The following is a 70924-nucleotide window of genomic DNA, read 5'->3' as shown; positions in this document are numbered from 1 at the left end:
TTCATCACTACAATATACATTAGTAAAAGACGAAGCATATGAAACATAAAAGATAGCGTGACTAATCACATAACATTATTCATTTAACTTTATTAATTCATCATAAAGAAATAGAAACAATATTGAATTATAAATGTACCTTTGGCTTGGAAGGAGATGAAAATACAAGTGTGACGCAAAAGCAAATGCCAAGTCAGCGTGAACAGTACGGGGGTACTGTTCACCTATTTATAGGCACGGGGTACAACCCATACAAAATTACATACATGCCCTTTACATTTGGTGATAATTCTATAGCATTCTATCGAGGTCTAAATGGCCTTTTCATCTTTAAGTCGGTTCCCCTTTCTGCGAACATGCCGAAGCTTTCCTGCTTCACAGCTTCGGCACTGTGTCAACCTTCGTATCTTTTGAGCTTCTCCCTTTCTGATTCAAGTCCGAAGATACCTGTTCACACATTATACTCCAGAAACATTGTTAAATCATGTTTTTGAGGACCTTCGGAAGCCGAAGGCCCCCAACAGTAGCCCCTCGCAATATTAATTTGTTTGAAATAATAAATTCAGATTGCGATATGAACGAAGGCTTTATGCCGAAGGTCCGAAAAAACACCTTCCCTTTGCTAGAATAGCAACATTCAATGACAAGTGGGGTCTTTCAACTTTCAACGCATCAAGCGTATAAATACGGCCATACCGCAAACTTATTTTGCACGCTTTCTGGCCAACCACTCCTGCTCACTCATTTTTTAGCTCTTGTGCACTGTGATCTGCTAAGTTTTTAGCTTTGAAGCTTCGGCTTTTAAAAACAGTTTTTTAGCGCTTCCGAAGATGTCTGAAGCTGCTAAGAAGGCTGCTGCTGAGATGAAGCTGAGTCTTGATGAAGAGAAGAACCTAGGGTTTCTTATAGCGATGTCGAAGTCCAACACAGAAAAGATTACCAAGGAAATTCTGGAGGGGCTGTCTGAAGATACTGGTGACAGTAAAAGTTATGATATGGACAGCGGTGGCGAAGACTCCGAAGATCGCCCCTGGCGACCAAGCCATTCAGTTTATGGTAAATCAACTATCAAAGAGAATCATCTTGTTAATATGAGAGGAAGGTATTTCCGGGATCTGTCCATTGTGAGGGCGGACGAAGGGGAAAAAACTTGTCCACACCCTGAAGAAAATGAAGTTGTGGTGTACCGAAGCTTTTTGAAAGCTGGATTGCGATTCCCCTTGAGCAGCTTCGTCGTGGAGGTGTTGAAAATCTTCGAAGTCTATCTTCATCAACTTACTCCCGAGGCAATTATAAGGCTAAACATCTTCGTGTGGGCCGCGAGGAGTCAAGGTCTGAAGCCTGACGCAAGAAGCTTTTGTAATGTTCATGAATTATTATATGAAACAAAGCCTTGGGGCAAAGAACAGTACCATAACAACTTTGGCTGCTACAGCTTCGTTTCTCGGTCCGGGGCAAGCTGTCCCGTACCAACCTTTCGGAAGAGATGGCCCGGGGATTGGATGACAGAATGGTTTTATGTGAAGAATGACTTATCAGCACGAGAAGACATCAAAGGTATAATTATGCGTCCTATTTGGCAAAGCTTCGGCCTTCGGAGGCCGAAGGTTGAAATGAACGAAGCCGCCGAAGAGTGCCAAAGAGCTTTCGGCGTTGTCTGCTCTTTTATAGGAACAAGGGACTTAGTACAAGAACATATCGCCTTCAGGGTGTGGCCGCTTGCTGAGAAATGGGAAATGCCACAAGAAACCATAAAAGAGGCCGACGAAGGTGAGCTTGTGAGACTGAAGTACACCTTCAAATTTGGAGATAAATTTATTGAGCCAGATGATGAGTGGTTGAAAAGCATTGACAATTTAAGTGATGAGCTACTCGGGACCTACTCGAAGGCTGAAGATAATGCAATGTCAGCAGCCTTCGGAGGCCGAAAAAAGAAGAGACTGAATCGGGTATTTGATGCCATTGGGTTTGTCTACCCTGATTACTGCTATCCCATTCGAAGGCAGAAGAGAAAAAACACAATCTCTGCAAAAGAAGAAGCTGCAGCTGCTCCTAGCGAGCCAGAACCGAAAAGGAAAAAGATAAAGGTTCTTACGCAACGGCCGCGTTATATTGAACCAGCTTCGGTGTCGGAGTTTACCGGGAAAACTTCTTCAGCCACCGAAGCTGAAAAATTAATCGAGCCAGCCTTGTTGCCAGAGATCGCAGAAACGGCCGAAGTACCACCAAAGATAGAATCAGAACAATCAAACATTTTGTTGTCAGAAACAAAAGAGAAAACCGAAGCGCCGCTCACAGAAAAAATTGAGGAGGTAAGAGAAGCAACTGAGGGCTCCAAAACATCAGAAGTTTTGAGTCCTACAGCAATCATTGGGACAGCAAAAAACCAAAAGGGGCCATCAGTGACCCCAAAAAGGAAAAGAATGGTAAATGTACTAGACGTCTTGGAGACAATTAAGTCTTCAAGCACAATTCCAAAAAAGAGTGTTGAAGTTGCTGAAGCTTCTACTGAAGCTTCGGCTCAACAAGCTGAAGCTGAAGCTGGGCCTTCAGAGCCCTACAAGGAGCAACCTTTTGAAGCCGAAGCAATAAAAATTCCAGAACCAGTATTAGTTGAAGAAACTGACACCGCCATCCCCGAAGCACCTGCCAGCACGCGTGATTACATGATACGACATGCTTCGGGGAAGAAGCTATCTGAAGAAGAAACTCATGAAGCCATCCATTATGCAAAGGAACTAAAATATCCGAAGGGGGCAATAATATTCAATGGAACGAATGAAGATGACTTCTTATACTGCCTGCCTGACAACAAAGAGCTATCTGTCTGCCGAGAAATGGCCAGAAGTATTGGTTTCCCGAAGCTTGAATCTGGATTGAGCGCCATGACGAAAGAAGATCTCGCAGACAGTCTTGCGTACAACAGCCTGAAGGTACAGGAATTAAACACTTGAAAAAACCCCCTTATTTTTACGCAACTCATTCCTTTTTTCTTATATGAATTCTCTTTCGTATAGGGCCTGATCCTAAGCAACGCACTAAGAGCCCAAAAGAGTGCCGAAGATGAAAGCTATGACATTGCGTTTAATAATTTACGCTCCGAAGTTATCAGACTGAGAAACGAAGCTTTGGAAAAAGATAAAATTCTGCTTACACTGGTAGATAAAGTGAAAAAAGACGAAGCTGCTTCAAAGGCCCAGGCCGAAGCTCAAAAACGCGAGATTAAAGATCTTCAGAAACAGCTGGCTAGAGCTAAAGAGGAGCGCGCGCTTGAGGAAACGAAACGAGAACTTAGTGATTTTATGGTCAACAAATTGGAATCAAAAGTTAAGGAACTTCGCACATCTCAGGGGAAATGCTATGTCAAATCTGTAGAATGTGTGAATAAAATTAAATCCAGCTTTGCCAGCGTAGGCGCCTTTTCCAGCGAAGAGAATTTCTCTCGAGGCAATCCCGAAGGTCCGCTGGAATGGATTAGCCACGAAGCAGAGGCCTTCGAAGAGATTCTGAACACCCGTGGCGACATATGCGCTTTTTCGGGCGCCAGAGGAATTGCTTCTGTCTTAGAGAAGAAAGGTTGCGGGCATGTAAAATTTTTAGCTCAATCCGAAGCTACCTTATCTTCCGAAGACGTCAAGGACCCCTCGGCCGAAGCAAGCGTGGTTGGTGGCAAATTTTTTACTGATATCTGGAACGACGGCGGCCGAGGAATGGCGCGAGAGATCATTGAAAGAAGCGAAAAAGGCATTCACGATGCTAGAAGAGTAGCAGACGCTGCCGAAAGGAGTAGGGAGCCCGAAAGACAGTTAGGTACCAACTAGTTGTTCTTGTTGCGTTGTAATTTTCATTTTAAACTTTGCTCGCGATTTGTAAAAGTACTGAAGAAGTGTTCTCTTCGCTCAGAAACTGTTGGACGATCTGCCGACCCCCACACAAAAGGGGATGAAGAAATTAATCAAATGGCCGAAACTATCATGGACAAGGTTGTTGACCAACTTCTGAATGAAGCCGCCGAAGCAGTATTGAGGGAAGATTAGGTGCTATTTGGAAAAAACATTTAAAGTGTAATCTATGCAACACTTTGTACATTTAAATGTAATATACAAGTCTCTTTTCATTATTGAATTCTTTACGATACATGAAACTTTAAATACATACCACTTTTGAGCCTTCGGCGAAAAAACACCTTCCCTTCTTTTCATGCGTCGTGAAGAAGATAGCCTTCGTCAAAATTATTCTGATGAATGACATCGATGCCTCGTGAAAACATTTTCCGAAGCTATTTTCCGAAGCTATGCAACTTTGATATTGATCTGATAAAGTTCGCCCATGTTTCGTGAAAATATTCCCCGAAACTGTATTCCGAAGCTATACAATTTCAATGTCACTTTTTCAAAGCATCCCTTCGAAGGTTGAGAGTGTCCCCTTCTCTTGCCAAATGCGATATGATGTATGATGCTTATGCTATGCAAAATGATGTGATGATGTTATGTTATGCATGTGACATTTGTTCCGAAGATACACATAAAATATATTCGTAAGCTCTGCATTCCCTTAGGAACGTCTTTGGAGCTTCTTCGTCTTTTACTTAGACGGCATCAGCGTTGACTTTTCGCTGTAAGCCTCCCTTAGGAGCTTCTTCGTCTTTTACTTAGACGGCATCAGCGTTGACTTTTCGCTGTAAGCCTCCCTTAGGAGCTTCTTCGTCTTTTACTTAGACGGTATCAGCGTTGACTTTTCGCTGTAGGCTCTACATTCCTTTAGGAACGACTTCTGAGCAGAAAACTTACGCTGCGCTCCCTTTGGAACGACTTTTTGTGACTTTATAAACTTACTCTGCGTTCCTTAGAACGACTTTTTGTTACTCCGAAGGATTTTTAGTCCGAAGGTCCTTCTTGGTAACGGAAGAAATTTTAGGCTTCGGCAACTTAGGCCTGTGAATCAAATAAATTTTTCTCGTGGAAACAACGAAATTATTACATGGAAACTATCAATGTTTTTTGCTTCACAGAAAATAAAACTGAATAGAAAAGACTGCTATCAAAGGTAGGATATGTCAATAAATGTGCTTCGACTCTGGCACAGTGCTGTTGACTGTGCGAGCTTTGGACTGTTCTCTGAAGTCCCTCTGCTGTGGAGCGTATTGACTCCCTTCTGGCTGTTGACCTTGCTGCAATGGGGGTGGAGGCGGAAGCTGCTGCCAGGAAGCTTGAGGTTGACTTGCCGAAGCTACAGAAGCCGCAGGGTGGTTGTCTATGTATTGTGGGACATAAGGCGGATGAAACGAAGCAGTATGCATAACCTGCTTCGACTGAGCTTGTTGAGATGCAGCTTCGGCTAGTTCCTTTTGCTTCTGGATTGTAACATGGCACGACCTAGTGGTGTGGCCCTTGCCCTCTCCACAGAATAGGCAAAACAGTCTCCTTGGCTGATCTCCGAATCTTCCGCCGAAGCCCCTGGCGCCTCTGCCTCTTGGAGCTGGTGGCCGAAAGGAAGTTTGTTGTTGCCCCGAAGCCTGTGAGGAGCACTGCGGCCTGTTTTGCTGACTCCCCTTATCATCATTCTGAGCGCTGTGAATGGAACGGACATGCCTCGGGTAGTATCTTCCTCCGAAGCCCCTGGTCATCTCAGAAAATCTGAAGGCCTCCTCCCTTCTTTGGCGAAAGTCATTGTCAGCACGAATGTACTCATCCATCTTTTGGAGCAATTTCTCCAAGGTCTGAGGAGGCTTCCGAGCAAAGTATTGAGCTGCAGGTCCAGGACGAAGCCCCTTGATCATGGCTTCGATAACGATTTCATTGGGCACCGTTGGTGCCTGCGCCCTCAATCGTAAGAACCTTCGGACATACGCCTGAAGGTATTCTTCGTGATCCTGAATACACTGGAAGAGGGCTTGAGCTGTAACCGGCTTCGTTTGAAATCCTTGAAAGCTGGTCAGTAACATATCCTTCAGCTTCTGCCATGAAGTGATTGTTCCTGGCCGAAGGGAGGAATACCAGGTCTGAGCAACATTCCTGACGGCCATGACGAAAGACTTCGCCATGATTGCAGCGTTGCCCCCGTACGAAGACACTGTTGCTTCGTAGCTCATCAAGAATTGCTTCGGGTCGGAGTGGCCGTCAAACATGGGGAGCTGGGGTGGCTTATAGGATGGAGGCCAAGGAGTAGCCTGCAGCTCAGCAGACAGAGGAGAAGCATCATCAAAAACAAAATTTCCCTGATGGAAATTATCATACCAGTCGTCTTCGTTGACGAAGCCCTCCTGATGAAGGTCTTTCTGATGAGGCCTTCTGTTCTGCTCATCGTGAGTGAGATGGCGAACTTCCTCAGAAGCTTCGTCAATTTGCCTTTGCAACTCAGCTAGGCGGGCCATCTTCTCCTTCTTCCTCTGCACTTGTTGATGTAGCATCTCCATCTCTCTGATTTCTTGGTCTAGCTCTTCTTCCTCAAGCGTCGGGCTAACAGCTTTTCTCTTCTGGCTTCTGGCCTCCCGAAGAGAGACGGTCTCCTGGTTGTGGTCCAGCGGTTGTAGTGCTGCAGCCCCAGCCGCTGAAGCTTTCTTCGGCGCCATGGCGAAGGTCTGTAGCTTCCGAAGGTGTTCACGAAGACTCGAAGTGGAAGTGAGTTCACCGGAGGTGGGCGCCAATGTTGGGGACTTGTTCTCAAATGCTATGAGTTAAGAACAAGGCAACACAGAAAATGTTAAACATTAAGATCCTTCGTCCTTCGAAGCATTATTTCCCTTAGGATATAACGATCTCCGGACGAAGGTCATGAAGGATTAACCTTCATCACTACAATATACATTAGTAAAAGACGAAGCATATGAAACATAAAAGATAGCGTGACTAATCACATAACATTATTCATTTAACTTTATTAATTCATCATAAAGAAATAGAAACAATATTGAATTATAAATGTACCTTTGGCTTGGAAGGAGATGAAAATACAAGTGTGACGCAAAAGCAAATGCCAAGTCAGCGTGAACAGTACGGGGGTACTGTTCACCTATTTATAGGCACGGGGTACAACCCATACAAAATTACATACATGCCCTTTACATTTGGTGATAATTCTATAGCATTCTATCGAGGTCTAAATGGCCTTTTCATCTTTAAGTCGGTTCCCCTTTCTGCGAACATGCCGAAGCTTTCCTGCTTCACAGCTTCGGCACTGTGTCAACCTTCGTATCTTTTGAGCTTCTCCCTTTCTGATTCAAGTCCGAAGATACCTGTTCACACATTATACTCCAGAAACATTGTTAAATCATGTTTTTGAGGACCTTCGGAAGCCGAAGGCCCCCAACAACAACAATTACCGGCCGATATATATTCCGCCTCGGCGGTAGACAGAGCAATGGAATTTTGCTTTTTAGAAGACCATGAAACAAGAGATCTTCCAAGAAATTGACAACAACCGGAGGTGCTCTTTCTATCAACTTTGCACCCCGCATAGTCCGAATCCGAATATCCAATTAATTCAAATTGAGCACCTTTGGGATACCATAGATCAATATTGGGAGTGTACTTCAAATATCTTAGAATTCTTTTTGCGGCCTTCAAGTGAATCTCTCTAGGTGAAGCTTGAAATCGAGCACACATGCAAACACTAAACATAACATCGGGCCTAGATGCGGTAATATAAAGTAAACTACCAATTATTGAGCGATAAAGTTTTTGATCAACCATAGTATCTCCCTCATCTAAGTCTAGATGACCATTTGTTGCCATAGGAGTCTTGATAGGCTTTGCATTTTCTAAGCCAAACTTTTTGAGCATGTCCTTCAAATATTTTGATTGGCTTATAAAGATTCCATCTTTCAAATGTTTGATTTGAAGACCAAGAAAGAAGCTCAATTCTCCTATCATAGACATTTCAAATTCTTTTGACATCATTTTTCCAAATTCCTCACAAAACAATTCATTAGTAGATCCAAAAATAATATCATCAACATAAATTTGACAGACAAATAAGTCTTTTCCAATTCTTTTAGTGAATAGGGTAGTGTCAACCTTCCCAATTTTAAAGTCTTTGGAAAGCAAGAAATCCCTAAGCCTTTCATACCAAGCGCGTGGAGCTTGCTTAAGCCCATAGAGAGCTTTAGAAAGCTTGAACACGTGGTTAGGTCTTTTGGGGTCCTCAAAACTGGGAGGTTGTTCAACATACACTAGTTCACTAATCTTACCATTTAGAAAGGCACTCTTTACTCCATTTGGTAGAGCTTTATATTGTGTGCACAAGCATAAGCAAGAAGAATCCGGATTGCTTCTAATCTTGCCACGGGAGCAAATGTCTCCCCAAAATCCAATCCCTCTATTTGAGTATATCCTTGTGCAACTAATCTTGCCTTGTTTCTTACTACTACCCCATCTTCATTGTGCTTGTTGCGAAATACCCATTTTGTACCAATAACATTGTGGTTCTTTGGTCTCTCAACAAGCTCCCAAACTTCATTTCGAGTGAAGTTATTTAATTCTTCATGCATTGCATTCACCCAATCAACATCAAGTAGAGCTTCATCTACATGGTTAGGTTCCATACAAGATACAAAAGAGAAATGTTCATAAAATGAAGCTATGCGAGAGCGAGTTTGAACACCCTTACTAATATCACCCACAATTTGATCAACCGGGTGATCCTTCATAATAGAATGATGAATTCTTGATACCGTTTGATAATTGCTAGTTGAAGCATTAGGAGGAACCGAATGACTTGAAGTACCTTGATCATGAGTAGCCATAATTTCATCATTTTGTTGGCTTTGGTGATCTTCTTCATTTAGAGTTGAAGAGGAAGGAATGCCAACCATACTATTTTCATCATCATCTTCCTTTGGCTTTATTTCACCAATGGCCATTGTTTTCATAACATTTTTCAATTGAGTTCCACCAACATCATCAAGATTATCACTTTTATCTTGAGACCCATTAGTTTCATCAAACTCAACATCATATGCTTCTTCAATAATACCATGAGTTTTGTTGAAAACTCTATAAGCCTTACTATTTGATGAATATCTAAGAAGAAAACCCTCATCACATTTCTTCTCAAATTTAGAGAGTCGTCTTCCCTTTCTCAAAATATAGCATTTGCAACCGAATACCCTAAAATGTGAGATATTTGGCTTTCTACCAATGAGCAATTCATAGGGAGTTTTCTTCAAAAGCTTGTGACAATATAGCCTATTTGATGAATGGCAAGTGGTGTTTATTGCCTCGGCCCAATAAGAATCCGACACATTATATTCCGCTAACATAGACCTAGCCATATCAATGAGAGTCCTATTCTTTCTTTCAACAATACCATTTTGTTCTGGGGTATATTTGGAAGAGAATTCATGTTTAATACCCTTGTCATCACAATATTCATCAATTCTTGCATTTTTGAATTCTGACCCATTATCACTTCTAACTTTCTTGATATCAAAATCAAATTGATTTTGAGCCAATATAGCAAATGACTTGAATGTTTCAAACACATTAGATTTATCCCGAAGAAAATAAACCCAAGTGAATCTAGAATAATCATCCACAATCACAAGATAATAGGAATTACCACCAATACTCACAAACGATGTGGGCCCAAATAAATCCATGTGAAGCAATTCCAAAGGTCGATGAGTAGATATTTGACTTTTATTTGAATGAGTATTTGCCACTTGCTTCCTAGCTTGACAAGAGCTACACAATTTGTTCTTCTCAAATTTCACATCTTTCAAGCCACGGACTAAGTCATGCTTGGTTAACCGATTGAGTTGCTTCATTCCAACATGACCAAGTCTTCTATGCCATAACCAACCTAGTGAAGCCTTTGAGAATAAGCAAGTTGTGAGCTTTGCCTCACTAGATGAGAAATCAACAAGGTAAAGATTTTCATGTCTAAAACATTTAAACTTAAGATTGCTACCATCAACACTAGAGATAATAACATCATCAACCGTGAAATTGCAACTAAATCCTAAATCGCATAATTGAGCTACGGATAGTAAATTAAAATTCAAAGACTCAACCAAGAGCACATTTGATATGGAATGATCATTCGGAATAGCAATTTTACTCAATCCTTTAACCTTTCCTTTGCGATTATCTCCAAATGTGATACTATCATAATTTGAGTAATCTTCCTCACTCATTTGGGTGAACATTTTCATATCTCCGGTCATGTGTTGAGTGCATCCACTATCTAACACCCAATGATTCCCTCCCGCCTTGTAGTTCACCTACAAAGGAAATCAATCTCTTTTAGGTACCCAAACTTGCTTGGGTCCTTGGATGTTAGTGACCAAGGTCTTTGGCACCCAAATATCTTTCTTTTTGTTGCCAACAATTGAAGTACCAACAAATCTAGCATGAACACCTTTTGCATTATGAGAAAGAACATAACAATGCTCAAAACAAGTGGAGGATACATTCTTGAGCTTAGGACAATTTTTCTTAATATGTCCCTTCTTGTGACACTTGTGACACACTTTGTCACATTCTTTCACAAACAATGTCTTTTGCTTTATAAAAGCATTCTTTCCTTTCTTGGGAACATATCCAAGACCCTCACAGTTAAGTGAGCACCTTTGACTTCCCAATATGAAATCCAATTTAGCCTTTCCACCATATGCCTTCTCTAGATCATGAGTTAGAGCATTTACTCTATCTACTAACACTTCATTCTTAACAATGATTTTTGATTCATCAAGAGCAATATTATCATTCATAAGAGAAATTTTGCATTTATCACAAATAGAGTTAGTTGGTAGTGGTTCACTTGTAAGACTATCAAGTAAGTCACAAGTGACTCCAACATCCTCGGTGACCACCACAACTTCATGCACAATAGATGATTTTTTAGCATCCGCAAGCTTCTCACAATTCTCTTTTAGATCGTTGTGAGAGGTCTTGAGCTCCTCAAAAGACACTTGGAGGTTTTTATACAATTCCTTCAAGGTCTTAATTTTTTTCTTTTTCTTTGTGCATGTAGTCATCGGCCTCACCTAACATTCTAACAAGACCATCATATGAATAGCCATCATCATCAACATCATCAACATCATCATCATCATTTATATCATTTAAATCGGTGATGATTTTTACCTTAGCATCTCCCTTTGCGATGAGACAATGGGGGGATGAGAAGAGTGATGGAGCTTCCTTGATGGCAATTCCAGCATTAAGCTTGGATGAGGTGTCATCATCATCATCATCATCATCATCAGAGCTATCATCCGAGTCCCATTCAACTAGGTAGGCTTTGCCATCTTTCTTCTTGTTGTAGAATTTCTTTTTCTTATTATCACCTTCATCTTTGCCCTTCTTCTTCTTGTTAGGGAAATTCATGGCAATGTGACCGGGTTCCCCACACTCAAAACATTTTCTAACATTGAAAGCATTTATTCTTGATGTTTGACCTCTTCTAGGTTGACCTCTCTTCATCTTCATGAATTTGTTGAATTTCCTTACAAATAGAGCCATATCACCATCACTCTTGTTGGGGACTTGTTCTCAAATGCTATGAATCAAGAACAAGGCAACATAGAAATTGTTAAATGTTATAGTCCTTCGTCCATCGAAGCATTATTTCCCTCAGGATATAATGGATTCCGGACGAAGGTTATGAAGGTTACACCTTCATAAATATCACAAATAATGATGAAGGGTAAAACATGTGTAAAATAATTCAAACACATGATTATTATTATTAACTCATTTTTACTTCATTATTACAAAAATGATAATAAATTACAGATGTACCTTCTGTTTGAAGGAAAGCAAAAATACCAGCGTGAAGCAAAAACAAATGCCCAATGCGTGATAACAAGAGAGTACGTGAACAGTACAGGGGTACTGTTCACCTATTTATTGGCATCGTTCACAGCCTGTACATAATTACATTTCTACCCTTTACAATGAACTACAATAATGACACAGAATATCATGGGTCTTTAAGTCATTTCATCTTTATGTCGGTTCACCCCTTCGTCTTGAGACATGTTACTGTACCGAAGCTTTATGGTTGATAGCTTCGGCGCTGTCTTGGAGAAGATCTGCCGAAGGTGTTTATTTCTTTAGGATCTTCGGCTACGAAGCATACCCCCAACAGTAGCCCCTTCGCGGCGCTAGATCGTTTTTCGTAACGAGCTTGATCCGTGAAAAAACACCTTCCCTGAGCTCGTTGGCGAGAAACGATTAAAATAATCATCGGACGCGCGATCCATCTTGCACCGATTACACTCTTGCCAACGATTCACCTTCTCGAGCTATGTGGCCCACCGCTTAGTGAGTGCGGGTGACTGTTTGTTCGGTGTTGGAGACCTTGCCGATTCACCTTCCCACCTGCAGCACTATATAAACAAACGGGTAGGTGTGAAGTTACCACATCATTCATTGCTATTGTACTGTTTTGCTGCCAAATTTTTAGTCATAGCCGAAGCTTGATTATTGCGCTCATACAAAATCTGCTTCGGCGCAAGTGGAAGAGCTTTAGAAAAGACAAAAAAGCCAATTCAAAAAACTTCAAGTAAATCATAATCAAATGGCCAGAGTTCGTTCTACTGCAAGAGTCGATCGCGAGGGAGACGAAACCGAAGCTGCGGAAACTGTTCCTATCTCGGAAGCAATGAAGCGATCCGGGTTGGTGGCACCGGAAGACGTCCCTGCTGCTGAAGCAGAGCAAGCAGATATTGAAGAGACTGATTCTAAAGATGATTACAACATCGCAGTGTCGAGCAAGCCTAGCCATCTGGACTTCGGAAAGTCGACCATCTCCAAAGCTGATTTTCCTAAGATGGTGAAATCGGGCTTGTTGGGGACCTTCGGCTTCCGAAGGTCCTCAAAAACAGGATTTAACAGTATTTCTGGAGTATAATGTGTGAACAGGTATCTTCGGACTCAAGTCGGCATCACAGTAGACCAGAATAATACGAAGGTTGATACAGCGCCGAAGGTGTGAGCAGGAAAGCTTCGGCGTGGCAGCAAAAAGTGAAACCGACTTAAAGATGAAAAGGCTATTTAGACCCCGATAGATTACTATAGAATTATTATCAAGTGTAAAGGGCATGAATGTAATTTTGTATGGGTTGTGTCCTATGCCTATAAATAGATGAACAGTACCCCCGTACTGGGGACGCTGACTTGGCATTCGCTTTTTGCGTCACGCTTGTACTATCATCTCTTTCAAGTTGAAGGTACATTTATAATTCAACGATATTTCTGTTTATACATGATAATATATAATTGTTTACGTTGTCTTTTGTATTCCCTACATTTTATCCTTCGTCACTGTATAATGAATTTATGAAGGTACGCCCTTTCATAACCTTCGTCCAAAAACCATTATATCCTAAGGAAAATAATGCTGCGAAGGACGAAGGACTTTAACGATTAACATTTTCTATGTTGCCTTGTTCTTAACTCAAAGCATTTGAGAACAAGTCCCCAACATTGGCGCCCACCTCCGGTGAACTCACTTCCACAGTCTGAGTTTTCTGAACTCCTTCGGCGATCATAAACCTTCGTTATGGCGCCGAAGAAAGCTTCAGCAACTGGCACTGCAGCCCTTCAACCGCTGGACCACAATCAGGAGACTGTCTCTCTTCGGGAGGCCCGAAGCCAGAAAAGGAAGGCTACTAGCCCGACACCGCCAGAGGACGAGATAGATCAAGAAATCAGAGACATGGAGATGCTTCATCAACAAGTGCAGAGGAAGAAAGAAAAGATGGCTAGGCTAGCTGAGCTGCAAAGGCAGATAGACGAAGCCTCTGAGGAAGTTCGTCATCTTGCTCAGGATGAGCAGCACCGAAGGCCTCAGCACCAAGACCTTCATCAGGAGGGTTTCCCCAAAGAAGATGACTGGTATGATAATTTCCATCATGGGAATTTTGTTTTCGATGATGCTTCTCCTCTGTCTGCTGAGCTGCAGGCTACACCTTGGCCCTCGTCCTACAAACCGCCTCAGCTTCCCGTATTCGACGGCCATTCAGACCCGAAGCAGTTTTTGATGAGCTACGAAGCAACAGTGTCTTCGTATGGTGGCAATGCTGCAGTCATGGCCAAATCTTTTGTTATGGCTGCCAGGAGTGTTGCTCAAACCTGGTATTCCTCCCTTCGACCAGGAACGATCACTTCATGGCAGAAACTGAAGGACTTGCTGTTAACTAGCTTTCAAGGATTTCAGACGAAGCCGGTCACTGCTCAAGCTCTTTTCCAGTGCACCCAGGATCACGAAGAATACCTTCAGGCGTACGTCCGGAGGTTCCTGCGTTTGAGGGCACAGGCGCCAACGGTGCCCAATGAAATTGTCATTGAGGCCATGATCAAGGGGCTTCGGCCAGGACCGTCAGCTCAGTACTTCACTAGGAAGCCCCCTCAAACTTTGGAGAAGCTGCTCCAGAAGATGGACGAGTACATTCGGGCCAATAATGATTTCCGCCAAAGAAGGGAGGAGGCTTTTAGGTTTTCTGAGATGACCAGGGGCTTCGGAGGAAGGTTTTATCCGAGGCATGTTAGATCAATCCACAACTCTGCCCAAAATGATGATCGAGGGAGCCAACAGCAAAGGCCACAGTGTTCCTCACAGGCTTCGGGGCAACAGCAAGGGCCCTTCCGACCACCAGCCCCAAGAGGCAGAGGCGCCAGGGGCTTCGGCGGAAGATTCGGGGATCAACTAAGAAGAATTTTTTGCTTGTTTTGCGGTGAGAACAAAGGCCATACCACCAGGATGTGCCATGTTACCATCCAGAAGCAAAAGGAAATAGCCGAAGCCGCAGCACAGCAAGCTCAGCCGAAGCAGGTCATGCATACTGCTTCGTATCATTCACCTTACATCCCAGAATATGTGGGCAACCACCCTGCAGTTTCTGTTGCTTCGGCGAGTCAACCTCAAGCTTCCTGGCAACAGCCTCCGCCTCCACCTCCGCTGCAACAAGGCCAGCAGCCAGAAGGGAGCCAGTATGCTCCACACCAAAGGGACTTCAGAGAGCAGTCCGAAGCTCGTACAGTCAACAGCACTGTGCCAGAGTCAAAGCACATATATTGACAAATATCCTACCTAAATAGCAGTCTTTCTTATTCAGTCTTCTTTTTTGTGTAATAAAGGACATTGTTTAGATTTCATGAATATAGTTTCGTTGTTTGCCAAAAGGAAAATATATTCTCTTCACAGGCCTAAGTTGTTGAAGTTTAAAGGTTTATGATAACAAAGAGGACCTTCGGATTATCGAAAATTCTTCGAAGCAACAAAAAGTCGTTCTAAGGAACGCAGAGTAAGTTTGCCGAAGTCACAAAAAGTCGCTCCAAAGGGAGCGCAGTGTAAGTTTTCTGCTCCAAAGTCGTTCCAAAGGGAATGCAGAGCATACAGCGAAAAGTCAACGCTGATACCGCCTAAGTAAAAGGCGAAGCGCGAAAAGTCAACACGAATACCGCTGAAAGTAAAAGGCGAAGAAGCTCCTAAGGGAGGCTTACAGCGAAAAATAAACGCTGATTCCGCTGAAGTAAAAGGCGAAGAAGCTCCTAAGGGAGGCTTATAAAAGATTGTGTTTTATTGCAGGGATGTGCGTACATCTTCGGAATAAACATCACCTCACATAACATAACATCATCGCATCATTTCGCATAGCATAAGCATCATACATCATGTTGCATATGGCACAAGAGATGGACACAATATTAATCTACAGAAGAACGTTTTGAAGAAAGGGGAAACGTTTTGAAAAAAGGGAAAAATCATAATGTCACAAAGAGATACATTATTGATCTTCGGAGGTGTAGCTTCGGAAAATATCTTCACGAAGCCTGGATATTATTCATCAGAACACTGGACATTGTTGTGACAAAGAAAAATTCTTCTTCACGAAGCATGAAAAGAAGGGAAAGTGTTTTTTCGTCAAAGACTCAAAAGCGGTACGTATAAAGTTTCATGCATCGTAAAGAATTGTGCAATAAAAACAGGTATATTACATTCAGGGTTACAAAATGTTACAATATATTACATTTCAGAAGTTTTTACAATAATACTTAATCCTCTCTCAAAACGACTTCTGCAGCCTCGTTCAGGAGCCGATTGACGACTTCGTCCATAATAGCTTCAGCCATCTTTTTTATTTCGTCATCTCCTTTCGGCTGAGGGCCCGAAGACGCTTTAGCAGAATCTGAAGTAGGACAGGATACGCCTACATTGCTATTACAAATTGCAAACGAATTTTAAAACCTAAAATTACAACACAATAAAAACTATTAGTTAATACCTAATTGACCTTCGGGCTCTGCGCTCTTTTCAGCAGCCTCAGCCACTTCTCTAGCATCGTGAATGCCCTTTTCACTTTTTTGAATAATTTCTCCGGCCATTTCTCGGCCACCATTATCCCAGATATCGGTGAAAAATTTTCCACCGATCATGCTAGCTTCGGCCGAAGGATCTCTTGCATCTTCAAAGGACAAAGCAGCTTCGGATTGTGCTAAAATTTTTACATGTTCGCAACCCTTCTTCTCTAAAATGGTGGCAATTCCTCTGGCACCAGAGAAAGCACATATGTCTCCACGGCTATTTAAAATTTCTTCGAAGGCCTCAGCTTCGTGGTTGATCCATTCGATGGGACCTTCGGGATTGCCTCTTGTAAAGTTTTCTTCGCTTGAGAAGGCGCCGACCCTGGCGAAGCTAGCCTTTAACTTCTTAACACACTCTATAGATTTGTTATAACATCTCTTCTTGGATGACCGAAGCTCTTCAACAGTTCCTTCTAAGTGATCTGCCCATTGGTCGCTGAGTTCTCGCTTTGTTTCTTCAAGTATGCGTTCTTCCTTGGCTCTGGCCAGTTGTTTCCGAAGATCTTCAATTTCGCGCTTCTGAGCTTCAGCTTGACTTTTAAAAGCAGCTTCGTCTTCTTTTATTTTATTTATCAATGAATGTAATATCTTATCTTTTTCGAGACCTTCGTTCCTCAGTTCAATTACTTCGGAACGAAGGTTGCGCAGGGCTATAGTACACCCTTCGTCTTCAGCATCTTTCTGTGCCCTGAGGGCATTGCTAAGTATCAAGCCCTGCAAAGAGAAATATGTGTGTATCAATAGATTTAACTAAAGGAAAAATTTTGGTCCCAGCAAGAAATTACAAAGATTCCATTTGTTGTACCTTTAAGCTATTATATGCTAGGTTGTCGGCCAAATCATTTTTCGATAACACTGAGAGCCCGTCTTCCAGTGTTGGGAATCCGAAGCTCTTGCTCATCTCCCGGCAGACAGAAATTTCTTTGCTGTCAGGGAGACAATACAAAAAGTCTTCTTCTCCACTGCCATTGAATATTAACGCCCCCTTTGGATACTTCAGTTTTTGGGCGTAGCGCTGGGCCTCTTGCTCTTCTTTTTCTGATAGTTTTTTCCCCGAAGCATGACGAACAATATAATCGCGAACTTTGGGGGATGCTTCGGGGGCAATGACACCGATTTCTTCAACAAAAGTTGGCTTTGTTATTTTTTCTGCCTCACTTTCCAAGGATTTTATCTTTGCGGGCTCTGAGGAACCAGCTTCGGCTTCAAGTTCTTGCTCTGGAGTTTTAGTATCAGAAATTTCAGTTGTTGTTTCAGGAATGACAGCAGCCTTCTTCGGAGGTGTGCTTGAAGATTTGATTGTTTCCAGTACATCTAGCACATTAGCCATTCTCTTTCTTTTCGGAGTCACTGCTGGCACTTTTTGATTTTTTACTGTCTCAACATTTGCTGCAGGACTCACAACTTCTGATGTTTTTTCTTCAGTTGGTTTTTTCACTTTTTCCATTTTTTCTGTGGATGGCGCTTCAGCCATTTCTTCGGTTTCTAGTAGCGAAATCTTCGGTTCTTCCAATTCTATCCTCTTTGGCGTTTCGGCCATTTTTGCAACTTCTGGCAGCAAGGTTGGTTTGGTTGGCTTTTTAGCCTCGGTGGCCGAAGAAGTTTCTCCGGTAAACTCAGGCACCGAAGCTGGTTCAATATAGCGTGGCCGATGTGTGAGGACCTTAATCTTCTTTCTTTTCGGTTCTGGCTCGCTAGGAGCAGTTGCAGCTTCTTCTTTTGCAGAGGTTGTGTTTTTTCTCTTCTGCCTTCGAATGGGATAGCAATAGTCAGGGTAGACGAACCCGATTGCATCAAATACCCGATTCAGCCTCTTCTTTTTTCGGCCTCCGAAGGCTGCTGACATTGCAGTATCTTCGGCCTTCGAATAAGCCCCAAGCAGTTCATCACTTAAATTTTCAATACTTTTTAACCAGTCATCATCTGGCTCAACGAATTTATCTCCGAACTTAAAAGTGTACTTCAGCCTGATAAGTCCACCTTCGTCGGCCTCCTTTATGGTTTCTTGTGGCATTTCCCATTTCTCCGCGAGCGGCCATACCCTGAAGGCAATATGCTCTTGTACTAAATCTCTTGTTCCAATAAAAGAACAGATAACACCGAAGGCTCTCTGGCATTCTTCGGCAGCTTCATTCATTTCAACCTTCGGCCTCCGAAGGCCGAAGCTTTGCCAAATAGGGCGCATAATTACACCTTTGATATCTTCTCGTACTGACAGGTCATTCTTCACATAAAACCATTCTGTCATCCAGTCTCCGGGCCATCTCTTCCGAAAGGTTGGCACGGGACAGCTTGACCCGGACCGAGAAACGAAACCGTAGCAGCCAAAATTATTATGATACCGTTCCTTACCCCAAGGTTTTGTTTCGTATGATAATTCGTGTATATTGCAGAAGCTTTTTGCATCAGGCTTCAGACCTTGGCTTCTTACGGCCCACACAAAGATATTCAGCCTTATGATTGCCTCAGGGGTAAGTTGGTGAAGATAGACTTCGAAGATTTTCAGCACCTCCACAACGAAGCTGCTTAAGGGAAATCGCAGTCCAGCTTTCAAAAAGCTTCGGTACACTACGACTTCATTTTCTTCAGGGTGTGGACAAGTTTTTTCCCCTTCGTCGGCCCTCACAATGGACAAATCCCGGAAATACCTTCCTCTCATGTTCACAAGATGATTCTCTTTGATAGTTGATTTACCATAAACTGAATGGCTTGGTCGCCAGGGACGATCTTCGGAGTCTTCACCACCACTGTCCACATCATAACTGTCACTGTCACCAGTATCTTCAGACAAACCCTCCAGAATTTCCTTGGTGATTTTTTCTGTATTGGTTTTTGACATCGCTATAAGAAACCCCAAGTTTTTCTCTTCGTCGAGGCTCAGCTTCATCTCAGCAGCAGTCTTCTTATCTTCAGACATCTTCGGAGACACTAAAAAACTATTTTCAAAGCCGAAGCTTCAAAACTAAAAGCTTAGCAAATCTTAGTGCACAAGAGCTAAAAATTGAGTGAGCGGGAGCAGTTGGCCAGAGAGCGTGTCAAATGAGCTTGCGGTATGACCGTATTTATACGCCAAGTGCGTTGAAAATTGAAAGACCCCGCTTGTCAGTGAATGTTGCTATTCTAGCAAAGGGAAGGTGTTTTTTCGGACCTTCGGCGTAAAACCTTCGTCCATGTCGCAATCTAAATTTATTATTTTAAAACAAATTAATATTGCGAGGGGCTACTGTTGGGGACCTTCGGCTTCCGAAGGTCCTCAAAAACAGGATTTAACAGTATTTCTGGAGTATAATGTGTGAACAGGTATCTTCGGACTCAAGTCGGCATCACAGTAGACCAGAATAATACGAAGGTTGATACAGCGCCGAAGGTGTGAGCAGGAAAGCTTCGGCGTGGCAGCAAAAAGTGAAACCGACTTAAAGATGAAAAGGCTATTTAGACCCCGATAGATTACTATAGAATTATTATCAAGTGTAAAGGGCATGAATGTAATTTTGTATGGGTTGTGTCCTATGCCTATAAATAGATGAACAGTACCCCCGTACTGGGGACGCTGACTTGGCATTCGCTTTTTGCGTCACGCTTGTACTATCATCTCTTTCAAGTTGAAGGTACATTTATAATTCAACGATATTTCTGTTTATACATGATAATATATAATTGTTTACGTTGTCTTTTGTATTCCCTACATTTTATCCTTCGTCACTGTATAATGAATTTATGAAGGTACGCCCTTTCATAACCTTCGTCCAAAAACCAATATATCCTAAGGGAAATAATGCTTCGAAGGACGAAGGACTTTAACGATTAACATTTTCTATGTTGCCTTGTTCTTAACTCATAGCATTTGAGAACAAGTCCCCAACAGGGCTACTTTAGCAAAGATAAGAAAGAGCTGATTTGCTTCGGTGGAGAAGAAACTACTCCAAAGCCACATAAAGATAAAATAGTGATTTTCAAGAGTTTCCTCAAAGCTGGTTTGAGATTTCCTTTGAATAGGATGATTGCCGATGTGCTAAAGAAGTTTGGGATCCACTTTCATCAACTAACTCCTAACGCTATTGTTAGGCTTAGTGTTTATATTTGGGCTCTCCGAAGCCAGGGGGTGGAACCGTTTGCCGAAGGTTTCTGCCGGGTGCACGAGCTACATTACCAAACCAAGGCCAGAAAGGATGGGTTACATGAAAATTTTGGTTGTTACAATTTTGCCTATCGGAAAACTACAAAATTTCCTGTGATCAGCTACCGAAGCAAGTGGCCGGCAGGCTGGAAATCGAAATGGTTCTACGTCAAAGTTGACGATGACAAGGAGAAGCTGGTACAGAGTCCGCTTGAATTGATCTTCGGAGAAACCGGACCCCAATGCAACATGACACCAGAAGGCCCAACCCAAACTGCGTTGGCTGAATTCAGGATTATCGCAGAGCACATTGGCACTAGGGATTTAGTGCAGGAATTTCTGGCTTTCAAAATATTTCCAACTATGAAGGAATGGGCTATGCCGAAGCTTGAAAGAGAGAAGAAAGAGGGGGAGCTTGTCTGACTGCCCTACCACTATAAGTTCAAGAAATATTTCAAAGCACCCTGCCAAGAATGGCTCGAAACAATTGAAGTAATGAGCATTGAAATTATTGGGAATTATTCTAAAAAAGAGGATCAATTGATGACAGCAGCCTTCGGCACCCGGCCGAAACGAAGGCTAAACAAAGTGCTTGATGCTATAGGCTTTGAATATCCTGATTATGAGCGACTCGACAAGGGTGCCGAAGGGCAAAAAAAGGAAAAGAGTAGCTGGCGCTTTGATCAAAGATGACGAAGATCAATCAAAAAAGAAGAAATAAAAGTTTGAATTGAAAGTGTTAACTTCGAAGAAAAGGAAGGAATCAATCCCGGAACAAAAATCAATTGATGAAGAAGAGAAGACTTCTGCGACATCTTCTGATGCTGAAATAGAGGAAATTCTAAAGGTAATGACTGAAACTTTGCCTGTCAAACTAAGTCCATTGGGGCTTCATCTGACGAAGCTTTTTCATAATGAAAAGGAGCCCACAAAGACAAAGGCATCTAGGCCAAAGAGACAAAGGATTGTTACCGTGACTGAAGTGATTGAAACAACACCACCAAGAGCTCCAACTCTGAAAATGCCGGCAACTGAAATCATGACAGCTACTAAAGTTGTACCTTCGGAGGCTGCCGCAGAAGAAGCCAGAGCCGAAGATGCTAACTCCGAAGGTATTAATTTAGAGAGCATAGCCGCTGATATAGATAAGATGCTGCTAAACATGGCCGCTGAAGAAACTGCTGCAGCCACCGAAGAGACCACGGCTGCCAAACCCGAGAAAGGAGGAATAACCGAAGATACCTCGAAAGATGAAACTTTTGACTTCCGAAACTTAGTTGGCCAGGAGCTGACTGAAGCTGAAAAAGGGGAATTAAAAGAGTATGCTATATCTTGTGGATATCGGCCGGGGGCGCTTCTTTTTGGTGGTATTGATGATGAAGGGTTAGGCTGCATACGAGACCAAACCGGTGCGAAGGGTGTCGGTACCTTATCGAAGAGTATCGGCTTCCCGAAGCTTGAAGCGGATATCAGCCGCTACCGTCGACAGCATATTGTCGGCAGTTTATTCTATTCTAATTTCAAGGTAAACATTTTGTGTCTAACTCTTATTACTTGTGGTACGAAAATATTTTCTAACGAAGGCTATTTTGTGTTTAACTCTTATTACAGAGCATGCTTTTAAGCAAGGCATTAAAAATGCAACAAGATTTAGAGGATAAAAGGCAAGAAGTTATAATTGAAAATTTAGAAAACAAAATAAAGGAGCAATCTGCTGCCATTGAGAAGAAAGACCTTGAGCTACAAACAGCCGAAGGCTTATTAGTAGATGCTGAAGCAAGAATAACATAATTGAATTCGAAGCTTCTTTCCCAGTCAGAAAATTTTGAACAAGAGAAACTGAAGCTTGATGCAAGGCTCGAAGCCGAAACTCAAAGAAACTTGGAATTGAAAGAATCTTTGAAAAATCTTCAAAGTAAATGTTTGGAGTTCTGCAGTCGATGCATTCATCAGCTAAAGCAAGTGTTCCATTTTGTTGGAGCCAATAGTGAAGAGTTTACTCCTTCGGCCGACGACCTGCCTGGTGCCTTCGAGCATATTGAAGGTGAAATTAATGATCTTGACGAAGTTATAGCTGGGCATAGCGACTTTTGTGCCCTATCAGCTTCTCGGGGCACAACTGTTGCTTTTTTGAAGTCTGGCTGTGAACACGGCAAGATTGTTAATAGACCCAACTTCAGCCTGTCACCGGCAGACTTAGATGATGTTCCAAATCTGGCTCGAAGTATTGCAAACAAATTTATAAAGTTAGTATGGACAAAGGTGGTCGAAGCAAAGCTGGTGACGAAGCTCGGAGCCACCTCAAGCTGGTAACAAAATCATACCTTATGCTTACCTTTTCCTTTGAATTTTTGAATTTAGCTTATAATACCTTCGTGCAGATTGACCAAGCTGAAGCTAAAGCTGTAGAGTAGAAGAACGAAGCTCCAAAGATAGTATCGAAGCTTGAATAATCTGTAAAAGTAGCTCAAAAAACTTCTGTAGTAACTTGTATAAAGTATGATGTAATCTGAGTCTTACTCTGTAATATAATCTTACTTTTCCGTCCATGTATGAAATGCTTTGGTGTGGACGAAATTAATACTTTTGAGCCATAGGCGAAAAACACCTTCCCTTCTTTGCGTGCACAACGAAGCATAAAATTGTCTTCCTTTTGGGATCGAAGCATGTTTGTACGTTATGCTGATGATGATCCTATGTATGTCTAAGTGAATGTTTATGAATGCAAATGTCATGATGTAATGTATTGTGCAAATGAATGTTCAAATACATATTCGAAACCATATTCCATTGAGAATGACTCAAATCTTCTTTGCCGCTTATTTTTCGGCTTCACCGTTTATTTTTCGGTGTATCAGCGCTAACTTTTCGCTGTAAGCCTCCCTTAGGAGCTTCTTCGCCTTTTACTTTCGGCGGAATCAGCGTTTTATTTTTCGCTGTAAGCCTTCCTTAGGAGCTTCTTCGGCTTTTACTTTCGGCGGAATCAGCGTTTATTTTTCGCTGTAAGCTCTGCATTCCCTTAGGAACTTTTTGAGCTTCTCCCTGTTTTATTTTCTTTTTCCTTTGCATTTACATTTACATCTTTGGGGGATATCACTCTTATAGAATTGAAATAAGGAAAAGAAAAATTACATGTTGTGGCCCCATTAAAAACCTTTCTCCCCTTTGAAAAGGAAAATGGTGCCATAAAAAAGAATACAAAAAATTACATCAAGCTAAACATAATATCGCCGAAGCTCGTCCGCGTTCCATGATCTAGGAATGTCGTTGCCGTCTATATCCTTCAACCTGTAGGAACCGGGTCTTGACGAAGATATTACCAGCAAATGCAACCACTAGATGCTCTATGAGGCACTAAGTTTTATACAGATCAAAGTCATTGACCCCTCTTAATAGTACGGCTATCTAACCTACTAATCCGGTCAAGTATCTTCTCTAAACTCCTGGAGACCGGCAAAAACAAAACCTATGTTATACCTTTGCCTTAACTTGATCCACAACCAATGCTTATAAATCTCCAAGATTTCCTATTCTATGTGGTCCAACCCTGTATTCTTATTTCTCCAAGAACCGTTAGTCCACAAATAGTTGTCATTAATTACCAAAACATCACTAAGGGGCCTAGATGATTCACAATGAGCCTATTCAACTACAGGACGATTCTCAACCATCTTATAGTCAAACAGCTGCTCTATGATGTACAACTCGCTACCAGCATCAGAAACACCAAACTTATCATCTAATGCAACCCATAACTTTTTTGCAGATGTGCACGTTAGATAAGAATCAACATACTTGTTGTCAAGAGCACCAATCACGACGCCTCGAAACAGGTTATCGGCAACGTCGAACATTCTCTCCTCCTTAGGAGTGAACTGTTCGAGTTTCCCCTGTGCGGCATGGTAGCAGTTCATTACAGTCAACCACAGTATCATCTTACTATGCCACCTCTTATAAAATGTCCCATCAAAAGGTTCATTTGGTTTTAACGCAGCAGCAAAACCACTAACAGAAAAAGCCTAATATTAGGTTTTTGGATTGTTGGAGAAATAGACATTTTTAGTTTTAATTTAATCCAGAAAACCACAATGATATATGTGACGACATGTATATGCATGTGTATCACTACTCACATAAGCAGTAAACAACAGTAGAATATGCACAAATACAAAGGACATATTGTACCCTGCGGAGGGACCGATGCTCAAGGCATCAGTGACTCAATTCACACGAGACATCTCGTGTGTATGTTCGATATAGTCGTACGCAGTCGACGCAGACAGATGTACGCAATGCAGTCCCTCGAACGACGACTGCGACGAGGAACTTGATCAGTGCTGGTCGGGCAGACGAAGCGAGCAGTTGCGAGTACGCTCCCCAAAAACCTTATCGCCCGCACACCCGTGCAGGTGTCTCTTTGCGGACGACGATTTCGGAGGCCTGCTCTCCCACTCTCTGTGCTCGCAGAAGGTGGGACGGGGATGGGCTGTACGCAATGCGTCTGAGAATGTTCACGTCACCACATATATGCACGCGCAGAGGGAGGCCAACGGACATTAACGGTCGCCATCAGAGCTACCGTTGCGGCCAGCTAGAAACTGACGCCATCAGTGACGTCCGTTACTAGCTGACAGCCATTACAACTCGTCTGTTACTAGCCATAACACAGGAAACAGTAATATACGAGACCACAACCACAGCCAGCCCGACTGGCGGCGCGCCCGCGTGTGACAGTCCTTCACCCTTTTCTCAGCTTCTCAATAGATACACCAATGGTCCACCTATTTAAGTTGATTGAATTGTTCCTTAAACTTCCGGTATGGTACTAAAGTACTAGTACACCATAATATTAAAATAGGTCTATAACATTGACTATTATTGAATATTAATATATATCAGATCCACATTAAATCAACAGAATCTAGAAACTTTATTTTTATGTTGTAAAATTTAATGAAGCATCCAATATAATTGGTCAAAGTTGATATTAATTGACTTAGAATAAATCTATAACGACTAAATCATGTGGACATAGAAAGTATAAGCTAAGCATGTATCGAGTAGAGTGTGAAAAATAGTGGACTTAAAACTGTAGATGACACTATTTGTGGAGAGAAATTTGAAATAAGAGATGAGATAAAATTACAGTGTTTGAACCGCAGATAGCCTAAAAATGGATTTGCGTTCTCGGCCAGCGACAACCATGCAATTGTAACCAGCAGTACTCCCTGGCAGTTCAACGCCCCGGAGGCAAACGACCATGCACCCATTGGCATGGAGGCCCCACGCGCAGAGAGAATACGCGAGACGCGACGCCACCGGCAGGCAGCAAGCAGCCAAGCACCAACCCGAGCCCGACTGCCTGATCCTACATACTGCCCGCAACTGCAAGCGAACGAAGCGACGGACGAGAGTACGAGACGAGGCACGGAACGGAGCGAGCCAGACTACCCACCTAGGCCCAGCGGCATGAGGGGCAGCGAGATGTTGACCGCCGCGGGGGGCGCCGGCACGGCCCCGTCCACGGTCTCCTCGGGGGCGGCCGCGGCCGCGGACCTGGTTGCTGGAGCCGGGGGCACGGGCGCTATCGGCGCGGGCGGAGGAGGCGGCAACTTCCCCCTCGCCGTCGCCCTCCTCGCCTTCGCCTTCGCAAACTTCGTTAACCTCGTCTCCATCTGGTGCGTTCCCTCATTCCCACTCTCCTGGATCTAAATCTAACGCGCGGGGGGCGATACTTGGTCGTTGGTTCCGACGCGATTGCTCCTGTGTCCCTGTCGGTTCGATTTCTAGGCGGGGTGGTGATGCTTACGATCGGGTTTGGGGTTTGGTTCGGGGAAATTAGTTTCTCTTTCTCTCTCTCCGTCTCCAGGCTTGGATTGAGGGTTTCCGCCCGTGTGATGTGTTGTCGAAGCAAGGAACGAACTTTGCTTTCACGAAGCTTAGTTTCGAGCTGGATTTTACATTTGTTTCTAGGTTGCGGAGGAGACTTTCCCATCTGTGTATACTTTCACGAAGCATAATTTCGAGCTGGAGATGAACTTTTACATTTGTTTCTAGGTTGTGGAGGAGACTATCCCGTATGTATAGCACGTCGGTAACCTCATGGGTTGTGGCAGTGACACAGTTTGTTACAAATTACCCTCGTCATTATGTGCTTTTCTAAAATCCGAGTAAGAAGCGTGACACTCTGGCAAGGCTGACTAACAGGTTGCACTGAGTGTGGTACTTCCTGCTTCTGCCCACACACACAGCATGGGTTTTGATTGCAACTTCTGCCTTGAAATTCCGATTGTACTGTTTCTACATGCGAAATTGCAAACTGACCCCCTAGATATGTTTTTAACACTGACTACAACTGAATGAGACTGTGGCATTGACGCAAGGCTAATTGGATATAGCTGGATGTTCAGAGCTATTGAGTTTTTAACCTAGAGAGTTTGTAGTGCCGTTCCAGTAATCCATAATTTGTTCTTCCTAGACGTTGCAGGTTAAAAGAGAAGAGGTGGGATGCAAGGAAATTTCTTACTTCAGCTGGAGTCATGTCATCTCTTTCTGCAACTGTGGGGAGCTTGGCCGTTGCTGTGGGTCAACAAGAAGGCGCAGATAGCTCTGCATTTGCCCTTGCATTGATTTTTGCTGCCGTTGTATGTACTTAAATCAATCAGGTCCCGTTAATTTCTTTTGTAAGCATGTGTGTGTTGCAACCTTTGAAGCATTCCTTTTTCTGAAGATGTTGGCATCTAATTTTGTTCCTACACAGTAGTTTTTATTTATCATCTTTTGCTTATGGAAATAGGGTTATTTAGTACAAATTCAACCAATAGTTGATCTCTTAGCCTTACTGGGCATGAGCATTATTTTTTCTTTCTTCTTTTTTTAAATAATTGGAGATAGTGATAATGTTGACATTGCTCCACTCTGTTTATCATGAATATGGACACCCTTTATGGTAGTGTGCCAGTGTCTGACTTGCACTAGTGGCCAACATTCATTTTGTTTCAGTTGTAAATTTCCATGCACTTTCATGTCAAAACCGTTCTTTTGTCAATTTGACAAAGTTATCTATATTATGTGGATAAGAGCTTTTGCATTCTGGAACCATGCCAGCCGATGTCCACCGGTGCCATCACTCATCTGAAACCATGCTAGGATTTGCATTTTAAAGCAGTTTCTGCACTGATGACTAATATATTTTCCCCTACTTTACTTAAGTATTTTATCTTTATTTAAGAAAAAAGTGAATGTAAAAAACGGCTAGGTTTTGTTGCAAGCATATTCACATGAACCCTTTTATATAGATAAATTGATGTTAGCTGCCCTTTTTTAAATATGTCCTGAACATACGTTTTTGTCATATAGGTAATGTATGATGCATCAGGAATTAGATGGCACACAGGTCGCCAAGCTGCGGTAAGCTTATGATTTACCATGCATATTGCAAGCATAAGGCATTGTTCTGTTGCACGTTGTTGTCAGTTGAATGTTGCCATTTTATCTATCGGTGTCTGTCTTCTAATTGAATCTAATAACTTTTGCTGCAGTTGTTGAATCAAATAGTCTGTGATTTCCCACCAGAACATCCAATCATTTCAACCTTTCGGCCACTACGGGAACCTCTTGGACACAGCCCACTTCAGGTAGCTCTACTACATACTTCTATCTTCTATTCATGGATGCAAGTGAGTATAAACTATAAACCCCATTTGCATTCCTATGTACATAGTTAATATGGCACTTGTTGAGTTTTCTTGAAATGAAACATGGTGGAATGATCCACCTTTTTGGTTTGGCGCCTGTTTGTATTAATGTATTATACTGTTGCCTCTGCATAACAAATGGCCTAACGATACTAAAATGTTGTATTGCTGCTCAAATGTGTCTCCTTAACTGTGTCTTGCATTCCAGAATCTAATCTGGAATATTTCATGCTAACCCAAGAAAACAAAATTTTGGGTTCTTAGCCTATGGCTTCTATTTTTAGCTGCATGTGTATCTTAATACGACTGTTGAATTTTCAGTTGCTGAATTATATTTATATCTTTATATGTTTCCGTATTTCTTCTACTTTTTTACTTAGCTTGTTTCATTCTCTTTCTTTTGTCGCTGCAGGTTTTTGCAGGAGCACTTGTTGGTTGTGCAGCTGCTTATTTCATGGGAAAATCTGTATAAGGAATAGGAATGTATAGGGTTTGGCTTGTACACGAATTCCATTGACTTATTTTTGTAAAAAAATATCATTGATCAACCGCTTCATTTTCCTCTATCTGCACTTCAGAGTGAACCGCACGGGGCATTATCTAGAAAATGGTTAGTATATTCTGTTTGCTGACACAGAAACAGATTAGGTTGTGCAGCACAGCAGCAGTATTCTTCCACTGGTAATTGATTTTTTTTTGTTTCTATTGCAACTGGCTGGAAGTACTAAACAAGACCCATATTTTGACTTCCTTGGTAAAAACTCTTAGGGCTCAGCTAAATTCTAACGTAAAACGATCAACATCTAAGCTGAAAAAATAAAGAAACTTTGGTGTATTTAACAGCTGCCTCCTAACGATTATCAAAATCAAATAATCAAATACACCAGTACAACAATGTCAGACTACCTATCTCCAACAGACTCCATATCCCACTCTATCTCACTCCATCTCCATATTTTAAACTCCATTTTACAAATAGTATAAAAAATAATTTGCACGTTTACACGAATGCTGGAGATGGCCCACTCGAACTGAGTATCAAGACGACGACATCAGGTGATCGACGAGCTTCATCTCACTTGCGCTGATGCTGCTGCAAACGCATGCAGCGACAGACTGCCACCCTTGTGCATCCAGCCGCATCCCCCTCTGCCCCATCTGCTCCAAGACGAAGCAGGCCTCCTCCGCCTTGCCGTCCTCGCCGAGCCCTCTCACCAGCCGCCTGAACGTGGGGGGCAGAGAGCAGTGGCCGCTTGCAAGCATCGCGTTAAAAACTCGCAGACCCAGGTCGAAGTCGCGCGCTTCGCAGCACCCGTCGAGGAGGACGCGGTAGGTGGCGGCGCTCGGCGCTGTTCCATCCTTGAGCTGCATCTCGACCAGCGCCCTATGTGCCTCGTCGACCCTGCCGGCGTCGCAGAGGCACCTGATCAGGACGTTGTAGCTCGCGTCGTCGGGCTTCATCTTCCGCTTGCGCATGTCGGAGATCAGCCCCTTAACGCCGTCGGCGTCCCCACACGCCGCGCACGCGCTCATCAGCACGCCGTAGTTCGCCACATCGGGCTGGCAATCCCGGTACTCCATGTCGAACAAGAGCTTCTTGGCGTCGTCGTACCGCCCGGCGTCGCAGAGCCCCTGCATTAACAGGGCGTAAGTCACGGCGTTCGGTGCCACACCCCGGCGCGTCATCTCGTCCACGAGCCGCTCCGCCGCGGCCAGCTCCCCTTCCCGGCACGCCGACCCCACCAGCGTGTTGAACGTCACCACCGTGGGGCGCACGCCGCGGGCGAGCATTTCGTCGAGCACCACACGGGCGCCCGAGAACCCGTCCCGGTGGCAAACACCCTTGAGGATGATGTTGTAGGAGACCGCGTTGGTCCGGACGCCTAGCTTAGGAGCCTCCGGGAGCATGTCCCGCGCGGCGTCCACACGGCCGTTGCAGACAAGGGAGTGGAGGAGGGCGTGGAACGTGGCGTTGGAGTGCGAGCAGAAGGCTGGGACGGCGCGGAAGACGAGTAGCGCGGCGTCGGGCCGGGAGGCGGCGCCGAGGTGGTCGATGAGCGCGGCGAACGCGGTGGGCTGCAGCGGGACGCGGAGGGAACGGAGCGCGGCGAGGAGCGGGGGGAGGAGCGGGAAGAGGCGCGCGCGTGCGACGCGGTACAGTACACACGCCGCGAAAGGGTGGTCGTGGAGGTGGCGCGGCGCAGAGAGGAGCGAGGCCGCGGCGGCCACGGGCGAAGGAAGGGACTTGAGGTGGAGGAGGAAAGGATGCGGCTCCGGCGGGGGCTTTGGCCTGTACGGAAACTTCTTCGGGCGGCGGAGTCGGCGCTGTACCGTGGCGGTGGCTGGCATCGGGCATCAAAGGACAGAGGTGGTGGCGGGACCGCGGGAGCCTCAGATCCCGTTTCCATGCTCATAAGGTGAAAGCATTAGTGGGCCTGGTCCAACAAAAAGCATGAACTAGCAGGCTATCAATTAGCCCATTACCACCGGCGGCCCAACAACCCTCGGCCGGTTGTCCCCTCGGGTTCTCCGACCAGCGGCGATCCTCGCGTCCGGCGCTTTCGGCAAGGCTCTTCCCTTCCCCTCGGTCCTGCCTGTACCGCGCATCCGGAATGGCCGACCTGTACACCTCCTCGTCTCCTTCCGGGAGCGCAAGTACGCTACCTGCGGTATGGCCTTAGCCTTTAAACCTAAACCTTCTGAAGTTCTTATTCGCATTCCTGTAATTTCCACCGCTGAGGTCGTATGCGCGGAGCCAGGTCGAATCAAAATGAACGGCGGTGGATTTTTTTTTTTGCTGGACCGAATTGATGATTAATGAACTTAAACGGTTCGGTATTTGGTAGCCTAGTAGTACGAATTACCACCTTGCTAGGGGCTATACCATTTGGTGGGTTTCGCCCAGGGTTGTGCCGGCAAAATTCGAGGCCATGTACAGATTCGAGGCCTCTCTTACTAGTTGAGAGTGTCGGCTATCGCAAAACTATGGGCTCATGGGCTGTGCTTAAGAATGGCAAAGAGAAATTCCCCGTCGAAGAATGGCTCCACATCCTGTCACCATCCCTACGAATGCTCACGAGGAAGGTTTTACCCATCCATGTCCCCGTTGGGAAATGTATCCATGCGGGGAATTCATCCATGTTAGGAAGTGCAATATTTAAAGATAAATTTAAATTAAATATATCAAATAAATATAAATTGAATCAACAAGATTTAAAGTTACAAAAGACATACTTTAGAGTTTAGTTTGCATATTTTATAATATGCTATGTAGTGTTTTTAGTGTAATTTTAAGTCAATGGACTGTAAGTAGAGAGACTCTAACTCTCATCAGAGGATGACACTATGAGTTGGGACAATTTTTCTGTTTATTTCCTCAAACGCTACACAATGCCATACCCATCTAAGGGTTGGAGACCCATATTTATAGCCCTAGAGGCTGCACTACCACACCTTCTCACACACACTACACAACAGGATTGTCCTCTAGATGCTAAAGAGACTACAGAGGACAGTCAAAAACGACTGTTGTCCTCTAGATGCTAAAGCGACTACAGAGAACAGTTAAAAAGCGACTGCTGTCCTCTAGATGCTAAAGAGACTACAGAGGACAGTCAAGCTGTCCTCTAGATGCTAAAGGACTACAGAGGACAGTCAAAAGCGACTGTTGTCCTCTAGATGCTCAAGACTTATTCCATCATTCTCCCCCTAAGTCTTGGGCGTCGTCTTGTGAGAAAGTTGGGTCATCCCGGACCTGGAGCAAAGCTCAACAAACTTGATCTTCCCAAGGGGCTTGGTGAGCAGGTCTGCAAGCTGATCCTTGGTGTTGATGTAACGCGCCTTGATGCTCCCTTCCGCCAAGCAGTCTCGGATGAAGTGGTATCTCAGCCGGATGTGCTTGCTCCGTTCATGGAACACGGGGTTCTTGGCCAATGCCAGAGCGGACTGGCTGTCCACCCTGAGTTCCACTGCTCCAGTGTCTCTTCCGAGGAGATCACCGAGCAGTCGAGCCAGTCAGAGCGCCTGAGTCGAAGCAGTGGACGCCGCTATGTACTCGGCCTCGCAGCTGGACATGGCCACCACCTGCTGCTTGACCGACTGCCAGCTAATGAGGCACTTGCCGAGGAAGAAGAGGATCCCGCTTGTGCTCTTGCTAGTGTCGATGTCACCGGCGTGGTCGCTGTCGCTGTACCCGACAAGGTGTGCCTCCCCAGGGCACCTCGGGTAGTAGAGACCGTGGTCGAGAGTCCCCGCAACATAGCGGATGATCCTCTTCACAGCCTGGTCATGCTCCGTCATCGGTCGCTGCAGAAACCGACTAACGTAGCCGACGGAGTATGCCAAGTCAGGCCGTGTGTGGACGAGGTAGCGAAGGCTCCCCACAAGACGCTGGTACTGAGTAGCATCCACCTCCTCCGTCGTGCTGTCGCGACTCAGCTTCAGCCTCTCCTCCATCGGAGTGAGAGCTGGGTTGCAGTCGGTGAGCCCAGCCAGCTCAACAATGCGCCTGGCATAGGCGGTCTGGCGAAGTGTGATCCCGGAGTCACCCTGGTGCACCTCAATCCCCAGGTAGAAGGAGAGATGCCCCAGGTCACTCATTTGGAAGGTGGTCTTCATCTCTTCCTTGAACGCTGTCACCTCTGCATCCTTGGCGCCGGTGATCACCAAATCGTCGACGTAGACACCCACCAGCAGGGCACTTCCTCCATTGCCCCGCCGATAGATGGCCGCCTCGTGCGGGCTTGGCGTGAAACCCATTCCTTTGAGCGTGGAATCTAGCTTGGCATTCCACGCCCTCGGTGCCTGTCGCAGGCCATAGAGAGCCTTGCGCAGGCGCAACACCTTGCCTTCCTTGCCAGGGATCGCAAAACCTGGCGGCTGGTGTACGTAGACCTCCTCCTTTAAGTCGCCGTTAAGAAACGCCGACTTGACATCCATGTGATGAACATGCCAGCCCTCCAGGGCTGCCAGCGCGAGGAGGAGTCGCACGGATTCCATCCGTGCTACAGGGGCGAAGGCATCGTCGAAGTCGATCCCCTCCTGCTGCAAGAAACCGCGTGCCACCAAGCGAGTCTTATGCTTGACGATGGCGCCGGCTTCATCCCTTTTCAGTTTGAACACCCATTTAAGGGTGATCACGCGATGACCATGAGGGAGATCAGCGAGCTCCCAGGTGCGGTTCGTCTCAACCGCGTCCATCTCCGACTGCATCGCGGCACGCCAAGCCGCATGTTTCTCGGCCTCCGCGAAAGACCGAGGCTCATCATCGTCGCATGCAAGATGCAACTCTCCTGCCAGAATGCGAGATGCAGGGCCTGGCACCGACGGGTCGATGAGAAGGCCCTCCACCCTTCGATACCGCAACGGCTCGCCGTCGTAGCACGCGTCGACGCGCTCCTCGTCGCGGGACAGAGGGGTCACGAGCTCCACTGGGTCGTGCTCGACGCGAGCTGGTGTCGGAGAGGACGTTCCCGGAGAGGGTACCGTCGGTGCTGGAGTACGTGGTGGCGAAGAGCTCGCTGTAGCCGGAGTCGTGGCTGGAGTGCGTGGTGGTGAAAAGCTCGTTGTAGCAGGAGCTGGAGAGTTTGGCGCTGGAGTCGGTGGAGACTTGGGGGCTGGGGTAGACCTGCTCGGAGAAGAGTTGCCTACTCCCCCAGCTCCCTCAAAATGGACGTACTCGATGGTGAAGTCGTACGTCGGAGTCGTGCCGTCGTCCACCGCCTTGTCCCACGCCCATCCTCGCCCTTCATCGAACACTACGTCGCACGCCGTGCGCACACGCTGTGTTCTTGGGTCAAGGATGCGGTAGGCCTTCGAGCCCTCCGCGTAGCCAATGAACACCCCTGGGGTGCTCCTATCGTCGAGCTTGCTGATGTGGCCAAGCTCCTTGGTGAATGCGAGACAGCCGAAGACCCGTAGGTGAGAGACCGCCGGCTTGCGCCCATGCCAAGCCTCGTACGGTGTCATCCCGTTGAGAGCCTTGGTGGGCGAGCGGTTGAGGATGTAAACCGCTGTCACCACCGCCTCTCCCCAGAAGACAGCTGGCATTCTTCTCTGCTTGAGGAGAGCCCGAGTCATCCCCACAACCGTCTGGTTGCGCCGCTCGACGACGCCGTTCTGCTGCGGGCTGTACGGCGCGGAGTAGTGGCGCTGAACGCCCTCATCCGCGCAGTACGACGCGAACTCAGCCGCCGTGAATTCGCCGCCGTTGTCGGTGCGCAGCACGCGCAGCTTGCGGCCGCACTCCGCCTCCGCAGCGACCTGCACACGCCTGATGGCGTTCGCAGCCTCTCCCTTGCTGCCAAGGATCATCACCCACATGTAGCGGGAGAGATCGTCGACGAGCAGCAACAAATAGCGTCGTCCTCCTGGTGTGGCTGGTGTCACCGGGCCACACAAGTCCCCATGCACGAGCTCGAGCCTCTCCTTGGCTCGGAAGCTCGACTGCTAGGGAAAGGGGAGCCGTCTCTGCTTTGTCAACACGCAGACATCGCAGAATTGCTCCACATGGTCAAGGCACGGCAGGCCTCGTACCATCTCCTTGGCACTGAGCCGCTTCAGGGCCTCGAAGTTAAGGTGCCCGAAGCGCTCGTGCCACTGCCATGCCCCGTCGTCTCGACGAGCAGCAAGGCAGCAAGGTTGTGCCACCTTCACATTGAGGATGTAAAGCCGATTTGCACTCCTGCGTACCTTGGCAAGAAGGCGACGAGAGGGATCCCAGATCCTCATGACTCCGTGCTCAACCTCCACGCGCGAACCGTTCTCATCCAGCTGTCCCAAGCTGATGATAGAGTTCCTCAACGCGGGGATGTAGTAGACTCCGGTGAGCAGCCTGTGCTCACCAGACGCGGCGGTGAAGACGACTGAGCCGGCGCCCTTGATCTCTACGCCGGAGGCGTCCCCAAACTTGACGGAGCCTCGGACGCTAGAGTCAAGCTCGGTGAAGAACTCCCGTCGGCCGGTCATGTGATGAGTGGCGCCGGTGTCGAGGCACCATCCTTCGATCATGTCCTTGTTGGAGCCGTCGCCGAGGAAAGCGCGTGCTTTCGACTCATCAAGGTGGAGGAGTGCCGCTGCGGCCGGTGCCGCTGGAGATGGCTCGATGCTTGCATGTGCCAGGAGCAGGGCCTCCTCCTCCGCCTCCGCCTGTGCGACGTTGGCCTGACCACGTCGTGGCTGTCGACAGTCCCTGGCCCAGTGGCCAAGCTTGCCGCAGTTGTGACAGCCGTCGTCTCGTGCCGGCTTCTTGTTGCCGACGGCGCCGCCTTGGGCACCTCCACGTGCACCACCCTCAGCATGTCCTCGCGCCCCGGCCTGGGCGCCTCCATGCGCCTTGCGCTGCTTGCCGCGTTTGCGGCCTCGTGTCGAGGAGGACTCCCCCTTCTTCTTGTCACCCTGGCAGGCCTCCCACTGCTCCCGAGTGAGATGTAGCTTCCCGCCGATAGTGATAGGCCCAGAGGGAGCCTGTGGTTCGTCGCCGTCGACCACCTTGAGACGACCTATCGCCTCTTCGATCGTCATCGTGGAGAGGTCTAGCAGAGACTCGATCGAGCGAGCAATCTGCTTGTACTTCTCGGGGATGCAACGGAAGAGCTTCTCAACAGCTCTCTCCTCATCGTAGGTGTCGTCGCCGAACTGCACCATCTTCTGCAACAGAGTGTTGAGGCGGAGAGCAAAGTCATCAACATCCTCACCTGGCTTGAAGGCCAGGTTCTCCCACTCCTTGCGAAGTGTCTGCAGTGTGGTCTTGCGGGCACGGTCGCTGCCGATGCGGGTCACAGCGATGGCGTCCCAGGCCTCCTTGGCAGTCCGCTTCTAGGAAAGCGAAAACTGCATCTCGGGCGGGACTGCAGCAATGAGGGCATCCAGCGCCCGCCGATCCTCGTGGTAGTCGACGTCGTCGTAACGAACTGCTTCCCACATGTGGCGAACCTGAAGCCGTACCCTCATCACCGCGGCCCACTCGACGTAGTTGGTCTTGGTGAGGGTAGGCCACCCACCGCCGGGACCGATGTCCCTGACAATGGCTTGGGCCATGCGGCGACCATGGTACCGATCCGGGGAGGGAGAACCGCGCCGCCTGTAGAGGCCGCGATCTCCGTCAACTCGGTCGCCGCCGCCGGGAGCACCGCCGGCGCGTCTACGCCCGTCTGGGCTGCCGCCGCGTGCGCCCCCGCCTGGAGCGCCGTCAGCGTGTCGACGCCTATCCGGGCTGCCACCACGCGCGCCCCCATGGGGATGCGCGGCTGCCCACTGTGCCGCCTGCTCTCGCGCTGCTTCCCTCGCCAGCCTGAGCTCTTCGTCGGTGTTGTCGTCGACAGAAGCAGAGCTGCCAGCTCTACTGCCGCGCAGAACCTCGAGCTCTGTTGCCGCCGCACGTGCAGCATCCGCCGCCTCCGCTGCTTCTACTTCCGCTCTCGCCGCTGCCAGTTCCGCCGCTGCCAACCGTGCTGCCCTCGCCGCTGTCGCTGCAGCCGCTGCTGCTGCTCGCTCGCGTTCTTGTGCCGCGGCGACCTCGGCCTCCTGCTGCCGCCGCGCACTCGAAGTGGCCGAGCGTAGGGACATGGTGGGCTAGTGAGGGGTCGCTGCGTGTGGAAGAGGCTGTCTCAGACGAAAGGCTGCTCGTCTGAGCAGGGGAGGAAGGAACAGTTGGAGCTCTTGCTGCCGACTGAGTGTGGGGAGAGGCGCGGGAAGGAGATGAGCACGAGATGTTTAGGCTGCAGGATAGTTTGGCTCCGATACCAATTGTAAGTAGAGGGACTCTAACTCTCATCAGAGGATGACACTATGAGTTGGGACAATTTTTCTGTTTATTTCCTCAAACGCTACACAATGCCATACCCATCTAAGGGTTGGAGACCCATATTTATAGCCCTAGAGGCTGCACTACCACACCTTCTCACACACACTACACAACAGGATTGTCCTCTAGATGCTAAAGAGACTACAGAGGACAGTCAAAAACGACTGTTGTCCTCTAGATGCTAAAGCGACTACAGAGGACAGTCAAAAAGCGACTGCTGTCCTCTAGATGCTAAAGAGACTACAGAGGACAGTCAAGCTGTCCTCTAGATGCTAAAGGACTACAGAGGACAGTCAAAAGCGACTGTTGTCCTCTAGATGCTCAAGACTTATTCCATCATGGACTAGTTTAGATCAAGGGATGTTCTTGTGGTGGGTACGCAGGAAACCCGTGGAGTAATTTTCCAATTTTGATCCTCGTGTGGACTAAATTACCCTCATACTCATATTCTAATAGGGAAATTCCCGCGGGGAATCGGGTCACCATTGTCATCTCTAGTTGTGGCTAAACTCACGCTTCATAGTCATAAAATAAACGCGTGCGTACAAATAGATGAGTAAAGAATTAGAGACTAATACAAGCTTTATATTATATAAATGTACTGTAGATTTATACGTTTGGGGCCCCTCGAGATTTGGAGGCCTTGTTTCGACGAACAACTCACCCACCCTCTCGCACGGCCCTGGTTTCGCCAGTACTAATGCAAACGGGCCGTCAAACGGAGATTGAGCTACTGTTGATGGTAATTGTTGTCATCGCAGATTGCAGATACCATCTTTGGATCTATGACGTTTGACAGTATGATTCGCCCCACATGGGTCAACAGCCATTTCTCTTCTTGACTTCACAGGCATTCTAAAGCCTTTGTTGTTTGCTAGTTTGCGTTTGTAGGTTTGGCTTCATCATTTAAATGCTCTCCAAGGTAAATGTGATGCAAGTAATCCATATGGTTGTTTATACTTGTTTGGTTAATAAGTGTTCTAGATCGTATTGATCGTTGTAGTACGCAACACTTAGCTCTTCGATAACTTAAACACAGGATTGGGAACGCTGTGCAAAACTCCAATGGGTACTCTGCCTTACCTCTAGCAAAGCAAACTTATAGGTGTTCACCAAAAATTCTTTCATAAACTGTTAAATCTTTACAAGAAAATTGCCATCAATTGCATAGCTCAGAACTGTATATTATAGATTACATGGTGCGAAGTTCCACAAGTGAAGCATAGGCTCCACCTGCAATTCCCATCAGCATCTCATGGCTTCCTTTTTCCACAATTGTGCCGTCCTTTAGGACTGCAATCATATCAGCTCCTTGGATTGTTGAGAGGCGGTGTGCCACAATGACAGTGGTCCTGCCAACCATAGCACCATTTAGTGCATCCTGCACAATGCGCTCTGATTCAGCATCTAATGCGCTTGTTGCCTCGTCCAGAAGAAGTATCCTTGGGTCCTTCAAGATTGCCCTCGCGATAGCTATTCGCTGTTTTTGGCCACCTGACAGTTGTGTTCCTCTCTCTCCAACAGTTGTATTGTACCCTTGTGGCATGCTTGAGATGAATTCATGGGCATTGGCTGCTCTAGCAGCTGTTACAATATCTTCTTCTGTTACCTCTTCATGCTTCCCGTAAGCTATATTGTCACGGATTGTTCCACTGAAAAGTACTGGTTCTTGGCTTACCAATCCCATCTGGTCCCTCAACCAGCTGACCTTTAGGCTACTAATTTCCACTCTATCTAATAAAATCGAACCATTGTCAGGTTCATAGAAGCGCTCTAACAAAGATATGACTGTGGACTTCCCACAACCACTTTGACCAACGAGTGCAACTGTCTGCAATAAAAGGGTTCTGTGTAAGACCTCAGAAAAATGATGGCATAAAAAATTTAGTCCTCATAATAACTGAGAGAAGAATGACAAATTAGATTTCTGGTATAGTTTTGACCTTTCCAGAGGGAATGGTTAAGGTGAAGTCAGTGAAAATTTGAACATCAGGACGGGATGGGTATTTGAAGCCGACATGCTTAAAATCAATGTCACCCTTGACATTCTCCAAGGTGGAACCTTCTTCACTGCTGGAATCAATCAAGGATTTTCTATCTAATATTGAGAATATGGAAATAGCAGAATCATTTGCCTTGGCTGAGTCAGAAGCCATAGCATTTGTTTGTGACACTCCAATCATGGCCATAACTAAAGCAAAATAAGCCTGCATTCCAACAAAAAATACATATCAATTAATATATTCACCAAAAAGGTAAAAAAACAATGATTATTACTTACCTTGAAGACATCACCAAAAGTGCTTTTGCCCTGACTAACAAACTTTGCACCAACGTAGTAGCAAAGAGCAGAACTGGAGTACAGCATCAGATATGAGAAACCAAAACCAAGGCCTCCAACTATTCCAGTTCGAATTCCCTGGTCCCTAGAAGCTTGGCATTTCTGATCGTATTTGTCCATCACTCTCTTCTCGGCACAAAAAGATGCTACCGTTCTGATGCTACCAACTGCTTCAGTTGCGACTTGACTTGCTTCCTCATACATTATCTACAAGCACATACAAGATGTGATAGTAAAATTCAGAAAAGAAGGGAATGAAAATACAACAAGTGTCATCCACATGACACATCAAATAGAAAAACAAAGCATTATTGACAACATTTAGGGTCTGCTTTGATCTTTTACCCAACCTTGCCTAACCTTGCTGGGTAATGTTAGACTACCCGTCTAGGATTCTAGGGTTTGGGGTATTCCCCATGTAATTACCGTCTCACCCCTCACTGTAATGGGCCTGGCCCAGTTACTAAGTCTATTAATACTACTCCCCATCCCTGGTTAGGGGCATGGGTTCCTATTCTCACATGGTATCAGAGGGCTAGGTTTAGGGTTTCTCTGTTTTTTTTCCAGCCGCCGGCCACAGCCGATCGGTCTCCCTCCCAGCCGCCGCCGGCTCCAGCCGCCGGCCCCCCTTTCCCTCCCAACGCCGGCCGCCAGCCGCCACCCCTCCCTGGTGCGCCGTCGGGTGCGCCCACCCCCGCTCCAGTGCCGCCTCGGAGCTGTCACAGCGAGCGAGCACAGCATGTGAGGGAAGGTGGCGTATGGTGAGACCCCAGGGGTCGAACTCCATAGAGCACTGGTTGTCACTAGTGAAGCGACGAACCGAGAGGAGGGGATGAGTCAGGCCGGGAGCAACAAGGACGTCGTTAAGGCAGAATGGTCCTGGAAGAACCGATGTACCTACTGAGGTGACCGGGAGGGTGGAACCGTTGCCGACGACGATGGAGGAAGGATGTGAGGGGTGGAGTGGATGGGAGTGGAGTAACGAACTAGTTGTGGGGGTAGTGTGGAAGGAGGCCCCGGAGTCAACCACCCAATCGGTGGTGGTTGGGGGAGGTGGTGGTGGTGAAGGTACGGTGTGAGCGGAGAGGGCCAAAGGAGGTACCCCGATAGAGGCACTAGGAAGGGAGGGAGATGACATGGGCTCAACCGCTAAGTAGGCGATCGCAGCACGTGGGAAGACAAGCGGTCCAGGCACGTGACGGCCCGCCTGAGGGTGGAGCTCGACGCAATCCTGGAGAATAGGGTTCCAGGCGGAATCGAAGGACACGAACATGCCCTGGATGAGCTGGCCGTCGTGGAGGAGTGTACGTACAGTCACGAGAGCAGCGGGTGAGGTAAAGTTCGTGTATGGTGGGGGTGACATCATGAAATCGGTGAGGGTCGGTGGGGAGTGCACGCGGCAGCGGCAAGATCTTCTCACCCCTCGCCCTCCTCGGCAACCGCGCGCTCACGCCGGAGTTCAAGAAGCGCATGAGCACACCGCGTCGCGACGGGCAGCACCACGGCGACAAGCGCACCGTGACGCGAGCAGCCTACGTCTTCGTGCAGCCACCAGACGATCCGTCGACGTTGACCGTGCTGTGGGGACCGCCCGGCGAGGTGCCCGTTGCCGGCTTCGCTGCGGCACCGGAAAGGCTACCGGAGGCGTTCACTGGCAGCACGTCGTGCCTGCTGCTCGCGAGGCAGGTCGGCCTGCAAGCGGCCAGCGGCCAGCAGGGGGCGCACAACTTCGTGGTGTCGCCGCTGTCGTTCCACGCGGCGCTCGCGCTGGTAGCCACGGGCGCGCGGGGCGAGACGCAGCGGGAGCTCCTGCGCTTCTTACAGCAGAGGAGGGGCGGGTGGCGGCTGGGGCGCGACCGGCAGGGGAGGAGAGGCGGCCAGCAGAGGAGGGCCGGCGGCGGCTGGCTCGGGTGGTGCGGGCGGGACAGGGCGCGCGCGGATCCGGCGGGTGGAGGAGACGGCGCAGGTGCACGCCGGAGTTGGGGGGCGCGGCCGGGGAGAGGTGGGAAGCGGAGAGGATGGCGGCCGTCGCAGGGAGGTGGAGAAGGCGGCGCAGGGTAGCGCCGGCGGCTGGGCAGGGGAGGGCGGCTGGGCAGGAAAGAAATTTTGGCTCTATACCATATTGGAAACCCTAACCCTAGAGTAGGGTTGGGCAGTGTATTAATAGACCAAATAACTGGGCTAGCTTCTTCCCCTTCACCGTCGGCCGGCGTCCAGCCGCCTCTCCTCCCCTGCCGGCCCCCTCAGCCGCCGGCCTTCCTCCTCTCCCCACCACCCGCGGCTCCCTGCTCTGGCGCCGGTGCCGGGCGCGCCACCCGCCGAGCCGGCCGCCCTGCGCCCCTGCCTTGCCGCGCCGCCCGTGCGCCGCTCCTTCCCCACGCCCCGGAGTCCGTGCAGCAGAGCTGCGCCCCTCCCCTCCGCGCTCCTCGCGCCGTTGCGCTTCTCCTACCAGCGGTGTCCCCACCCACATCGATTCCATGGCGTCACCCCCGCCCGTCGCTCTCGTGACTGTGCGTGTCCTCCTCCACGACGGCCAGCTCATCCGGGGCATGTTCGTGTCCTTCGATCCAGTCTGGAACCCTATTCTTCGGGACTGCGTCGAGATCCACCCTCAGGCGGGCCGTCACGTGCCTGGACCGCTTGTCTTCCCACGTGCTGCGATCGCCTCCCTTGCGGTTGAGCCCGTGTCCTCTCCCTCCCTTCCTAGTGCTCCTGTCGGGGCACCCTCTCTGGCCCTCTCCGCTCACACTGTACCCTCGCCACTTCCACCCCCCCGAACCACCACCGATTGGGTGGTTGACTCCGGGGCCTCCTTCCACACTACCCCCACCACTAATTCGTTACTCCACTCCCATCCACCCCACCCCTCACATCCTACCTCCATCGTCGTCGGTAACGGTTCCACCCTCCCGGTTACCTCAGTAGGTACATCGGTTCTTCCAGGACCATTCTGCCTCAACGACGTCCTTGTTGCTCCCGGACTGACTCATCCCCTCCTCTCGGTTCGTCGCTTCACTAGTGACAACCAGTGCTCTATGGAGTTCGACCCCTGGGGCCTCACCATACGCCACCTTCCCACACATGCTGTGCTCGCTCGCTGTAACAGCTCCGGCCCCCTCTATTCTCTTCACTTGCCCTCCACTCCCCACACCAGAGGAGCCTCTTCTCCCGTACTTCATACTACCACCACATCACATGCTCTTGCTACTACCACCACCTCCTCCGCCATTTGGCACCGTCGCCTCGGGCACCCTGGACCTGACGTCATGTCCCAGCTTTCCGGCCACTCCGACATATCATATACTCGGGGCTCTTCTGAGCGCCTCTGTCATGCTTGTCAGCTCGGCCGTCACTCCCGTCTTCCCTTTTCCACTTCCACATCCAGGGCTGTTCAGGCCTTTGATCTTGTCCACTGTGATCTCTGGACATCTCCTGTCCTTAGTCTCTCCGGCTACAAATACTACCTGGTTATTCTGGATGACTACTCCCATTTCCTTTGGACTTTCCCCCTTCGGCTGAAGTCCGATACGTTCACCACCCTTACTCACTTCTTCGCCTGGGTTTCCACCCAGTTCCGGCGCCCGGTCCGTGCCCTGCAGTGCGACAATGGCCGCGAGTTCGACAACAACGCCTCCCGCTCTTTCTTCCTCACTCACGGCGTCCAGTTGCGTCTCTCGTGTCCCTACACCTCTGCTCAGAACGGCCGGGCCGAGCGCATGATTCGCACCACCACCAACATGATCCGCTGCCTTCTCTTTCAGGCGTCTCTCCCTGCCACCTACTGGGCCGAGGCCCTTCATACCGCCACGCATCTCCTCAACCGTCTTCCCTCGAAGGCGGTGAGCCACCCTACACCTCACTTCGCCCTGTACGGCACATCCCCTTCCTACGACCACCTACGCGTGTTCGGCTGTGCCTGCTACCCTAACATTTCCGCTACCGCCCCTAACAAGCTTTCTCCTCGCTCCACTCGCTGCCTCTTCCTTGGCTACTCCCCTGACCACAAGGGGTACCGGTGTCTGGACCTCACCTCCCACCGCATCATCATCTCTCGTCATGTCATCTTTGACGAAGATGTGTTTCCCCTTGCTGCCTCCACCCCACCCACCGATCTTGACTCCCTCCTCGAGTCCGACCCAATTCCTCCCCCACCTTCGGCTACCCGTCTTGCGCCGTTACCTGCTCCTCGCGCGGCCCCGTCGGTCCTGCCTGCGCCACGCGCGGCCCCGTCGCTCCTGCCTGCGCCACGCGCGGCCCCGTCGACCCCGCCTGCGCCACGCGCGGCCCCGTCGACCCCGCCTGCGCCACGCGCGGCCCCGTCGACTCCGGCTCGGTTCGCCAACCCCGCCCTCGTCTACCATCGCCGTGGCCACGCCACTACCTCGGCGCCCCCCGACTCGGGCCCGTCGACGAGCGCGGCCCGATGCGCCGACCCCGCCGTCGTCTATCACCGCCGTGAGCCGGCCCCACCAGCCGCTCCCGACGTTCCGGTGGCTCACTCCGAGCCGGCCGTATACCACCCGGTCGCCATCCATCGCGACCCCGGGCACGTTCACCCGATGGTGACTCGGCGCGCTGCTGGCGTTCTCCGCCCCGTCGACCGGCTGATCCTGGCTGCTGATACGTCCAGCACTCCCCCCGGCGCTTCCCCGGTGCCCTCCTCCGTTCGCACTGCCCTCGCCGACCCACATTGGCGTCGTGCTATGGAGGAGTACGCGGCCCTCTTGGCCAACCACACCTGGGACCTAGTGCCGTGTCCACCAGGCACCAACGTGGTCACCGGCAAGTGGCTATTTCGCCACAAGCTGACCTCGGATGGCTCCCTCGACCGCTACAAGGCCCGTTGGGTCCTTCGGGGTTTCACCCAGCGCCCCGGAGTGGACTACGACGAGACCTTCAGCCCCGTCGTCAAGTTCGCCACTGTTCGCGCCGTCCTCTCCCTCGCCCTCTCCCGCGACTGGGCGATCCATCAGCTCGATGTCAAGAATGCCTTCCTGCATGGCACTCTGACGGAGACTGTCTACTGCAGCCAGCCCACCGGCTTCGTCGACGCTGACCGTCCGGATCTGGTCTGCCGGCTGAACCGGTCCCTGTACGGCCTCAAGCAGGCGCCACGGGCCTGGTACAGTCGCTTCGCCTCCTACCTGGCCTCCATCGGCTTCGTCGAGGCCAAGTCGGACACGTCCCTGTTCATCTACCGGCGCGGCGACGACACCGTCTACCTCCTGCTCTACGTCGACGACATTGTGCTCACGGCATCCACCGCCGATCTTCTACACCGCACGATCGTCGCCCTTCAGCGGGAGTTCGCGATGAAGGACCTGGGGCCCCTACACCACTTCCTCGGCATCACCGCCGAGCGCCGGCCCCAGGGTCTTTTCCTCCACCAGCGCCAGTACGCCATCGACATCCTGGAGCGGGCTGGCATGTCTGACTGCAAGCCCTGCTCCACGCCTGTCGACACTCAGGCCAAGCTCTCTGAGGACGATGGGCCTCCGGTCGCCGACGCGACGTCCTACCGGAGCCTGACCGGCGCGCTCCAGTACCTCACCTTCTCCAGGCCCGACATCGCCTACGCCGTCCAGCAGGTGTGCCTGCATATGCACACTCCGCGGGAGCCCCATCTCACTGCGCTCAAGCGGATTCTGCGCTACCTCCGCGGCTCCCTCGACTACGGCCTCCTTCTCCGACCATCACCAACGTCAGAGCTCGTGGTCTACACCGACGCTGACTGGGCTGGCTGTCCCGACACGCGCCGGTCCACCTCCGGTTACGCCGTGTTCCTGGGCGCCAACCTCGTCTCTTAGGCCGCCAAGCGTCAGCCCGTCGTCTCTCGCTCCAGCGCTGAGGTCGAGTACCGTGCCGTGGCCAACGGCGTGGCAGAGGCCTCCTGGCTGCGCCAGCTCCTCCACGAGCTCCACAGTCCCCTCCAGCGCGCCACCCTCGTCTACTGCGACAACGTCAGCGCGGTCTACCTCTCCACCAACCCCGTGCAGCATCAGCGCACAAAGCATGTGGAGATCGACCTGCACTTCGTCCGCGAGCGTGTCGCTGCCGGTGACGTTCGGGTTCTCAGTGTCCCCACCACGCTGCAGTTCGCCGACATCTTCACCAAGGGACTACCGTCGAGTGTATTCTTAGACTTTCGTTCCAGTCTCAACATCTGTACAGGATAGAGTTGTGACTGCGGGGGGGTGTTAGACTACCCGTCTAGGATTCTAGGGTTTGGGGTATTCCCCATGTAATTACCGTCTCACCCCTCACTGTAATGGGCCTGGCCCAGTTACTAAGTCTATTAATACTACTCCCCATCCCTGGTTAGGGGCATGGGTTCCTATTCTCACAGGTAAGAATGTGTTTGGTAGCAGCTTTAGAAAGTAGGTTTGCTGGGCGAGCTTGCTTGTCTGAGCAAGAAAAAACTTGCTGATTCAGGCAAAGCCAAATTGGCTCTCTGGCTGAGCAAGGAAAGTGCGAGCATCGATAGGAAGGCATGTGCTTCTGACAGTGAACAGTCTTGCTTCCTTGTAAAACAACCAAACAGCTTCACTTTTTCTTGCCTAAGCCTAACCTTTGCTCGGCTAGGATAGTTTGGAATTGTTCCGCTAGCCATCCTTGGCAGAAGAACCAATCATACCCTTGATTACTATTAAATATGATAACTTGTCTTCCTTTTGTCAGCATGAGGCATCTATCAAATTTAAGTTTCAAAACACTTTGCAATATGATAAAATAACTTGTTCTAGGTTGTTTGTGCACTCTGTGTAGGTTTCGGGCCCGGTTTTCCTTAAAATTGGGTCAATTTCATTCTTCTTCTTAATTGAAAGGCAGAGCTCCTGCCATTATGTTAAAAAAATTAAAATAACTTGTGGCAATAATGAAACAAACTTTACTTGCGAGAGGTAAGACATTCTCCGAACATTATATTAAGACGAAGATCCTCTCACGCAGATCGAGAAAACCCCCGAACCCCTGCCCCACCCATACACAACGACATCATAGTCCATTTGAGAATGACCGTGAGTCTGGGCCTGTTTGGTTCAGCTTTTTTCTGACCAGCTTTTCTGAGAATCTGGCTGTGGGGAGAATCTGGCTGTGTAGAGAATCTGGGTATCATTAGGATTACGTGCGGAGGAAGATAAAGGTGTCCATAGGACTCAGGATGTAGAAAGTGACGGATTCCTACTATTGCAACGACTCAACCGATTATGTGTTTATGTTGATTTTAAATGATTTTTACCCAAACAAATTTTATAGAAGCTGATTGAAAAGTTGAGCGTTTGGTAGTCCGCAGCAGCTTTTGGTGGCCAGAAGCTCCAAAAAGCTGAAACAAACAGGGGCACCGGGGCCGGGCTGTGCTTTGTCGTGGGACAAACAAGGGATTTTTTTTAACTTTAGCCTGAAATTTGCTCCCATATGAAGTCGAACTTAGGACCTGAGAAGTGCTACTCTGACCACATATCCAACTCATCTAGAGACCCTTTCGCTGTGCAATAATAACTCATGGTTTATTGGGAACAACATAAGTACATAACAATAAAACATTTCATGATTTACATATTTGTACCTCAAAGGCTGGAACATTAGAAGTAAAGCCTAGGGAAAAAAACTCACCTTAGCATCTTGACTGAACCCCCGTAGGAAGTTCACCTGAGCATAACCCTGGAGACCCACTAAAGGAATTACAAATAAGATTACCAGTGAAAGCTTCCAGTCTGCGACCATTGCAATCACTATCCCACAAGTAAGTGTTGCGGTACTTTGGACTAGTAAGGCCAAGTTATCTCCCACTAGACGTCTTACATTAAGTGCATCAATACTTAGTCTTCCATTAAGTGCCCCGCTGTTAATAATGAAAATGACAATCAGTATATTGATTCTTTGGTTCTGTGAATAGATTAAAATATAGGTTACTTACCTGGAATTTTCAGGATGGTCAAACCAAGCAACTTCTTGGTGCACTATGCTTTGGAATGTCAAAGCGCGGATTCGTTCTATAAGCTTCCCGCCAGCTATTGCAAAAAGAAAGCTATTTATTATCTTTGATATCATAGCAATTGCACCGAGCCCAACACACAGCAATGCCCAGAGGATAGAATCTTTGCGCTGTTGGTCTGGTGATTCATAAAATATTTTGGAAGCACTAGCCATTGCTAAACCAAGTGTTGGAAAGATGGCTCCATCAATTGCTGCCACAATAGACCCAAACAGAAGCACAGCAACCTCTGGTTTGTTTAGGTTAATTAGCCGTCCCATTGGTGCTTTATTTGGTACCTTGCTATCAGTATTTTCAATTTGTCTGTCACCTTGTCCAAAATTATACTCCAGTAGTTCAGTGGGCCCAGGAACACCTAATGGGAGGTTTAAAGAATGACGGCTGCTCCCTGCTGAACTTCTACTTATTGATCGTCTGAGTGACACACTCCTTTTAGATGCTGATCCTGATAATCTTGCATCTGACGTTCGGCCATTTTCTTGTTGTTTCTCTTGCAGCCGTATAAGCTGAGAGTATGCTCCATTAGGATCCTTTACTAAGTCATCATGATGTCCTGCATTTATAAGAATAAGTGAGTAATCTTTCTTTGAACCTTTTTGCACAAAAGGAACCTAAATAATGTGCTCAAGAGGCAATTACCTTGTTCTACTAATTTTCCTTTAGAAACAACTGAGATGCAGTGAGCTTTTCTTACAGTGCTCAAACGGTGCGCCACAACAAGTGTGGTTCTCCCCAACATGATCCTATTTAGTGCATCTTGGACTATCCTTTCAGACTCCAAATCCAATGCGCTAGTTGCTTCATCAAGCAAAAGAATTTTGGGGTCTTTAAGGATGGCCCTCGCGATCGCAATCCTCTGCTTCTGTCCCCCAGAAAGCTGAGCACCCCGTTGTCCAACTGTTGTATCATAACCCTGAAATCATATAAATACATGATCAGTCTTATAGTTTTGTACATGACCGTGGCTTATTATTGTGTGGATCATGTTCATGTAAGTACATTAGGCAAGTTCTCAATGAATCCTGCATTTGCGAGCTCAGCTGCTTTCTTGATTTCTTCAAGGGTTGCATCCTCTTTTCCGTAGGTAATATTCTCCCTGATGGACGTCATGAAGAGCACTGGTTCCTGATTAACAAGGCCAATCTTGCCCCTTATCCATTCTAGCTTGAAACCTTTGATGTTCATCCCATCAATTAAAACTTCTCCAGCCTGTGGATCATAAAATCTCTCAACCAGATTGATCACAGTTGACTTCCCACTCCCACTCTCCCCAACTATAGCCATTGTTGTGCCACTTGATACATGCACTGAAAATCTATCAAATATGAGTTGATCTGGTCTGCTTGGGTAGCTGAAGAACACATCCTTCAATTCTACTTCACCCTTGATGTCTTCTAACACAATGCCAGTGTTATCCCCATAGTCAATTTCTGGTCTCCTCTTGATTGTTTTGAACAATCTGTAAGCTGCAACTCTTCCTTCCTCAAAGGAAGCTATGCAGGGGGTTGCATCACCTAAATTTCTATCTCAAACAGTTAAAAGAATTTCATATTAGCAGACAGATGTGATCTATTTTGTTGTGCTGAAGTACTAGAATATGATCCAAAGCAGATACCACTACTATAAGCTTCTTACGGGTAAAATGCTAGAACAAGGCATGCTATTTGTTGAATTATAACTATTAGAATGACATTTTCAGCATCAGTGCTCACCTTGCACCTATCATGATTGCAAACATTACATTTAGGATATCTGCTCCGCTGTATCCTTTAGTGAGGCTTAACTTGCTGCCATACCATATAATCAGTCCAAAGGCGGAAAAATATATAAATGAAAGTAAACCCATTCCAAAGCCTTGGACGATCCCTTCCTTGACTGCGCCATTGTATGCCTTCTTTATGAAATTGTTGTACAGGGCAATGGCTTTCTTTTCACCGTTGAAGGAAGCCACCTGTTATTTACTATGATTACAAGTCAGTCACAAACTTATTATCTGTTGTGCATGATCAAGATAGCATAGGGCCTACCGTCCTTATGGAGCCAATTGTTTGTTCAACAGTATCACCTGCATCACTGTATGACGCCAGACCCTCGCTAGATATTTTGGATATCATCTTTGCGACAATCCCAGCAGCAACAACAAATGGAGGTATAGTAGAAAGCATAACAAGAGTTAGAAGCCACCCTTTGATGAACGCCAGCACAAACCCACCGAAGAAAGTTGTAATAAGCTGTACAAACTTGCCGACCTAAAGACCAAAGAATCGAGAATGTGAGTGTAAAAAACTAAATTAGAATGCAACCTACTGCAAAGTGCATGCTCAATTACATCAGAGTTTTACTTTTTACTAAAATTATTTGGTTCTGTGATATGGTCCCATCAGAAAATAGGAAGAAAATGAAACAAACAAAACAACCTTTTTCTATATGAAGGTTAGTTGGAGCGCCACTGGGGTAGCAGCTGATCAGTTTATTTGTTCTTTTGTATCAGATATAAAATCATTGAAGAAGATGCAAGGTTCATGTGCTTACCTTTTCACCAATAGCACCCTGGATTAGGGTCATGTCGGCAGATATGCTGGAGACTACTTGTCCAGTAGTCATTTCTACATCAAAGAATGGCATATCCTGTCTGAGGACCGACTTGAGATACAATGATCGAATACGAGTAGCCTGCCTCTCCCCAGTCATTGTCCAACATGATATCTCTGGTAAGCATTGGTGTTATGGTCGTGTATTTGCATTTGAGCGTTATTTAAGATACTAAGAATGATCAGTGGTATCCCGATTCTTAATGACCCACAAAAGTACTACCTGGCGATCTGATACTCAGATTTCTATTAATAGGTGTTGTACTATCACAAAAATATTACTCAGAAATGATTCCAAGTTCAAAAGTTGCCCATATTATATATATGTTAGGCTGTGTCTAGCAGATCATGCATAGGTTGTACAAAACACCTAGTAGATAGCACTGTTTATAGAGTGAAATTTGAAATGAGAGGTGAAATAGTGAATGAGATAGGAGAGCTGCTGCCTGCTGGAGATAGCCTTATGGATGGCCAAATAGGAGATGTTCACACTTATTGGTCGGGAGAGAATTATCCTTTTCAGCTTTTAGCAAGTCATCTTCTGGAGACTGACAACCATTTATCCACTTAAAGATGTGCATGACCGTTATACTTACGAATGAAAGAAGTGAACCCTGTTCCGATGGCCAAGTAAATGAAGTTCAGAGCTGCCTGAAAGAAAAGGCTAGCTATATCACTAGCGCATCCAATAACTAGCCAGGAAGATAACAAACAATTCTTCTTCTGTATAACTTACTGCAGTATCATTACTTGGATCTCTCTTTTTTTTTGTGAAAACAATTACCATTAGTACATATTACAAACTGAGGACAAATTTGTCGTCTGTTTTATAAGCAATCAATGGCTAATCCTCTATATAACAGGACTTGCAGACTATATATAGCTTGCATAGGGGGCAGTACCTTGCTGACTCGGGGAACAATGGTGTCCGGGGTGGCGCCCCCAAAGGCATCGACCATCTGCCCGAAGATGATCGTCATGACCACCATCGACATGCCGTTGCCCAGCGCCCCAACCATGCCGGCCAGCATCAGCAGAACGTCCGTTCTGTCGGCACACTTAAACATGCTGTGGAACGGAACCTTAGCCATTGTCACCATCTTCTCGCCACTCTCCTCCACTTTCCCACCCTTCACTGCATCGCCAGCGGAAGCTTTTACGACGCTTTCTTCTGCCATGTCGTGCTTGGCTGCCTAGCACCGGCTGGGTTCTCCCTGCTGCATATGGCTCCGGCTGCTCTGCTCTATGGAGAGTTCCTTTTGTAGTGCCGTTCTACAAGCAACTTGCTTTGCAGGAGCTGTTTGCCTGTTTTCTCGCTTTTTCTTTATGTTAGCTGGATTTGCAAGAACGATAATGGCACAGACAAGCGTCCAAACTGACTGACAGAGGTGCTGGGTTCACTGTGGAGTATCCCGTTGTACCGTAGTTGCTTGCAAGCATTTTTTTTAAAATTAATAATGTCGTGATCTGTTATCCTTAGCTTCAGTCGGCATTCGAGTCAAATCTGTTAGATTAGTTATGTTTGATGCGACGATCTGTCTCACACAGAAAGCAACGTCCGTTTGGAACCTTATTTCCTGGACGTAGCTCAAGCTGTCACTCCTGGTAATTTAGCAGGTGTTTGCATCGATCATAAGATGGCTAGGACATTTGTCTGAGTTTGCTCGGATGAGTCGGACGACACGACCGGGTCGTGCAGCTCTGCTAGCTGTCTGTTTTACAAGGAAACCGCTAGCTGCAGCCGAATTGCCGGCCTCGACTCTGTTTAAACGAATGCATAGGCGTTTACAAGTGTTTGGGGTTCTTGGTCTGAGGAGCCACAGCTTACAGCAGGCAGCACCACAACAACTGCCATGTCTCTACCATCCCAGGTGCGCAGGATGATATTCGCTGCTATGTATATCACATGCACAGTGCTTAACATGAAACTTTGTCGCATTTAAGTTCAAAACCTCAAGCTCGTTGCCATGACTGCGACCTTGCAGCCTGCAGGACGAGCCAAGTGCAAAATGGCAAGACCGCTTGACTGCTGGATCCTGGTTGAGGCGCCATGAGCATCAACCAACTGTCCACCTCACGAGCAACGTCCTGCTGACAATGGCCGCCACGTCGCTATTTGCCTACCTAGGATTCAAATTAATTTTTCTTTGCTAAAGATACTTGATATTATCACTTGTCAATACATGCATTATACATCTCTCTCTATTCTCAATATATGCGCTGTTGTGCGTACGTAGTTGAAAAAAGAAAACCATGCGATGGATGCTTGCGCCCTTGGGTTCGTTGGCATCAAATAATCATCAGCCTATAGATGTCCAAACCGGCGGCACGGCCCAGCCCGAGCCCGTTACAGCCATGCCCGTTTAAGTCCGGCACGAATAAGCCCGAACAGATAACCGGGCTGGGTCGTGCCACCCGACGGGCTGACTATACCAGCCGAGCACGGCACTGAATCAGCCCATCCGTGCCGGGCTGGCCCGGAAAGCATGGCCCATGAAGGAGCCTGTGCCAGCCCGAGCATGGCAAGTACACATTTGTAAATTCACACAGTTTACATTTGCACATGAACATAAATCACACAGTTTATGGCAAGTATACATAAATATGTATAAAGTTAAGTATACAGATTCACTTGCACATGCACAAATCAGAAATATAAAGATAAGTAATATAAAGGATTGGAGCTGTTTTGGCTGCCTCATTAAAACCTTTCTAGGTAAAAACTCACTCCTCGTGAAAAAACCCTAGAAAGGAAAAAAAAAAGTACATCCCAGCTCTGATTTAATAGTTCATGTCAAGGTTGTTCAGTTACATATTATAACTTACATCACCAGATTTCCAAATCAACAAAATGGAGTAGGAACTAGGAAGATAAAAGTCCTAAGGGTCACCAAGATAAAGTCCTTCAAATGCATCTTCAAGTTCTTGGTCCTGTGTACAGTGCTGACCTCTAGCTTCGTCAAGTTCCCAGTCTTTCATGCAAAGAAGCATCTCTACCATTTCTGGTGCTAGGCGCCTTCGTCGTTCCTCGATTATCCTGCCACATAGACTAAATGCAGATTCTGAGGATATAGTTGAAACAGGAACATAAATAACATCCCTAGCTAAGATGGAGAGAACATGATAGGACAACTTATGTTCATGCCACCAGTTTAGGATATTGAAGTCCTCATCAAACTTCTGCAAAGTGTCACTATCCAGGTAGGAGGACAACTGAAAGTCGCCTAGAGAAGGGGGGGGGGGGTGAATAGGCGTAATCTGAAATTTAGAACTTTAAACACACACTATAAGCCGGGGTTAGCGTTAGAAACAAATCTAAGTCCGGTAGAGAGAGGAAAACAAATCAACCAAGAAATAAAGCGGATGAACACGGTGATTTGTTTTACCGAGGTTCGGTTCTAAAGAACCTAGTCCCCGTTGAGGTGGTCACAAAGACCAGATCTCTTTCAACCCTTTCCCTCTCTCAAACGGTCACTTAGACCGAGAGAGCTTTCTCCTTAATCAAATGGGTCACTTAGACCCCACAAGGATCACCACACACTTGGTGTCTCTTGCTTTGATTACAATTCACTTAGGAACAAGAATGAGGAAGGAAGAAAGCAATCCAAGCAACAAGAGCGCAAAAGAACATGAGCAAACTCTCTCTCAAGTCACTAGGTGGTTGGAATGAATTCTAGACTTGGAGAGGCTTTGATCTTTTAGAAATGTGTCTTGGAGTGAATGCACTAGCTCTTTTATTGAATGTGAAGTGCTGGAAACTTAGATGCTTGGAGTGGTGGTGGTTGGGGGGTATTTATAGCCCTCAACCACCAAACAACCGTCGGGGGTGGCCACTGTCGATGGGCGCACCGGATAGTCCGGTGCGCCAGCCACGTCACCCAACCGTTAGGGTTTGGAGCAGTTGACCGTTGGAGGCTTTGTCCTCTAGTGGCACCGGACAGTCCGGTGCCGCACCGGACAGGCACTGTTCAGTGTCCGGTGCGCCTCTGACTCTGCGCTCTGCTCTATCGTGCACTGTTTGCGCATGGTTCCTCTGTTCTTCAGCTTTTGCATGCGACCATTACGCGAAGTAGTCGTTGCTCCGCTGGTGCACCAGACAGTCCGGTGAATTATAGCAGAGCGCGCTGGTTGAAACCCGAGAGTGGTTGTTTGGACTCTGTACGATCCTAGTGCACCGGACACTGTCCGGTGGCACACCAGACAGTCCGGTGCGCCAGACCAGGCCACTCTTGGTTTCTTTGCTCCTTTGTATTGAACCCTAACTTTAATCTTTTATTGGTTTATGTTGAACCTTTATGCACCTGTAGAACATATAATCTAGAGCAAACTATTTAGTCCAATATTTGTGTTGGGCATTCAACCATCAAAATTAATACTGGGAAAAGGTTAACCCTATTTCCCTTTCAATCTCCCCCTTTTTGGTGATTGATGCCAACACAAACCAAAGCAAATATATAAGTGCGGAATTGAACTAGTTTGCATAAGGTAAGTGCATAGGTTACTTGGAATTAAACCAATTCGTTATTTCACTAGATATGAATGGATTGCTTTCTTCTATTTAATATTTTGGACCACGTTTGCACCACTTGTTTTGTTTTTGCAAATCTTTTTATGAAATCTTTTTCAAAGTCTTTTGCAAATAGTCAAAGGTATATGAATAAGATTGCAAGAAGCATTTTCAAGATTTGAAATTTCTCCCCCTGTTTCAAATGATTTTCCTTTGACTTAACAAAACTCCCCCTGAATGAAATTCTCCTCTTAGCTTTCAAGAGGGTTTTAATAGATACCAATTGGAAGTATGTAATTTAGATGCCAATTTTGAAAATATAACAATTGAAGAAATTGCTTATCACAAGATACCAATTGGAAAAACAAACTTTTGTGAAAACCAAATAAATCATCTTTTCAAAAAATTTTGAAGTTGGTGGTGCAGTCCTTTTGCTTTGGGCTAATACTTTCTCCCCATTTGGCATTAATCACCAAAAACGGAGACTTTGAGAGCCCTTCTTATTTTCTCCCTATTGGCAAGTGAAATATGAGTGAAGATTATACCAATTTGGAGCGAGCGGAGTAGCGACGAAGGATAAACGATACCGTTAGAGTGGAGTGGAAGCCTTGTCTTCGCAGAAGATTCCATTTCCCTTTCAATCTACGACTTAGTATAGAAATATACTTGAAAACACATTAGTCGTAGCTTTGGTACATAAGTAATAAGATATATGCATTTGTACCAAAATGAAAGAGATATGATCAAAGGTATATATATATATATATATATATATATATATATATATATATATATATATATATATATGAGCTATGTGTGCAATGTTTCAATCAAAATTCCAAGAATCAAGACTATTTAGCTCATTCTTAAGTTTGATAAAGGTTTTCTCATCTAAGGGCTTGGTAAAGATATCGGCTAATTGTTCTTTGGTGCTAACATAAGCAATCTCAATATCCCCCTTTGTTGGTGATCCCTTAAAAAGTGATACCGAATGTCTATGTGCTTAGTGCGACTGTGTTTAACGGGATTATCCGCCATGCGGATTGCACTCTCATTGTCACATAGGAGAGGGACTTTGCTCAATTTGTAGCCATAGTCACTTAGGGTTTGCCTCATCCAAAGTAATTGCGCACAATAATGGCCTGCGGCAATGTACTCGGCTTCGGCGATGGAAAGAGCTACTGAGTTTTGTTTCTTTGAAGCCCAAGACACCAGGGATCTCTCAGAAACTGACAAGTCCCTGATGTGCTCTTTCTATCAATTTTACACCCTGCCCAATCAGCATCTGAATATCCTATTAAATCAAAGGTGGATCCCTTGGGGTACCAAAGTCCAAACTTAGGAGTATAAACTAAATATCTCATGATTCTTTTCACGGCCCTAAGGTGAACTTCCTTAGGATCGGCTTGGAACCATGCACACATGCATACAAAAAGCATAATGTCCGGTCGAGAAGCACATAAATAGAGTAAGGATCCTATCATCGACCAATATACCTTTTGATCTACGGATTTATCTCCCATGTCGAGGTCGAGATGCCCATTTGTTCCTATGGGTGTCTTGATGGGCTTGGCATCCTTCATTCCAAACTTGTTAAGTATGTCTTGAATGTACTTTGTTTGGCTGATGAAGGTGCCATCTTTGAGTTGCTTGACTTGAAATCCTAGGAAATACTTCAATTCCCCCATCATAAACATCTCGAATTTTTGTATCATGATCCTACTAAACTCTTCACAGGTAGATTTGTTAGTAGACCCAAATATGATATCATCAACATAAATTTGGCATACAAACAAATCTTTTGCAATAGTTTTAGTAAAGAGTGTAGGATCAGCTTTACCGACTTTGAAGCCATTAGTGATAAGGAAATCTCGCAGACATTCATACCATGCTCTTGGGGCTTGCTTGAGCCCATAAAGCGCCTTTGGGAGTTTATACACATGGTTAGGGTACTCACTATCTTCAAAGCCAGGAGGTTGCTCAACATAGACCTCTTCCTTAATTGGTCCATTGAGGAAGGCACTCTTCACGTCCATTTGATAAAGCTTGAAGCCATGGTAAGTAGCATAGGCAAGTAATATACGAATTGACTCAAGCCTAGCTACGGGTGCATAAGTTTCACCAAAGTCCAAACCTTCGACTTGTAAATATCCTTTGGCCACAAGTCGGGCTTTGTTCCTTGTCACCACACCATGCTCATCTTGCTTGTTGCGGAATACCCACTTGGTACCTACAACATTTTGATTAGGACATGAAACTAAATGCCATACCTCATTCCTTGCAAAGTTGTTGAGCTCCTCTTGCATAGCCAGCACCCAATCTGAATCTCTTAGTGCATCCTCTACCCTGTATGGCTCAATAGAGGACACAAAAGAGTAATGTTTACAGAAATGTGCAACTCGAGATCTAGTAGTTACCCCCTTATGAATACCAATGGAGTTCACGGGGTGATCTCTTTGAATTGCTTGGTGGACTCTTGGGTGTGGCGGTCTTTGACCCTGTATCTCTTGATCATCTTCCTTGTCTTCATTGTTTTTATCTCCCCCTTGATCATTGTCCTCCTCTTGAGGTGGCTCATCCTCCTGATCTTCATCATCCTGAGCCTGTTCCTCATCTTGAGTTGGTGGAGATCCTTGTATGGAAGATGATGGTTGATCTTATGCTTGTGTAGGATCTTCGGATTCCTTAGGACACACATCCCCAATGGACATGTTCCTTAGTGCGACGCACGAAGCCTCTTCATCATCTAATTCATCAAGATCAACTTGCTCCACTTGGGAGCCATTAGTCTCATCAAACACAATGTCACAAGAAACCTCAACTAATCCAGTGGATTTGTTGAAGACTCTATATGCCCTTGTGTTTGAGTCATATCCTAGTAAAAAGCCTTCCACAACCTTAGGAGCAAATTTAGATTTTCTACCTCTCTTAATAAGAATAAAGCATTTGCTACCAAAGACTCTAAAATATGAAACATTGTGCTTTTTACCGGTGAGGAGTTCGTATGATGTCTTCTTGAGGATTCGGTGAAGATATAACCGGTTGATGGAGTAGCAGGCGGTGTTAATCGCCTCAGCCCAAAACCGGTCCGTAGTATTGTACTCATCAAGCATGGTCCTTGCCATGTCCAGTAGAGTTCTATTCTTCCTCTCCACTACACCATTTTGTTGAGGTGTGTAGGGAGAAGAGAACTCATGCTTGATGCCCTCATCCTCAAGGAAGCCTTCGATTTGAGAGTTCTTGAACTCTGTCCCGTTGTCGCTTCTTATCTTTTTGATTCTCAATCCGAACTCATTTTGAGCCCGTCTCAAGAATCCCTTTAAAGTCTCTTGGGTTTGTGATTTTTCCTGTAAAAAGAATACCCAAGTGAAGCGAGAATAATCATCCACAATTACTAGACAATACTTACTCCCACCGATGCTTATGTAAGCGATCGGGCCAAATAAGTCCATGTGGAGTAGCTCAAGCGGCATGTCGGTCGTCATGATGTTCTTGTGTGGATGATGGGCGCCAACTTGCTTTCCTGCTTGACATGCGCTACAAACCCTGTCTTTCTCAAAATGAACATTTGTTAGTCCTAAAATGTGTTCTCCCTTTAGAAGCTTGTGAAGATTCTTCATCCCAACATGGGCTAGTCGGCGATGCCAGAGCCAACCCATATTAGTCTTAGCAATTAAGCAAGTATCGAGTTCAGCTTTTGTTGGGGGCCTTCGTCTTCCGAAGGTCCTCAAAAACATGATTTAACAATGTTTCTAGAGTATAATACATGAAAAGGTAGCTTCGGACTCGAATCAGGACCACAGTGTGAAGAAGCACAAAGAATACGAAGGTTGGCGCAGAGCCGAAGCTATGCGCAGGAGAGCTTCGGCATGATAGCAGAAAAGGAAACCGACTTAAAGAGGAAAAGGTTATTTAGACCTTGATGGATTACTATAGAGTCATTAGCAAATGTAAAGGGCATGGGTGTAATTTTACATGGGCTGCATCCCGTGCCTATAAATAGATGAACAGTGCTCCCGTACTGTTCACGCTGACTTGGCATTTGCTTTTGCGTCACGCTTGTACTCTTACCTTTTTTCGAGTCAAAGGTACATTTGCAACTTGATATCATTTCTATTTTTCCATAATAATAAAATAGAAATTGTTGGGGACTTGTTCTCAAATGCTTTGAATTAAGAACAAGGCAACATAAAATGTTAAATATCAATGCCCTTCGTCCGCCGAAGCATTATCTCCACAAGGATTTAATGAACTTCGGACGAAGGTCACGAGCATAATATTACGAAGGTTTCACCTTCGTAATTAAACTTATAAAGATAATACAAAGTAATGTAAAACGTGAAACATTAAAGATAAATATATTGGAAATAAATGACATCATTCACATCTCTTATTATATGAATCTAAGATGTTTGAATATAACGTTTAGGTACATTTATACCTTTTCCTTGACAAACAATAATTCCCGAGTGATGCGTTTGCAATTACAGGGATGTGTGAACAGTAAAGGAATACTGTTCACTATTTATAGGCACAGGACACAGCCTATGAGGAATTACAATCATGCCCCTCATAAAAGTTTACAACAATGACTCAGACCCTTATGGATTAAAAGGTCATTCTATCTTTAAGTCGGTTCAACCCTTCATCTTCGAATATGCTGTAATACCGAAGCTTCATGAATGGTGCCTTCGGCGTCACGTATGAGCAGCTTCAGCCGAAGCTGTTTCTCTCTGCAGGACCTTCGGCGACGAAGCATGGTCCCAACAGTAACCCCTTCGCGGTGCTAGATCGTTTTTCGTAACGAGCTTGATCCGTGAAAAAAGTCTCTTAGGCTTCAGGAAGCCGAAGCTCCGAAAAACACCTTCCCTGAGCTCGTTGTCGAGAAACGATACAGTTTTCGAGCGCGTAGCGGTCCCACCATGCAGCGGGTGCGAGCAACTGTTTGCCTGGTGTAAAAATCCTGACGATTCATCTTCTTACCTGCAGCACTATATAAACAGACAGGTAGGTGTGAAGTTACCACAACATTTATTGCTATTGCACTGTTCTGCTGCCAAAAATTTAACCATAGCCGAAGCTTGACTTTCGCATTCAAACGAAGCTCCAGTTTGGTGTCTGCTTCGTCAGAAGAAGAGCTTCAGAAAAAAGGTTATTAATTTCCAAAAAAATTTCAAGAAATTCAAAATCAAATGGCCAGAGTGCGCTCTACTGCTAGAGTTGAGCGCAAAGGAGACAAAGCCGAAGCTATGGAAACTGTTCCTATCTCGGAAGCAATGAAGCGATCTGGGTTGATGACATCGAAAGACATCCCTGCTGCTGAAGCAGAACAAGCAGATATTGAAGAGACTGATTCTGAAGGTGATCACAGTATCGCAGTACCGAGCAAGCCCAGCCACCTGGACTTCGAAAAGTCAACCATCTCCAAGGCTGGTTTTCCTAAGATGGTGAAGTCGGGCTACTTTAGCGAAGAAGAGAAAAAGCTGATTCGCTTCGGTGGAGAAGAAACTACCCCAAAGCCACAGAAAGATGAAATAGTGATTTTCAAGAGTTTCCTCAAAGCTGGTTTGAGATTTCCTTTGAATAGGATGATTGCTGATGTGCTAAAGAAATTTGGGATCTACCTTCATCAACTAACTCCTAACGCTATTGTTAGGCTTAGTATTTATATTTGGGCTCTCCGAAGCCAGGGGGTGGAACCGTTTGCCGAAGGTTTCTGCCGAGTGCACGAGCTACATTACCAAACCAAAGCCAGAAAGGATGGGTTACATGAAAATTTTGGTTGTTATAATTTTGCCTATCGGAAAAGTACAAACTTTCCTGTGATCAACTACCGAAGCAAGTGGCCGGCAGGCTGGAAATCGGAATGGTTCTACGTCAAAGTTGACGATGACAAGGAGAAGCTGGTACAGAGTCCGCTTGAACTGATCTTCAGAGAGACCAGACCCCAATGCAGTATGACACCAGAAGGTCCAACCCAAACAGCGATGGCCGAATTCAGGATTATTGCAGAGCACATTGGCACTAGAGATCTAGTGCAGGAATTTCTGGCGTTCAAAATATTTCCAACTATGAAGGAATGGGCTATGCCGAAGCTCGAAAGAGAGAAGAAGGAGGGGGAGCTTGTCCGCCTGCCCTACCACTATAAGTTCAAGAAATATTTTAAAGTACCCTGCCAAGAATGGCTCGAAACAATCGAAGTAATGAGTACTGAAATTCTTGGGAATTATTCTAAAAAAGAGGATCAATTGATGACAGCAGCCTTCGGCACCCGGCCGAAACGAAGGCTAAACAGAGTGCTTGATGCTATAGGCTTTGAATACCCTGACTACGAGCGGCTAGACAAGGGTGCCGAAGGGCAGAAAAGGAAAAGAGTAGCTAGCACTTTGAATAAAGACGACGAAGATCAACCAAAAAAGAAGAAAGAAAAGTTTGAACTGAAGGTAGTTGCTCCAAGAAAAAGAAAAGCTGCATCTCCAAAACCTGTATCTCCAGAACCAAAAAGATTGGTCCGAGATGAGGAAATTCCTGCGACACCTTCTGCTGCCGAAGTAGAAGAAATTCTGAAGGTAATGACTGAATCTTTGCCTGTCAAGCTAAGTCCGCTGGCGCCGGAACTGACGAAGTTTTTTCAGAAGGACAAAGAAGCTTCGGCAGCAGAAAGCCCTGCGAAGCCGAAAAACGGAGAATCATTCAAGTGACAGATGTGATTCATCAGACGCCGCCACCGGTATCGGCGTCAAAAATTGCTATTGTTGATACCGCCGAAGCCGAAGCCGCCGCAGTCGAAGCTACCGGGGCCGAAACTACTGAAATTGCAATCGCCGGAGCCAAAGCCACCGGAGCCGAAGCTGCCGGAACCGAAGCTACCGGAGCTGAAGCTACCGGAGCCGAAGCCGAGACCACCGAAGATTCGAACCTGGAAACCACACTTGAAGTTATTGACAATATACTTCTGAAAATGGCTGAAGAAGAAGCTGTTGTGGCTGTGGTGAACACGGCTACTGAAAAGGGAAAAGAGCAGGTTGAAGACATTTTGGAGTGTAACACCCACTTTATAATTTTCTAGAAATAATACCAATAGAGAAACAATTTCTCTTTATGTGAGTTTGACCTTTATGCATCATCGTATGTGAACACCATACCCAAAAACAATTAATAAAAAGATATGCTAATAAATCATTGCATCATGCTGGATATTATTTTTGTGGTGTGCATATTGTGACAACAAAAAGAAAAAGAATCATAATGAGAAATATATTAAAGTCCAAAGTAGGATGGGTCATCTAAAATAAATCCTAGAAAAAGGAAAGAAAGAAGATTTTATGTGAGTAAAAATAATATAAAACCAATAAATAAATAAATAAGATATTATTTCTAAACTAAAGTTTTAATGTGACACCTGACTCAAGTATGGAACTCATAAGCAAACAAATTCAAATTTGAATTCAAATGAATTAAGAATAAAATGGGAAAATAGAAAATAAAAACAAAAAAGAAAAAGAAGGAAAACGCTGTCTGGGCCCAATTCTGCGCGGCGCATTTGTTCCCTTGACTCCGCGCAGCCCAGGCGGGAGCGTGGCTAGCGCTGCTGGCTCCGCTGACGCGTGGGGTCCACCGGCAGTCACCTCGCGCGCGCGCCGTTTCATTGCCGCACGTGGGCCACGTTGTCAGCCTCCCGGTCGCGTGGTGCTCGCCAATGACTGGTGGGGCCAGTCTGGCAGAACCCCCCCCCTTCTTCCTTGCGGTCTCGGCATGCCGAACCAGACGCCGCGGATCCCGCGCGTGGGCTAAGTCCGTGGCTTGCCGAGCTCCATGCTGAACCTCGGGGTATAAATACTGGACGCTATTCCTCCTCGCTCGTCTTATCTACCCCCAATATCGGTGTCGCGGCTGGCATCTCTGAAGACCGTCGCCGCCGAGCAAGCTTCAAAATCAGAGGAGAGAGAGAGAGGTGCAGGAGTGACGCCGTGTGGAAGCGCCACGGGTGTTCTCCTTCGGGGTTGGTGCGCGGTCAGGGACTTCGATCGAGCTTCTTCGCCGCTTCGGGTGCGTCTGCTGAGTGGTCGGGCGATCTGGGAGGGCCCCAAATCGTCACCGTCGCTGCGAGTCCGCGACACTCCGTGGACAGGGCTTCCACGACGTCGATCGGCGGTGAGCACCTTCCATTGGAATTCCCTGTCATTACCGCTGCCAATTTCTACCTTTAGATCGGAGTTTAGGTGCGGGAATAGGGGGATTAGTAGATCCGGCCATGGCGCCACCGTAGTCCAGGGCGCGCGCCACCGTGAGGATGCCACCGATGGGAGAGGATGAGCGTCTGCCGTTGATCGGGAACGAACGGCCAGGATTAGAACTTGGCGTACCGCTTGGGTTGAATAGGCGTAACCGTCCGATCGGGATCGGATGATGGTCATCACTCTTGGATTCATTAAAACGGGACCGTCAGATCTAGATCCGAGGGGCCACGCTGCGTACCGGTTCGCTCGATTTATGATCTAATCTGGGCCATAGGTATAGGATCGTGCGGCCCAGATTGGAAGTTACCCCTTCGCGCGTGCAAATTGCTAAAGAGCCCCTGGAACCTTTACAAATTAACCCGCCATCCACGTAGACTATTCCCTGTGTCGTTGGCAACTTACCCCGAGACCCCTGCGTTTCACAGGAAATGAGGCCCAGTCCAGAACATTATAAAACCTGGGAAATTGAATTATAAAAGTATTTTTAATAGGAAAATAATTACTAGAACTTCAATAATTCATAGAAAATGCATATGAACTCCAAATTACTTCATTCCAGTTGCTAAAATTTTGTAATATTATTCCGTACCACTTAGAGTCTCTGTTTTGTCATGAAAACAGTAAGAAAATTTATTCCTCATTTAATCACTTGGGTAGTTTGTGCTATTGCTTTACATGGTTTTGGGATAATCATTTATTATATCTATGTTCTAATTCTTTTGTTATTCTATTTATGTTCATGTCAAGATCATTAATGTTAATTGGAACATAGAGCTTAACTTGAGAAACACGTGCCACCACAAGGGTTTAATGGGACGCCCTTGGCTGACTAATTAGGAAAGCTAGTGGAAGATTACCTTACCTGAAAGGAGCAAGGGCAGTAGGGGAGTTGCATGCGATGGCGGTCAGACGGGGGATTCTTGCAAGTGCTCTTCCCATAAACTGTAGCGGGTTTTCGGAAGCTAGTGGAACTTTGTAAAGGCCTCGTAGTGTTGCCCTGCCGCGCTTTCTAGGTAGAGGTGTATGGGAGTCGCGACCCCTTGGCAGATGGGTAACATGACTTGTGGGTAAAGGGTACAACCTCTGCAGAGTGTAAAAAACTGGTATACTAGCCGAGCTCACGGTCATGAGCAGCTCAGGACTCTCTGATGATTAATTTATGGAACTTAAATTCAATTTGTCATTCGCATATGCATGGGTTTATTATTAATTTTGTTCAATTACTTTATTTAAGGTTTGGTATTTACTTACACTTAGTAACTGCTAATAAAATTTTGACCAACTACTTAAAAGCAATGCTCAGCTTTAACCCCTGTCATTGATTAGCCTTACACATCACATGAACTCCCACCTTTGTGAGTTCATGTCCACTGGTTCCCCACAACTTGTTGAGCGATGATCATGTGTGAGCTCACCCTTGCTGTCTCACACCCCCCCACAGGAGAAGAACAGGTGGTTCAGGAGGAGCCACAAAGCGAGGAGTTTGATCTGATCTAGGTGGCGTTTCTCAATTGACATTGGCGCCAACGATCCTTAGTTCGTTTTATATTTATTCTTTTATTTTGTAATAAGTCTTCCGCTATGTAATAAATACTCTGATTATTGTGACATTTATCTCTATATACTCTGTTATTATATATGTTTTCTTCTTGGCGCATGTATGAGATGCACCTGGCTTTGTTCCTTAAAGCTGGGTGTGACATGGAGGAAGGAAATTTTAACTTTCAAGATTTACTTGGGCAAGAATTAACAGGTGCTGAAAAAGAAGAGCTGAAAAAATATGCTATATCCTGTGGATATAAACAAGGGTCTATGCTATTTGGTGGGGTCAACGAAGGGAAGCTAAGATGCCTTCAGAATCGCACCGAGGCCAAAGTTGTCAGGACCTTCTCCAAAAGCGTTGGCCTGCCGAAGATAGAAGCAGACTTTTGCAGGTACCAGCGACAACATATCGCCGGTAGCTTGCTTTATGCTAATTTTAAGGTAAAAATATTATTTTATTATTATTATTATTATTATTATTATTATTTATGTCGTTTTCTGACGAAGGTTGTTTTGGCAGAGTATATTATTAAGTAAAGTGCTAAAAATGCAACAAGATCTTGAAGAGGAGAAGAACAAAGCTATCATCAAAGATTTAGAAGAAAAAGTTGAAAATTACGAAGCTGTTCTGAAGAAGAAGGACTTCGCCATTCAAGACCTTGAAATCATGGCTAAAGAACACGAAGGTGCCTTAGACAAGAAAGACTTTATTATTCAGTCTATGGAAGGCTCCTTGGCTGAAGTCCAAGCCAAAAATGACAGTTTAAAGAATGAATTATTCAAAAAGTTAGAAAAATCTGAGCAAGAAAAGAAGAACCTTGAAACAAGTCTCAAGACTGAGATCGAGAAAAATTCAAATTTGCAAAAATCATTGAAGGAACTTCAAGAGAAATGCCTAAATTTCGGCAGCCGATGCGTGCAACGGCTGAAGGATGTGTTTCACTCTATCGGAGCCAGTTCTGAAAAATTTTCACCTTCAGCTGAGAACCTGCCCAGCACCTTGGAATATATTGAAGGCGAGGTTGATGCTCTTGACGAAGTTATTGGTGGGCATGCTGACTTCTGCGCCCTGGTAGCTTCTCGGGGCACAGCTACCGCTTTTCTGAAGGCTGGTTGTACGCACGGAAAAATTGTAAATAGGCCAAACTTCAGCTTGTCAGCAACAGATTTGGTTGATATCCCGAGCCTAGCCCGAAGCATCGGAAATAGATTTATGACCCAGATTTGGGTAAATGGCGGGCGAAAGATAGCTGGTGACGAAGCTCGAAGCCACCTTAAACCGGTGAGAAACATATATTTGTTACTTTTACCTTCTCCTTGAAATTTGCACCTTTCTTATTCTGCTTCTTAATATGTGCAGGATGACGAAGCTGAAGTATGACGGGCTGAAGCTTAATAGTTGCTATAATAGACTTTTCTGCAAAAAATTCTAGAGAGATTTTTGTAATATAATTGTGGAAAAAACTTATGTAAATTTGTACATACCTTGCAATGTATCTTGTCTCCTTTATCTGTGTACAATCTGCTTTGCTGTGGACGAAACTTCTCTTTTGAGCCGAAGGCGAAAAACACCTTCCCTTCTTTTCGTACACAACGAAGCATGAAAATTTCCTCTTTCTTCGAAGTTTTTCCTCATTGCCGAAGCATCTGTCTTTTTTGTGTGGTATGATGATGATTCTATATATGTCTAAATGAATGTTTATGAATGCAGATGACATGATGTAATGTATCGTGCAAATGAATATCGGAACACATATTCATAAACCATAATCAAAACCCTTCATCCCCTTGAGAATGATTCAAATCTTTTTGTCGTTTACTTTTCGGCTTCACTGTTTACTTTTCGGTGTATCAGCGTTGACTTTTCGATGTAAGCCTCCCTTAGGAGCTTCTTCGCCTTTTACTTTCAGCGGAATCAGCGTTTATTTTTCGCTGTAAGCCTCCCTTAGGAGCTTCTTCGCCTTTTACTTTCAGCGGAATCAGCGTTTATTTTTCGCTGTAAGCTCTGCATTCCCTTAGGAACGACTTTTGAGCTTCTCCCTGTTTTCTTTGCTTTTTTCCTTTGCATTTACATTTACATTTTTTGGGGGATATCACTCTTATAGAATTGAAATAAGGAAAAGAAAAATTACATGTTGTGGCCCCATTAAAAACCTTTCTCCCCCTTTGGAAAGGAAAAGGGTGCCACAAAAAAGAATAGAAAAAATTACATCTAGCTAAACATAATATCGCCGAAGCTCATCCGCATTCCATGATCTAGGAATGTCGTTGCCGTCCATATCCTTCAATCTGTAGGAACCGGGTCTTGTCGAAGATACTACCAAAAAAGGTCCTTCCCACTTCAGCTGTAATTTGCCCACTGTCTCAGGGTTGGCTACTCTTCGAAGCACCAAGTGTCCTGGTTCAATGTTCTTCAACCTAACCTTTCTGTCACGCCATTTTATTATTTCAGCTTGATATTTGTTGATGTTTTCCACAGCTTGAAGCCTAATCCCTTCTATAGCATCTTTTTCCACAGAATAATCAGCTTAGTCTTCGCCTTCTGCCGAAGTTACTGTTCTTATTGATCCCGTTTTGGCTTCTTTCGGGGTTATTGCTTCGTCACCAAACAATAGTTTAAATGGCGTAAAGCCTGTTGATCTTGACACTGTTGTGTTATGGCTCCACACCACTTTGATTAATTCGTCTGGCCACTTTCCCCTGGGCTGATTGAAGATTAACTTCATTATTCCTGTCATTATGATCCCATTAGCTCTTTCAACAAGTCCATTTGACTCCGGATGTCGAACTGATGCGAAATGGATCTTCGTGCCAATTTGATCGCAAAATTCTCTGAAAGCTTCAGAATCAAACTGTGTCCCATTATCCACAGTAATGGCCTTCGGCACTCCGAAGCGACAAACAATATTTTGCCAGAAAAACTTTTGAATAGTAACCGAAGTTATTGTGGCTAAAGGCTTTGCCTCAATCCACTTAGAAAAATATTCCACTGCCACTACAATATATCTTAAGTTTCCCTGTGCTGGTGGTAATGGACCTAGCAAATCAAGGCCCCACCTTTGCAACGGCCAAGTGGGTTGTATTAATTGAGTTAAAGACGAAGGTTGTTTTTGATCTCTTGCACATTTCTGACAACCTTCGCACTTTTGAACTAAATCCGCTGCATCCGAAGCTGCTTTTGGCCAATAAAATCCTTGACGAAAAACTTTTCCGAGCAAAGGCCTAGATCCAATGTGAGATCCACACAGGCCTGCGTGTATTTCCTTCATCAATTCTATGCCTTCGTCTCTGGATAAACACTTGAGTAACGGGGAACAGACCCCCCGCTTGTATAATTCCCCTTCTATTATGACATATGGTCGAGCTCTTGCTTCTATCCTCCTGTTATAAGCTTCGTCATCTGAAAGAAAATTACCCTGAAGGAAAGAGATGATTTCAGTTCTCCAATCTTCACTATAGACAGGGGATATGTTGAGGACTGCTCTTTCAAGAAGCTCGACCGAAGGTGCTTTTATTGTTTCGAAAAATACTTCCGAAGGTAATTGTGCTGCTGACTTGGCTAATAGATCAGCATATTCATTTTCTCCACGAGGAATATTTTTAACAGAGAATCCTTCGAAGGAAGCCTCAATCCTTCGGACTGTATCTAAATATTTTTCAAGCTTCGGATCTCTTGCTTTGTAGCTCTTGTCAATATGACCAGAAATAACTTGGGAATCAGTTTTAAGAATGGCCCTTTTGATTCCCATTGCCTTTAACTTCCGAAGACCCAAGAGCAGAGCTTCGTACTCAGCAATATTGTTTGTGCAACTGAAATCAAGTCTTGTCGCATAACAAGTTTTAACTTTGGAAGGTGAAACCAACACAACAGCTGCTCCTGCTCCGAAGGTTCCCCAAGACCCATCGCAAAACACTGTCCATACTTCGGCATCTTTATTCGTTTCTTCCTCTTGAGCCCATGGCGTCCAGTCAGCAATGAAGTCTGCCAACGCTTGGGATTGAATCGAAGACCTATGTACATAATCAATACAAAATTCATTGAGCTCTGCAGCCCATTTTCCAATCCTTCCAGTAGCTTCTCGATTTCTCATAATATCCTTCAACGGTTGTGAAGAAGGAACAATTATATTGTAAGCTTGAAAATAATGCCGAAGCTTCCTGGAGGCCATCAAAATAGCATACAGTACCTTCTCCAATTCTGTATAATTTTTCTTTGATAAACTAAGAACTTCGGATACAAAGTATATTGGGGCCTGCTTTTTGATTTGGCCTTCAAGCTTCTCCTGGACAAGTGCTGCACTTACCGCTGAGTGCGAAGCTGCCACATATAACAACAAAGGAGCCCCTGGCGTTGGTGGAGTTAGTGTTGTTAGATCTATCAAATATTGCTTCAGCTCTTCGAAGGCTCTCTGCTGGACTGGTCCCCATTGAAAAACTTTGGCTGACTTCAGCACTTCGAAAAATGGTAAATTTCTCTCTACTGATCTAGATATGAATCTGTTGAGAGATGCTAGTCTTCCTGTCAATCTTTGAGCCCCCTTCTTTGTACTTGGTGGTTCCATTCGAAGGATAGCTTCGATTTTGTTTGGATTAGCCTAAATTCCTTTTGTTGAGACTAGACAGCCAAGAAATTTCCCTTTCTTCACTCCGAAGACACATTTTTCTGGGTTCAACTTTAAACCAGCCTGTCTAAAATTAGCGAAGGTCTCCTGCAGATCAGCAATGTGATTATCTTGCTTCGTGCTTTTTACAATGATATCATCAACATAAGTTAGCACATTTCTGCCTATCTGGGAATGGAGAACCTTCATTGTCATTCTGCTAAAGCTTCCTCCAACATTCTTAAGCCCCTCAGGCATCCGAAGGTAACAATATGTTCCACTAGGGGTTATGAAGCTGGTTTTCGGTTCATCCTCCTTCTTCATCCAAATTTGGTGATAGCCTGAATAACAATCCAGCAGACTCATAAGCTCTGATGAAGCTGCTGCATCAACTAGGGAATCTATCCTTGGCAATGGAAACTCGTCCTTCGGACAGGCCTTATTGAGATCAGTAAAATCAATACACATCCTCCATTTACCATTGGCCTTCTTTACCATAACAGTGTTAGCCAGCCATTCTGGGTATTTTACCTCTCTGATAACTCCGGCACTAAGGAGTCTTTTCACTTCATTCTGAGCACCTTCGGCCTTGTCATCATACATCTTCCGAAGCCTCTGCTTTCTGGGTCTGAAGGATGGATCAACATTGAGCGAGTGTTCAATAACATCCCTGTTAACTCCGCAAAGATCATTAGCTGACCAAGCAAAAACATCTTTATTGTTGAACAAAAACCTTATCAAGGTTTTCTCCTGTTCTTCGGACAGTTGAGATCCCAACAGCACCTTCTGCTCTGCTATGTCCTCACACAAGAGCATGGGCTTCGGCTGATCAGCCGAAGCAGCTTTTTCCCTTCTGAACTTGTATTGCTCACAAGCTTCAGCTCCATCTATATTATGGATTGATTTTGAATCTGTCCAATTTCCTTCGGCCCTTCTGGCAGCTTCCTGACTTCCATGAATAGCAATGAGCCTTGGTCCGAAGGTATCTTCATGCAAAGATAAGCTGGATGAAGAATTGCTTCAAAGGCATTGTGAGTACCACGACCAATGATTGCATTGTAAGGGTATTCCATGTCAACAATATCAAATACAACTTGTTCAGTCCTTGTGTTGTTAATGAATCCGAAGGTTACTAGCATTGTGATTTTTCCAAGTGCTACGATCTGCCTTCCTCCGAAGCCACAAAGGGGATGTGTGGCATCATGGATTTTGTCCTCGGGCTCTTGCATCTGTCTGAAGGCCTTAGCAAATATGATATCAGCTGCGCTGCCTGTATCAACCAAAACATTATGGACCAGAAATCCTTTGATCACACAAGATATAACCATAGCATCGTTGTGTGGGTAATCCTTGAGTTGAAGATCCTCTTGAGAGAAGGTAATTGGAATGTGAGACCATCTTGACTTGATGAAGGGTCCTTGCACCCCGACATGCTGTACCCTTCTCTGTGCCACCTTCTTCTGCTTCTTGTTGGCTGGCTCTGAGCATGAACCGCCTGTTATCGGGAGTACCAGCTTCGGAGCCGAAGCAGCTCTAGCTTGATTGTTGAACGAAGCCATCAGCTCAAAAAAGTGGAAGTGAGTTCACCGGAGGTGGGCGCCAATGTTGGGGACTTGTTCTCAAATGCTTTGAATTAAGAACAAGGCAACATAAAATGTTAAATATCAATGCCCTTCGTCCGTCGAAGCATTATCTCCACAAGGATTTAATGAACTTCGGAGGAAGGTCACGAGCATAATATTACGAAGGTTTCACCTTCGTAATTAAACTTATAAAGATAATACAAAGTAATATAAAACGTGAAACATTAAAGATAAATATATTGGAAATAAATGACATCATTCACATCTCTTATTATATGAATCTAAGATGTTTGAATATAATGTTTAGGTACATTTATACCTTTTCCTTGACAAACAATAATTCCCGAGTGATGCGTTTGTAATTACAGGGATGCGTGAACAGTAAAGGAATACTGTTCACTATTTATAGGCACAGGACACAGCCTGTGAGGAATTACAATCATGCCCCTCATAAAAGTTTACAACAATGACTCAGACCCTTATGGATTAAAAGGTCATTCTATCTTTAAGTCGGTTCAACCCTTCATCTTCGAATATGCTGTAATACCGAAGCTTCATGAATGGTGCCTTCGGCGTCACGTATGAGCAGCTTCAGC

The 70924-nt window shown here is 46.2% G+C and overlaps 4 protein-coding genes across 6 annotated transcripts; 2 read left to right on the top strand and 2 right to left on the bottom strand.

Annotated features, from left to right (window-relative positions):
* Positions 1-25795: 25795 nt before the first annotated feature.
* Positions 25796-28830, top strand: LOC100280797 (acid phosphatase/vanadium-dependent haloperoxidase related). Of its 3 annotated transcripts, none has more exons than XM_035961436.1 (5): positions 25796-26108; positions 26918-27074; positions 27790-27840; positions 27972-28109; positions 28540-28830. In XM_035961436.1, exons 1-5 carry the CDS (start codon positions 25900-25902, stop codon positions 28597-28599), a joined length of 615 nt encoding a protein of 204 aa, XP_035817329.1. In that variant the 5' UTR covers positions 25796-25899; the 3' UTR covers positions 28600-28830. The 3 variants fall into 3 exon arrangements, with proteins under 3 accessions (XP_035817329.1, NP_001348011.1, NP_001147189.1); NM_001361082.1 differs by having other exon boundaries at positions 25838-26108; positions 27972-28067; positions 28540-28693; NM_001153717.1 differs by having other exon boundaries at positions 25838-26108; positions 26909-27074; positions 28540-28693.
* Positions 28831-29013: 183 nt separating this feature from the next.
* LOC100501610 (uncharacterized) lies at positions 29014-30453 on the bottom strand. The gene has a single exon (NM_001196294.2). The coding sequence runs from the start codon at positions 30033-30035 to the stop codon at positions 29166-29168; it is 870 nt and encodes a 289-aa protein (NP_001183223.2). The 5' UTR covers positions 30036-30453; the 3' UTR covers positions 29014-29165.
* A 281-nt stretch (positions 30454-30734) lies between these two features.
* LOC100193360 (uncharacterized) lies at positions 30735-51333 on the top strand. Its single transcript, NM_001363338.1, has 4 exons — positions 30735-30796; positions 47762-47835; positions 49756-49975; positions 50719-51333. Exons 3-4 carry the CDS (start codon positions 49964-49966, stop codon positions 51118-51120), a joined length of 414 nt encoding a protein of 137 aa, NP_001350267.1. The 5' UTR covers positions 30735-30796; positions 47762-47835; positions 49756-49963; the 3' UTR covers positions 51121-51333.
* Positions 37528-51086, bottom strand: LOC103635286 (ABC transporter B family member 11). The gene is made up of 12 exons (XM_020542518.3): positions 50758-51086; positions 50452-50506; positions 49797-49972; positions 49292-49513; positions 48977-49215; positions 48264-48786; positions 47904-48177; positions 47187-47817; positions 46883-47111; positions 39212-39478; positions 38874-39137; positions 37528-38761 (listed from the first exon to the last, which is right to left on the bottom strand). The coding sequence occupies exons 1-12, from the start codon at positions 51031-51033 to the stop codon at positions 38123-38125; spliced, it is 3795 nt and encodes a 1264-aa protein (XP_020398107.1). The 5' UTR covers positions 51034-51086; the 3' UTR covers positions 37528-38122.
* Positions 51334-70924: the final 19591 nt, after the last annotated feature.

The sequence above is a fragment of the Zea mays genome, chromosome 8 (assembly GCF_902167145.1).
Source record: "Zea mays cultivar B73 chromosome 8, Zm-B73-REFERENCE-NAM-5.0, whole genome shotgun sequence".
NCBI lineage: Eukaryota > Viridiplantae > Streptophyta > Magnoliopsida > Poales > Poaceae > Zea > Zea mays.
This window is presented reverse-complemented; position numbering and strand designations above follow the sequence as displayed.

Coding starts and splice junctions, on each gene's coding strand:
- LOC103635286 (XM_020542518.3), bottom strand. CDS start 51,033: ATGGCAGAAGAAAGCGTCGTAAAAGCTTCCGCTGGCGATGCAGTGAAG. Junction 47,112..47,186: donor GACCATCCTGAAAATTCCAG/GTAAGTAACCTA, acceptor CATTATTAACAG/CGGGGCACTTAATGGAAGAC. Junction 38,762..38,873: donor TAACCATTCCCTCTGGAAAG/GTCAAAACTATA, acceptor CTTTTATTGCAG/ACAGTTGCACTCGTTGGTCA.
- LOC100280797 (XM_035961436.1), top strand. CDS start 25,900: ATGAGGGGCAGCGAGATGTTGACCGCCGCGGGGGGCGCCGGCACGGCC. Junction 26,109..26,917: donor GTTAACCTCGTCTCCATCTG/GTGCGTTCCCTC, acceptor TAGACGTTGCAG/GTTAAAAGAGAAGAGGTGGG. Junction 27,841..27,971: donor ACACAGGTCGCCAAGCTGCG/GTAAGCTTATGA, acceptor CTTTTGCTGCAG/TTGTTGAATCAAATAGTCTG.
- LOC100501610 (NM_001196294.2), bottom strand. CDS start 30,035: ATGCTCCCGGAGGCTCCTAAGCTAGGCGTCCGGACCAACGCGGTCTCC.